This window comes from Strix uralensis, chromosome 7, assembly GCF_047716275.1.
Source record: "Strix uralensis isolate ZFMK-TIS-50842 chromosome 7, bStrUra1, whole genome shotgun sequence".
Taxonomy (NCBI): Eukaryota; Metazoa; Chordata; class Aves; order Strigiformes; family Strigidae; genus Strix; species Strix uralensis.
Window position 1 is genome coordinate 23,364,668 of NC_133978.1, and position 71,411 is coordinate 23,436,078.

At 41.1% G+C, this 71,411-nt stretch overlaps 4 protein-coding genes across 9 annotated transcripts in view; 1 reads left to right on the top strand and 3 right to left on the bottom strand.

Moving 5' to 3' along the window:
* Positions 1–16,253: 16,253 nt before the first annotated feature.
* Positions 16,254–20,983, bottom strand: CH25H (cholesterol 25-hydroxylase). Of its 4 annotated transcripts, none has more exons than XM_074874891.1 (2): positions 20,783–20,983; positions 16,254–20,018 (listed from the first exon to the last, which is right to left on the bottom strand). In XM_074874891.1, exon 2 carries the CDS (start codon positions 17,640–17,642, stop codon positions 16,818–16,820), a length of 825 nt encoding a protein of 274 aa, XP_074730992.1. In that variant the 5' UTR covers positions 17,643–20,018; positions 20,783–20,983; the 3' UTR covers positions 16,254–16,817. The 4 variants fall into 4 exon arrangements, with proteins under 4 accessions (XP_074730992.1, XP_074730994.1, XP_074730993.1 ...); XM_074874893.1 differs by having other exon boundaries at positions 16,254–18,865; positions 19,819–20,983; XM_074874892.1 differs by having other exon boundaries at positions 16,254–18,882; positions 19,819–20,983.
* Positions 20,984–22,910: 1,927 nt separating this feature from the next.
* LOC141945949 (lysosomal acid lipase/cholesteryl ester hydrolase-like) lies at positions 22,911–38,305 on the bottom strand. 2 transcript variants are annotated; one of them, XM_074874895.1, is made up of 9 exons: positions 37,848–38,305; positions 35,989–36,109; positions 32,058–32,256; positions 31,571–31,680; positions 30,795–30,931; positions 29,182–29,328; positions 26,778–26,849; positions 25,648–25,719; positions 22,911–24,891 (listed from the first exon to the last, which is right to left on the bottom strand). In XM_074874895.1, exons 1-9 carry the CDS (start codon positions 37,950–37,952, stop codon positions 24,658–24,660), a joined length of 1,197 nt encoding a protein of 398 aa, XP_074730996.1. In that variant the 5' UTR covers positions 37,953–38,305; the 3' UTR covers positions 22,911–24,657. The 2 variants fall into 2 exon arrangements, with proteins under 2 accessions (XP_074730996.1, XP_074730997.1); XM_074874896.1 differs by lacking the exon at positions 35,989–36,109 and having other exon boundaries at positions 37,848–37,935.
* Positions 38,306–40,961: 2,656 nt separating this feature from the next.
* LOC141945950 (interferon-induced protein with tetratricopeptide repeats 5-like) lies at positions 40,962–45,872 on the top strand. 2 transcript variants are annotated; one of them, XM_074874897.1, is made up of 3 exons: positions 40,962–40,980; positions 41,078–41,187; positions 43,826–45,872. In XM_074874897.1, exons 2-3 carry the CDS (start codon positions 41,159–41,161, stop codon positions 45,258–45,260), a joined length of 1,464 nt encoding a protein of 487 aa, XP_074730998.1. In that variant the 5' UTR covers positions 40,962–40,980; positions 41,078–41,158; the 3' UTR covers positions 45,261–45,872. The 2 variants fall into 2 exon arrangements, with proteins under 2 accessions (XP_074730998.1, XP_074730999.1); XM_074874898.1 differs by lacking the exon at positions 40,962–40,980 and having other exon boundaries at positions 41,059–41,187.
* Positions 45,873–49,644: 3,772 nt separating this feature from the next.
* SLC16A12 (solute carrier family 16 member 12) overlaps positions 49,645–71,411 on the bottom strand; it is a 31,024-nt gene continuing 9,257 nt past the window's right edge. The window contains exons 2-7 of the mRNA XM_074874900.1: positions 60,640–60,851; positions 58,476–58,579; positions 57,091–57,234; positions 54,092–54,683; positions 52,737–52,996; positions 49,645–51,613 (exon numbers count right to left, since the gene is read on the bottom strand). Of these exons, the coding sequence (XP_074731001.1) occupies positions 51,351–51,613; positions 52,737–52,996; positions 54,092–54,683; positions 57,091–57,234; positions 58,476–58,579; positions 60,640–60,740 (1,464 nt within the window). The 5' untranslated portion in view covers positions 60,741–60,851 and the 3' untranslated portion in view covers positions 49,645–51,350. The remainder of the gene's footprint in view (positions 51,614–52,736; positions 52,997–54,091; positions 54,684–57,090; positions 57,235–58,475; positions 58,580–60,639; positions 60,852–71,411) is intronic.

The window sequence follows — 71,411 nt, forward strand, 5'->3', positions numbered from 1 at the left end:
GTCCTGCTGGGGTTCGTTGCTCCTCTTCCAACTGTGAAAGTTGAGCACTGGTAAAGGTGAGAAATACTGGGGGGGCGGGGGTGGGCAGCAGAGAACTGGAGAAATTTCAGAAGCCTCCCATCTGCCCCAGGGAGCAGCAGTGCCTGGCACAGAGCAGCACTAAGCTGCTGCGTTCAGGCCCATCTGGAAACAAAAGAAACCACATAATTCTGGAGGCTGGCAGGGACTTCTGGAGATCACCTAGTTCAACCCCCTGCTCACAGCAGGGCTAGCTTCCAAGAGCACCCATAGATAGGCCTCAGTGAGCTCTTGTCTCTGTGCCAACCTCAGACAGCTGAAGGGTTTCAGGGCCTGAGCTGAAGTCAAATGTTTGTAGCAACAGAAACAGAAGGTAGCTTAAACCAGGCTGAACACACCATGTGAATGCCCATAGTGCCATAATGAAAGGGACCGGGGATACCTCCACCATGTACACACATTTCTCCTTCTGCCCTTCTGCTTTCTCTGTATCTTCGGCCAGATGCACTTCACTATCATCTGCTGGAAAGCCAATCCAGCCTCTTCATCTGTGTGCAAGAATAAAAGAACAAAGAGCCAAGAGTCATTTGCACAATGAAGATATTGTATCACAGACTGCATAATCTGTGCTGCTCGTGAAGGAACTCGGGGCTGGGAGGACATCAAAACCCTTGGTATGGGAAGCATTTGAGTTGACATTCAATTACAAACAGCTTTGCTCTATTAGACTTTCTGCCACCAGAAGTGATTACATCAGTCAGAATTTGAATAGACTCTGACCTAGATTTTCAGACGCCTATAAAGAAGATGGTTGTCCCAATCCACTTTCACAGATATGTGCTGATTTGGTTAGTATTCGCTGTTCTATTTGTTGAAAAATAAAATAAAAACAATTTTAAAACTCAACTTACACAGACAGTAGGTTGAGGTTTGGATTTTGGGTGAGGATGCAAATTATCCTAAGTAGTGGGAGCAGTAGAATTTTTTCTCCCCAGAAAAATCTGGGAATTTATATCTTCTGTCACTGTTTTGAGTATCGGCATGAACGTCGTAAGCAGATTGATCCAACAAAGTCAGTTAATTTCCTGGTCCTGCTGCTATATTTGTTATTAGCCAGTGTCAACTGGTGTTTGGCCAATGAGTGACCTCATACTTATTATCAGTAATATGTCATTTTCCCTTGTCAATATTTCTAAGCTCACCTGGAAAGCAGAGTACACTGGGAACCTTATGAGAATCTTCTGTTGCCTCTTTTGGGAATTTACCTGGCAGACATGGGCCACATGCTAGGTACCATCAAAAATTTGCTATTGTCTTACGGTGACCTGTGTAACAGTACATTAGTGAGGAGTCATAAAAAGCCATATTTCTCATAACATGAAGACTGAAAAGTATCAAAAGCTTTCTCCAAGAAGTATTAAGTCAGAGTGTTATGGTGGCAAGGAACTTACAATTTTTAGCGGACAGGACAAGTGAGATCATGGTGCTGATCTATTTTCTTTGACAATTTTTAGTATCCCCTTCTAAGTTATAAATATGCAAGAGGAATGTTTCTAATTAAACTGAGTTAATAGGGAACACATGCCTAACCTCTAAGTGAGAAAATGCTTCTATGAGCACTCAAAAATTACTCACCGTTGCAGTCTAGTTTTCCTTCTTGTGGGTGTCCATGTCATAATGACAAGTTATCTTAGGCAATTTAGTAGTAGGTGATTGTAACCATTACAAGTCTCCTCCCCAGTCTCACTGGTGATCCAGTAGCTCACCTTAAGCCATCTTTCTCCTCCTCCATAAATCACATCCTACAGCCCTGCTATTCCAACCTCCTTTCCTTCTGCACCATGCTCATTCCACTCCCTGTTCATGATTCCCTTGTGGCTTCACATCCCCCATGGCTCAGCTGGATTCCCAATTAAAGTAATCCATCAGGATTTTGTTTCCCTTCTCTCCAAGGAAAATGGTAGTATCTAAAGCTACTAAATCTTCCTTCACAGAATTTTGCCTTTTTTTTTTTTTCTTGTTTTGTGTTTGGTTTTGGTGGGTATTTTGTGTATAAAGAAAATAAAAAACAATGATGCCAGGACAGCCTTCAGTCTCACATTCAAAATATCTTTAAAAGTTGCAGAGCATTGCTAGAGATCTCGGCTCTGATTCTGACCACACTTTTTGCAGAAAGTGGTGTCCCAGGCTACTGAACTCAATGTGACTTTTAAGTTCTTTGAAATACAGGCCACCCTCCCCTTCAGCCCATTTCCAACAGGCTGAGGGTCTACATGTCTTTAATTCAGCTCTGCCCAGTATGTTACTGGGAGTTTCTTTGCTCAGTCTCATCCTCATTCGTGCGATACACAGTTAGAGATTACACTGGCCTTCAGAAAAGAATTTAGTTCAACAAAAGAGCTTTGTAGACCAAACTTGTACAAGCTTTAGTGACCTCTTCAGTAAAGAACTAGCAATTAGTTTCAATTCTGAATTACATGTGACCTTTTCTATGGGATCTAGCACCTGTGGTTATGACTCCTGTCAAGTTAGAAGACGCAATCAGAACAGATTAAGCAAGCAGGAATGAAATTGCTTTGTATGTGGCAAAATAATTCTTGGGTATAAAAAGCCACAGCAATTAGGGTAAAAAAACCTGAGAGTGTATGTAAAATAAGCACACAAGGATGATTCAGCTGTGAAATGCAGAATGATCAACTGCTTTTAGAAGTGGTGGGATACAGGTTTTTGCTCTCGCCATTAGAAAACAAAAGCAGCATTTACAGGTTTTGCTTCTAGATAATCTCCAAACCCAAACTAAGTCTCAAGCAAAATGAAAGCCCAGTGGTGGGAATGTCATTATTTTCAGCATCTGTTTTATGTAAATTCAATGTACAAACTGTGCACAGCACCTTCAAAATAGACTGCGTTTTTCATTCCCTCATGACAACAAATCATCCATCCAAATAAATTAAAGGATTAAAATATCCAATAAACCATAATACACACTGTCAGGAGCCCAACTAGGAAAACTTTTTCATTAATAAGATTATTAAATGAAATATACATAATAATAGGCAGAAAATAAATGTCTTGCATATATTCCTAGTTGCTATACAATACCAGAAGGATAAGCCAGAGTAAAGAAAGGAAAACACACTGTCTTTTGGTGTCAGAGTTGAAATACGAAAACGTATCCTCCAGAGATGATGTCATACATCAAATTCTCACATAGCAGTTAGGTGAGTTTTTTTCAGAATAAAACGAATCTTTTATTTGTTGCAAAAGATGCATTACTAAAAACAACTAGGAAATCTATATTGTTTTTCCTGGGGCTAAATATCAATTTTTTAAAGTAACATATCTATATGAGTAATTTCCATTTTTCAAAATTAAATGCTTTTAGTTTTGTTTCCAAATTAAATGAATAATTTTGGATTAATATAAAACTTACAAATACCAGGAAATGGATAATGTAACTTTCCTTCTAAAAATGAAAAGAAAAATACCCCACTTGATTTGATGCCAAATGACTGTTTTTCCAAGTGAGGCAATTAAAGTCACAGAAAGCTCCAATTTTGATGTGATGCATGCAGCTGTTTCTAGACAGCTCTGCACATCTGTGTACCCCTTCCCATGTGGCCCCCAGAGGAGGGAGACCAAGGCTCTGCCCCTGAGGAGACAGGTTCAGACACCAGAGCACTGTGCTCTGCTCCAGCCTTGAACCTGTCCCCCTTATAACTTCCTCTGCTGCTACCAAGCTGTCTCCTGCAGAGCCGCCATGAGCTATGGCTACACTGCACTATGGGTTCTGGGAGGACACGGGAGCTTGGGATTAGAAACAGCAGATGTTAAGGAGGAGAACAAGAGTTAGAGAAGAGGAGTCAGTCTGTGGAACTGGTTATTAGGAGCAATGTGGTGATGGTATGGGAAAATGGTACAGGATGGGATAAGATGAAACGAAGAGAGGAAAAAAACCCAGAAACCAAAAAGACATTTTTAGCAAGTACTTTTGAAATAAAATGCTTGAGCTTTGCATCCCAATGAGGTCATAATGTTAAGTCTCTGTTTTCACTTCAGAACGAGTTTTACATTAATGAAATTTATCTAAATTCTTACATTAGATAAATGTAATTTATCCAATTCTAATTTTTTGTAGAGTATTTCATGTAATTAAGCTGATATGTCCCAGTATTTGCCAGCTTTGTTCTCTTAGTCCTCAGCTCACCTGACTAGGAAAGGAGCAAGGAGACAGGCTCTCTGTTTCTGCAACCCTTAGAAAAAGAGGTCAAACTGGAGGCTAGGCACATTTGTGCTCAAGCTGCAGCTTCACTGTCTAGACAGAAAGCAGGTCCATCACTAGAAGCTGACCATTTGTGAGTTTCTTTCTTCTCAATCTTTTATTCAGACTGGTTAGTTTTCCTACACAATCCTAGGAAAATCACAGTCTTCCCTATAATTCTGGACCATACATGATCAGCATTGCACAACCCTCTTCAAAGTTGATCCACCCTTTCCATTCCACCGGTGGCCAGCTTGCATCTTTTAAAGTAAAACCCATGTAGGCAATACCAGTCATAAATCTATGCAGGGTGTATTCAATGAAGATTTAGCATCTATGTTGCTCATTACTTCCTAAGGGATTAGGAATTTTTTAATCAGATGAAGTCCAGTCACCTAACAGCCTCAGTATAGTTTGGAATTTTCTTCAGTTGTGCAGATCTCCAAGAAAATCTCAATTATCCCAATTTCCAGAAAAATGTTCCAAAAAGATATAACCTATCCTTTCATTTTAAAAGTATACATTCATGAGTGAGACTTTTTTTTTAAACAAGGCTGACAATGGATAAAATAAGACTCCCAAAATCCTGATAGCTGAAAGGCTTTAACACATATTATCATACTGTCCTCAGTGTGTGATTCAAAGAGTTGTGAACTAGTATCACTTCTGACTGTTGATGGTCTCTCAGTTCTCCTTCCTTTAAAAGAGGTCCAGTAATAAAGTTGACCAAGAATCAGAAAGGTTTTGGAGGCAAAACTAGCATTGCAGAGTAGTATGACATCATGAAAAAGGAGGTGGGAGGGAAAAAAACACCCAAGAGAATGAGAGGATGAATGAAAACTGTAAGCACAAAAATATCAGTATTCAACACAGCACAATCCTCCTGGCTGCAAAGACAGAGATAGTTAACCTTGGCCAGTGTTTAGACTAGTCATTTCCACAGATTTTGTTCTACTACCTTCAGAATGCTGCTCAAGAACTAACACAGGATTTCACGTGGATAGAAAACTCCCCCTTTAACACAAGAAAAATTCCACTCTCTTTGTTCTTAGAGACTGTTATTCCCCTTTTGAATTACAAAGTTGAGAAAACCCCAGAAAACATCTCAGATCCTTATACTTTTGAGTAAGCTTCCCCCCCCGCCTCCAGATTCAGATGTTAGTTTTGGCTCATAGGAAACATTGCTGAAGTCTTCATCAGCACTTCCTTTTTTTCAGAGGGGAGGGTTAATCTTCATTTTGACATGCTGCAAGCCAAAACAAAGCTTCTACCTGAGAGAAAGGATTAGGGCCCACTCAGGTGGGGTTTTTTTTATTCTTTCTATTCCAGATGCAAAATAACTTACATCGGCCAGGATGACACAACTCAGATCAATGCAATACCTGCAGGCAAAGGGAAATGCTTTCAGAGTATTGCTCAAGCAAAGCCAGTGCAGCTAGTTTCAACCGATCTCAAAGAGAGGAAGCATTTCTGAAACTGGCAACATGATGTTTTAGCCAGCTGTTGATTGCTCAAGCTGACAGCAAAATGCTAAAGAGAAACTCAATTAAGAAAAAAGAGAAAGGAAAAAAAAGCTGGAGTGTTTTCATTTTCAGATGTAATTCAGGGCTTGTTCTCTTTCTGACGAGTGCAGGGATGTACTAAGCCACTTAGAAGCAGGAGCAGGGGAGTAGGGGGAATGAGCTGGAACTACCATGTGCCAGGAGGCTTTCTGGAGGTGGGGATAGCTGAGCTGGATGAGGCTAGGACTGTTTTTGTTAGGGTGCAGAATTCACAGATATTTGTAAGATTAGGCGTGGAAGGGAGTGGACAGCATGGATTGCTACAGTCAGAGAGACTGGAGGCCAGAGTACATAGTCTGGGACAGACCAATCTGTTTGGATCTATGGGACAGTCACATATAAGAAAAAAAAGCCAGATAAACTGAATCTACACGTTGCTTCCTGACTAGTCTACTCAATTTTCAAAGACCTTACAGTTTTAGAGGCAAATAAAAGCAATTTGCAATTTCTATGAAAATTCTTCATAGTGATTTCATCTCCACTTAATGTGGAATACGTTTCTTCTCAGAAAAAGATACTTCATTTGGTGATTTATGTCTCTACTCACAGAATTTATAATGGTTCATATTGCTATCATGCAATCTTGGGTCTTTAAACTCATCTGAACTAGATAAATCAAAAGAGAAGTTGATTGACCTAGGAAAAAAGTTTACAATAATGATACTACAAACATTTTTTGGTGGACAGTGAAGATTAAAAACACAGAAAATTCCATATTCATGCAATTAAATCACAACATTTCTGTGCCTTCACTTAGAACTGCTGCTATTTTATAGCAAAACTTCACTGGCTACAATTATCAGTCTTAAAATAATGTGGGCTCTGACGTTCACAGAAGTCCTTCCTTCCCTTCATTAACTTCAATAGACTTTGGAACTTGGCTTTCTGATCTTTATGGTCATATTTCTGTCTTGTTCCACCCTTGGTGTGTTTTCAGAAGTTGAGCACCCCTAGGCATACTGTTTCTCTTCTATTTTTCTTTTTTCCTTTTTTTTTTTCTTTTATTCTTTTTTTTTTTTTCCTTCTCTTTTCTTAAATCAGCCCCATATTTGTTATTAAGCTTCACTGGTTGAGCTTCTTTTTAGGTAGCATGTTCTTACTGTAAATATATCAGACTTTTTGAAGACCAACAGCAAATACATTAAAACATTCAAGGGCACTGTACCTATAATGCATGGTACTATTTGAGTTAGCTAATTCAAATAGATTAGCATGCAGTGACAGACAAAATAAGAAACACAGCAGCGCAATTTTACCGTCAGTCTTCTTGTTGTAATAAAAGCTAAAGATAAGAAGATTCCTGTGATAAAAGACTACTGGCACACATCAAAAAGACTTCAAGAAAAAAATACAAATAGGCGTTTAGTATGCACAGAATGTCTGTCATACAAGCTATCTCCTAGAATTCACTCCATGCTTCCCACCATGCTTTTTCATGTGGCCAGTCTGCCACCGTCCCCTCTCCTACAGCACTGACCAGCATCTCTTGCAAGAGCTTCTCTGCCCTTTTGCAAGTAGGGGTCAAGCTCTGGAGTTCACCTTCCTGTGAAGAAGCATGACACTGCTGAGCTCATCATTAGGTCTTTTCTGCAGAACTATTTGGATCACAAGTTGGCTCCCTCATCTTGTCACATTTATCTTCATTCTTTTCAATGAAAAAAAGAGGGGCATAGTTCAAATCAAAGAAACTACTTATGAGTTACAAATCCTTGTTTCCTGTGAATTATTGTCTTTACGGGTTACACACTACAACCACAAAAACCACAGAACCTCTGCCAGGTCCTCCCTGGCACAGCAGTATCTCCAGCTACCTACTGTCCTACAAAATCCTTAGTCCTCTCTCATGTCCTCAAAGTTCACCTCCCCCCCAACACACACCGCAACATCACACTTGTATCTCGTTTGGCCTTTAGCTAAAGAACAGACAGTACAGGCTGCAATTAATCTGGAGTCATGCATATGTGCAGGGGCCGGCAGGCTGCTGTCACACAGAGTGAATCAGGGTTGGTTCCTCCCTGCCTCTTCATAAATGGGTAAAATGGTAAGTATCTCTCACCTCTGCCCAGCTAGTGATTTTCATAAAATGTGAGAGAAATTAATATTTCAGGACCTCTCCTGCTCTGCCTGATTCTGCCAAGTTGTGTAACAAGTCCACAAATTACTGGAAGACCCTGACAGATGCTGCAGTTGTGTAACTGTTGTTTCCTTCTGAAACTGAGCAAAAAATGATGCTATCACCACCACACAAGTTTCAGCTGTCTTCTTTTCTGTCAGCATGTCTTGACTTGGGGGAAAACCCTTAGGTTTCTCCTGAGATTGAGCATGTGTGCCCCACATCTCCCCATCAGTGCTCCCTCACAGTTCTCTGTGGAGAAGTTTGCCTCTATCAAACTAGCAATTGCAACTCTGGTTTGTCGTCATCTGCAACTTTCTTACACTATACTTTATATACCACAGGGGGTTTTATATGTGTGTATATATATATAAAAAAATACCCAAACAAAACAAGCAATAGGGCTTTATCTTTATATATATTTATATATTTTTAATAGATATATAAATAAAATGGAGATATGCACTATCATGACCTATCTCACATATTGCTGAACAATCACCAGAAGTGCTACACATCCATTTCTAATAATCTCATCCTGGAATTCCCACCCAAGCAGAATGAAAATGCCTTTCTCTGAAAGCCACTGGCAAAGGTAGTGAGACTAAACACCAGTTACCTTTTTGTGACTTGAGTCCAAACCTTGCTTTGTATCCTATGCAGTTTTTAATATGCTGTTGTCAGGAATTTTTACATTAAAAGGCAGAATTACTGTAAGTACACAACTTTAACAGCATAATTATTAGAGAACTCTTACAACACTGGATTTTACACCTTTGATCACATGTATTGCAACAAGCAAAACGAGCTTCTAAATCCTTCTCCTTGCCACAGCCAGCTAGAAGCTTAGTAGGTGCTACATCTACATTAAATAATCAATATTTGTAATAACAACACTGGGAAATAAAGCAAGCCCCATTACTTGTTTTGTTTGGGTATTCGTACTTTGTAGATAACACACACCCATCAGCTTTTCACGTATCTGAAAAGACCAGTTACTGCCAAGTCAAATTTAGATGTCTGTATTGAGAAAGTTTTGATTAAATTCTTCTAACAAAGAAGTGAATACAGCTTTCACAAAATACGTATTATAGATGTCTTCATTTTTATTTCACAACTTCACTGTAGCCACCAGGAAGGTGTAGGTACCAAGAAAGCTGTTTGGCATAGCAGGGTAAAGCATACAACTGAACTTTTCTGCTAAAATTCTTAGGAGGGAAAGAGTGAATAGTTACTTTCCATGGCTATCATCATATTTTTTGAGTTAAAAACCTCCTACAGTTATAAGTTTAGTTCTTATTTCTTACTCTCAGACCTAGAAATACATCAGGTCACAGTGGATGAAGAACATGTATATTGATGGACTTTATTCTTCATTTTGTTTTTCTTCAACTGTCACAGTTAGAAACATAATTTATCCTCAGGGAATGCTTAGGTCTCAGAAGAAAGTTTGGCAGTAAGAAGCAGGTGCTATAAGGCATTTCTGAATGCAGAAGTTCCATACGATGCCTCTAGCCTCCTGGGAGATAGCTTTTTCTTCTGTGTTTGTAGAGCTCCTGGCACCTAGAGTTTGGCCAGGGTTTCAAAATTATACTATAAATAAAAGTATTTGAAATAGTGCTAACTGCAAATCATTAGGATCTATAAGGATGTCTAACTTCTAGAAACAATACTGATGCTAGTACATGAGCACTAAATTATCCCATTACCCTATGATTAAGAGGTCTGAGAGAAGAGCAAGGAAGCAGTAAGCTGAAGTTGAACAGACAAAGGAAGCAAAATACAGAATCAGCTTGTTATGCTGATATGGCTGAGTGCATGTGCCTTTCCATATGTACCATGCTCTGCTCTTTTGTTATCTGTCCATAGCTTTCAGAGTAGAACACTGCTCTTCTGCTAGCTCTGCCAAGTGTGGAGGGAAATGAAATTCCTTCTTCTAAAAAATGGTTCAATTACACAAGATACAAATCTAAATTGCAAAAAGAGAGGGAAAAAAAAATCTTAAAAATGCATACAGCATATTGGCTAAACTATGTAATTAATTTCCAGAAAGAAAAGCATGCAGAACAGTAGGCTTAGGGCCTAGGTTTAACAGTGGTGGTATGGAGGGGGGTTTGGTTATGAACACAGCATCAGGATTTGCTAGAAAGCAGATAAAATAATAAACTATCAGTCATTGTACTTACAAAAGAGTGTTGCTACACAGATTGTCTGCCAGCTAGTTGCAAGCTAGTGATTTTGTTTCAGCTTTATGGTTTGGGAAACATGCACACTACATAATACAAAATAGAGACGTTATAAACTGAAAAAGCAATTCCCACAGGCAAGTCACAAGAAGCCTCAAACAGTGCTGAATCCAGGATGAGCCATGGCTGCGGGAGCAGAGGAAAGACACTAGCTGGAAACAATCAACCCCACAGAACAAGTGATTAAATATTCTTTTGCTTTCCTCACCACATTAGTAGGCCTGATCACACTGGAATCGTTGCTGGTGAGAAACTTTGACACCCTCAAATGCTGCATCCTGCAGCTCTACATCAGCATGGTCCTGATGACCCAACAGGCACAGCCGTACCAGAGCCCATTCCCCTCACACATCATCAGTCTGCTCAGCTTCCTCACCAGAGGATCTGGCACTTGCTTTGCATCCAGGGAAGAAACCACACATGGGAGCATTTGAGCTACCCCATCACCCACAAACACACTCACAACACAACAGAGAAGTCAAGTGAGTTAAGGTCATTTCAGTGAGCACAGTGAGCCAAACCAAGACCTCCCTGGAATAGGATTCAGGAGGGGAAAGCCTTCTCTCCTGTGCCTTTGATCTGCGATGAGCTGGGCTCAGGTGAGCTCTAGAGATACAAGTGGAAAAGTAACAGGAGGCTCTCCCACAGGGGGAAAGAGCTAGAGAGAAAACACCTGAAATGCATGCCAGCCTGCATGGAGCTGAGTAGGAGAGAAAAAAGGGACAGATCACAAGTGCATGGCTTCCTGGACATAGTTTTCCAGGACAGGTTGTGAGGAATAAGCCTCTGTTTGCAGCGGGACATGTACATGTAACGTATTACAGGTTCTCAACTGATGCAGGCACAAGGGAGTGATCATCTGACTGCCTAAGTGAAAAAACACTGCAAACCTGGCAAAGCAGCTGGCGGTACTCAGCCAGTTTTCTTAGGGGAGGAGGGGAGGCTGTCAGCAGCTGCTCAAAGAAAGTATTTGGGTGTTATCAGGAAAAGACAATACCAGTGGAGAAGATCTCTAGGACAAAAAAAGAGGGAAGGTAGCTGGTAGGCATTAGTTCTTTCTGTAAGCTCAACCGACTAGGCTGCCTCTGCGCTTGCAAGCATTGGAGGAGCATGCTTACATGGTATTAAATCGTTCCACCCTTGGCACACATGTATTTCCCATGTTCATTTTTCTGGATAGCTTGTCAAATTCCATTGTCTCAGCTATTTAGACTGGCTCCGGAAGTTTTGTAAATCAATCACTTAACGGGGCTTTGTAATTACCCAAGCATGTTGTTTCTTAGGGGTGTAATTTTCCACAGCTTCCATGAATGTCTGAAGAGGTGTGTAAACAGCCTTACATCAATACATTTTCTAGCAGTGCTTTTTCATATCCTTTTGATAAAGAAGGTACATTTTGCTCATCTTAAAAACAGATTTTCTATAGCTCACCCTAGACTTAAGGCTACTTAATCCCCTGAATTGTTTGCTGCTTAGTTCTGAGGACAAATAAAAGTACCAGCCATCTAAACTCTCCCTGGAAGTATAGGTAACACATCCTTCCACATTCCTCCAAACCACTTATCTCTAGTATGAAGTTTCTCTCAATAGACTGAAACCAAAGTAGTCATGTTTCTGCCTGACTGGCCTTCTAACCATCCAGCTTGGTTTGTTAGCTTTTTGGTTTCCCACACGTAAAACCTGTTATCTCAAAACTGAGCATGGAAGAGGCACTTCAGTCCATGTACCTGTAGATTTTTTTTAACTCAGTCTTATACCTGATGTCACAAAAGTATGTTTGCATTTATGCTGACCAAAGGCACAGTTCTCTCTTGCAGGTCGCTGTGTTTTGCTGCTGTGGGAATTTCCAGAAAGAGCTAGATAACAGAAAGGAAAAGCTGTGAACAGATGTGGAATCTGTGCTCCAGTGGTAAGAACCTGAGGGCTGAAAACATCTATGCTGCAGTGGGAAGAATGTATCAGAGTAGAACTCCATCTGTACCTGACGGGTAGTGTGCGCTGCACCGCGGGACATTGATGGAAGTTCTGCAGACACATTGGTTGCCTTTCCCTTTCTCCTTTCACTCCTCTCCCTGTCTACACCTACAGCCTTGATCATGGCAATCATTGCAGTTTGGGGGACCAGGTGACTAGTAAGATTTTCAAATCTTCTTTTTAAAAAGAAGAAAGTCTGAAAAGAAAGATTAAAAAAACTCAGCATCATTTTCCACAGCTAAAGGCCCTTCTACTTTAGTTCTGCTCCCTTTGAAGTCTGGAATGCTTGTGTTGGTTAGTTTTGGGGGGTGTGGGGTTTTTTTCTGTGTCCTAAGCAACTTCAAATTTCCATGAATTAGAAACACATTTAAGTTTTGGAAAACAATTGTTTGGCAGTTGTTTTTACGAGAAAAACATACTGCAAACAACTCCAGACTGTGCTACAAAGACCTTTCAGGTTGGATTGTACATGAGCAATGCAAGACCAGCCTAAAGATTTGAGCAAACTGGTACATCAGCCAAGCCCAGCACACAAACCCAGGGTCTTAGACGCAGTTTACAGGTAAATATGATAGTAGGCTTGAACTGATTAGTCTCTCAACAAAGGTAATCGAAGAATAAATCCATGGGGGTTTTGTATTTTGGGAGAATCCAAGATGACTAATTCTTTTCAGATACAGAACTGTAACTGGACGTAGACAGTAGTATATAGTAGGATGTAGCAGAAGCTTAATACTTGGCATGACAGCAAGAAGAAGGAAAACTGCTGAAGTGACTGCTCAGTCCACTAAGATAAAGCCACATCAAAGAATTATTCACTCTTTCCAATAACACTGAGGGGCAATGGATCACAATTAAGTGTTCTGTCATTACAAATTGCTTCAAAACTAATTTAGAGATAGCACAATCTGATACCCCAACTAGTTTTTCATTTAATCCAGATAACACACTAGATTAACTGAGTCACTAAATCCATTAATGACATAGATTATTTTTCCAATCATAAAGAAATCGTAGCTGTAGACTGCGTTGTTTTTCCCCTGTAAAGTACTTGCATTTGATCAAGATGAATAAGGACAAAGCCTCTTCCAGAAGTAAATTCTGACTCAGCATGGCTCTAAACTTCATACGCTCTCTCCAAAGCACCTGAGGAACACACTTTCCAGCAGTGCTGAGAATGCACCCACTAAGCAAAGACCTGTCCCTTTGCAGTGTTGTATACTGTTACCTCAAAATTGCCAAACCAGGTATCATTTGAAAGACAGCCTAAATTTCAAGAGAAGTATAGTGCTAAATTGTCAGTGAGAATTTGGCAACTCCTGCAATTTGTAAGATCAAACTAAGTATTCAATATTTAACCATGTGCCTAAGAACTAAGATACAGTTACAAAGAGAAATGCATAAAATCTTACTTCTTTGATCTTTATTAAATTAGTATTTTTAAAGTGGACAATGGAAGCATCAAAAATTTCATTTTATAGCTTCAAAGGTCTGTGCAAACAGTCTCTATTTACTCACAAATGACAACAGAATAGCTTTTGGCAGATGAGATAGGAAGTCTGTGTGGCACATCATGTTACATTATAATGAGGAAGGAAGCTAGGAGAATTTTGGAACAGAAGAGAGAAAGTTGTTTTTTGTTTTCTGACATAAACCCTTACAGTAGAGTATCATGCCATTCCATTTGTCTGGTGAAGACTTGTGGTTAAGACCATAGGGAAATGCAAATATAGGAAGTAACATCTGTAAAATCCTGTTTTAAAAATCTCAGCACCATCAATACACAGAACTCACACTCAGTGCTACAGTATTTGCTGAACTTTCAATGAAAACAGGAAAAAAAACAACTCTTATTTGCTTTAGTTTCAGTATGTTTTTGTCCATGTTTTGCTTTTCATTGAATTGCAGAGGCCTGAAGTTACATATTTGTCTGGGTCTTCTGCTCATGAGTTTTTCTCATACATACACCTAAAGTTATATTATAGTACACTGTTACAGAAAGTGCTTCAAAGTCCACACAATATGCAAATGGTTTCAATCCCTCACGGTTTAGAGCCTAAGTTTCCTTCAAAGGATTGGAGAAACAGGGACAAGGTATGGTAGGATTACGTCATGTTGACAAAGTACAGATAGTTCTAGCACAGAATTCAAATAAGCCGTTCCAGACATGTACTAGTCAAATTTTCATCTGACAATTTTATTTTGTTTTAGTATTCCAAGTTCATGCAATAATGAGCCTTTAAACCAAGATTCCAGGTCTGATTCGCATGAGGTTCAGTACAGATATAACCTGGGGGAAATTCCATATTTGAGGAAATGCATTCTTGGTGTGTGTCTGAAGTCATGCGAACATTGAGGATGTGAGGGAGAGAGGAGTAGGCAGGACCATCATGCAGTACCTTGCCTCCTTCCGCTGTCACTTTCATCATCCTCACCGCTGCTACACTGCCCTGTCAATGCCAAACGAGACTATCTCACTTGACTTGACAAGAGCAAGCATAGTTTTTCCTGCAGCTAGCTGCCCTTCTCCAGTACTAAAGTATTTGTTGTATCAACTCTTAAACTTCACTGAAAAAAGTGGAATAATCCTTGTGGGTTCAGCTGCAACCTTTCTTGTGGGATCTGCTCATAGGCTTTCTATAGCAACATATCCAAGTACCAGTTAGCCTTAACCTTGCTTACTTAGAGAGCCAATAGTACGTGAAACAGACTGTTATAGTGTATAGTTACAATATATAGTTATAGTATAAGGTATAACTCATTGAAACCACAGAGCACCCCCTTCAGATGTTCAGTTGAATTAAGTGGGATTTTCAGAACTGAGAGAGTAACTTTGGGATACCTCAAAATGGCTAAACAGCTCAAAGAAATCAAAGACTGTATTTTGCCTCCTGCATTTGGCAGGAAAAAAGAATACTTCCTTCTCTTTGTAACACACCCCAAAATACTTAAGATTATAATCATCAGAAGGATTGGGATTTCTTTCTTTCAGCTGAATAGAAGCATGGCAAGAATTCCAGTTTTGTATTCTTTTAAGCCTCAGTTTTTGCTCTCAGGATGTGTCATGTTCTTACCACTGAAAAGAAGGGTTGCTCTTCTGTGATACCCAGAGAGCAGAGGGAGTAGTTAAGTATTAAGACTGCAGCATTTTGTACTTTTTATGAAGATGTTTATGAAAATTATTTCCTGTTATCAAAAAGATGCAGTGTCCAAAAGTGCTGTTCTCTTTATAAGTTCACATTGTTGGAAATACTAAGGGTTCTCTCTTCTCCTGGACAAACAGCCTCTGTAAGATCACACAACCCTCTAGACATAATGACAAAGACATTTTTGGATGATGATGCATTAAGTGTTCATTACACACGCTCTACATTATTTTCATTTTCTCTGTTCCCATCACTTTCCTGAGAAGTTTATTAGTAATACAGGATAAAAGATTATAAGCTTTAAAATGTTATCTAGTGAACATAAGAAGTCTATATGGATCTCTGGTGAATGAGGCATGGAAGACCTGCTGATCTCTTCATGCTTATTTTTTTCAGTGTGACTTCTGTGAGACTACATGACAATGTTTTATGTATAACTGTTCTAGCAACATGTAGGTGTTTTGTTCTATGATTCAGGATCCTGAAAGTTTTGATTCTATTCCTCTGAAATCTGCTTGATAGAATCATCTGTTTTGTAGAAACCCTGTTTATATTCCTTGCCAGGTCTTTGCATGTAAGTAACAATTAATTGATGTGGCTGTGAAGGACTAATGCTCCCTTTTATTAAGGGGCTGCTTAATGTTCTGTTCTCACACCAAAAATTTAATGAAAATTATTCAAAGTTCTCACAAATGTAATAATAACATTTCACCATGGCTTTTTAAACTGCATTCTTCAATATTCTGTTTCTACAGAATTGAAAACTATTTAAAAATAATGTGATTCTAGAGAAAAAGTAAATGGTTCACTTTTGAAATAATATGACAATATTTTAATAAGAAATGTCTGAAACTCAAATAAATGACACCTATGCAAAAGTAATCATACCTGTTCCTAATATGAACAGAGGAATGAATAAAATGAAACAGAATATAATTATAAAAGAATTACCATATTTATTTTCTATTAAAAACAGGCAGTACATCAAGGTTTAAAACATAAATATCAACATTATTGCACAGTTAGCCAACTAGTTTTGTTGATCAAACAATTTTACAACATCATTGTGCAATAATATGCTCTGGCAGATTAAACTCCACAAAATCCACGATGTGTACCTTTTCTGTTTACATCATAAATCATCCTACAACAGTAAGATAATTGTTCTGGCGTATGTATAAAACATCATACAGTAATACAATACGTGCTTTATGAAAGCTGGAAAGAAGGAAAGAAGAGAGAATGTCTCTTAATGCTTCCCTTATACCTTTGACTCAAACAAATTTAAGCAACAGATATTTACCCTCCTGTTTGCAGTCATTTAATATAGGCAGTTGCAAGTATACATACAAATACACATATATTAAGAGGATTTGTTATAAATAGCTATTGCTTTTATAGGCAGCTTCAAATATACAATCTTCTGTATGTCTCTGAAAAATTAATGTCCCAGTTTAGTCTATAAAAAAATAAGAGTTCATCCACAGGTAAGTATCCTTAATTAGAATGTGACTCTGTGAATGTCCCGAAGAGTTTGTCCCAGTGGGTGAAGTAAGGAGCATAGTTTGATTTGAATTTCAGATGATGGAGATCATGATGTGGTGCTCCTCCATACAAACCAAAAGGCACAAGTCGGTGAGTTGACCATGGAAGGTCATATCCTGAATGGTCCTCCACTGACAACCAAATGTTTACAAGGAAGAAAATCATTTCTGTCAAAGGATGGCATCCGAGGAGCACTGGGTTGATAGCAGCAAAAAATCCCAGCGAGAGCAGTTCCCATACACTGGAATACTGTGTAGTAAGCGCAAACGTTGACACATGTTTGTGATGGACCTTGTGGAAGGTCTTGTAGAGCCAAGGCACCTTGTGGTGAAGCAAATGCCACAGGAAGTACTCAAAATCAAACAGAAACAGGCAAACTCCTACTTCCAGCAGGACCTCAGGCAGCTCTGGAGCTAGCACTGGGAGATTCATTGGTCTCCAGTACCAGTGCAGAAACGTCACCGGAAAGATCAAAACAACATGGTGATAAGCACTTTGAATAATGCAAGGCACCATCATTGAGAGAGTTGGATAGTTCTGTGGCTGGATTTTGTATTTTCTCAAGTTTGGTAGTCTAGTGCTTAAAAAGTCCAGTGCAATATATGGAAGACAGAAAGCCATGTATGCTGTGAAAGAAAACAGCACTGGAAAAAACGGGGACTTGATCAATGGCTCTTCTGCTGTGACAAAGTCCCAAAGAGACTGAAGGCACAACCTGTCCCGCTGTCTGTCCATCGGGTAGCTCAGCAGCACTCTCTCTGCCAGGCTGCAGTTCATGCTGCTTGCAGTCTGAGCGGTCTGTAAATCCTGCAAGCCTTTATCGAGCCGGCTCAAGGGAAAACTCCGCCCATCAAAAATCCTCCTTGCTTAGTAATACATAGCTTTAAAGAGGAAGTTCCCTTTCCTGTTATACAGAAGTGGTATAATGCATTACAATCTCAGATCAGAATTAGCTGGACAGGGTAATCACTGGAGCTCTACAAGAGATTTGCATGATAGGAAAAATAAGCAGAAATGCGAAACTCTAACACTGGAATTCAGAGAAAGACGGTAGGAACATTTTCCACTCCACTTAGTGCACACACTTGAAAGACTGCTGTCTCTTACTAATTTTAAATTGTGTCATCCTTTGTTATCCTTTTGCCTTTATAGGTAAGGAAATATAATCTACCATTGATGTTTTAATGTGACTGCTACCAAAGATGTACGTGTACCTAAACCCCAGGTCTGACCTGTGGATGTTTGGTGGGCAATTGATATGTGCGAACACACATTTTTCTTAATGATCCCTTGGGTATACAACAGGCTAAGTCAAAACGTTAAGGAGACCTACACTATGCTTCCAGTCTGAATGTGGTGGCTGTGACTTATCTCCATCTACTTTTAAGGTCATGTTGTCCTTTATGCTCCCGTACCTACTTGACAAGGCAAAATCCACCTGACTTGACTAGATGCAAAATTGAGCCAACAACTTTTGGAGAACAAAATATCCCCAATTTGCTGGGAAGAATATAAGGTAAAATCTTGTTACACTTCCAAACAGATACTTATTGACAAGTATTATTGCATGATTACAGTATTCGCTCCACATCTCAACAGGTCTTTGAGCAATATGATATGAAAATCATCCTTCACCCAAGTATCAAGCTAAGTATGCAATTAAAAGATCCACTGGTTAGACCTATGTCCTTTAAAGTATCTTCCTTTGGCCATAGGCAAGCACACAGCAGAGAGAAGCTAGCAGGCTTGACTCTCAACATTTCTAATTTGCTGAAAGTATTTTAGGGGTAAACAATGGAGGTTTTGATTTAACCACTGAGACATCACTTCTTCTGTGCTTTTAGAAAAAGACAAAGCTTTGAACATTTAGGGAAACAGAGCTTGCCATCAGCTTCCTATGAACTCACCTCTTTTGTAGGTACAGCGTTTGTTCTAATACTGGAAATGAGCTCAACTTCCTGATGACTTTATTAGCTTGTTCAGACCATTTTAGTTCTTTGCTGTTCAGAAAAGAAATCTGATGGAGGGAAATGGGAGATGGAATTTCCTTGCTTCTCAGTAATTAAGAACGATTAAATAGCAGTGACCTTTTCTGAACTATACATGGACTTCTCCTAATACTTCAGTTTGCTTTCAATCTCAACTGTTTTCAAGAGTTTTTGCTCTTAAGGATGTGCAGATTTCCTCTCTCCTTAGACTTCAAGGAGTTTATTGAAACAGTAACATTATCTGTGCTATTGTCCAGGCAACCAGAAGTTCTTTGTTGGAGACAGGTATGGTACAGCCTTGAAAGACTCTGCCCAGTGCATATACATTTTAGAAATAGATTCAGATTCTCTGCTGTTGTGAGACTGTTGTGTTGAACTCAGTTAAATCAGACTGTTGAATGCAGTGAAACTAAAACCCAGTGAGAAACACTAATTTAATGGATGAGGATCTACACCCAAGAGTTTAATTTCAATCTTCTGATTGTATTTTATCCTGACCTCCATTTCACAATAAGGACATGAAAAATGCATTTGTAACTCAATCACTGTCTGGGTCTGAAAATATTCTTGTGAGAGATGCTTTCTGTTGATTTATGTAGTTACAATCAGAAATTAAGCCTCCCAGATGGGATATATGATTCTCTATTTTATTTGAATTGTACAGGGATTAAATTTATTCTATAATGTATTCCAAATCTGCCTAAAGGGAGATTGACAGAATCTGCTCAGCTGCCCTAAAGACACTCCTCCAACTAATCCTGAATAGCCATGTGGAGTCTCAAGAAGTCTTAGAACCACTGCTGCCTATAAGCTAAAATTTGAAGAATAGGCATTTTGCCTGAAGATTAGGTCATAGAAAAATATTCTTCAATCCCTTAACGAAAAATAACGGAATTCTGCAGTCTTATTACTAGTATATCCTGCAACATGAAGCTCAAGCAAGGCACAAAGCGAGCAGAACTTACCTGGGAGCCTGACGCAGCCCCAAGCCAGGCTCAGCACACCACAGCACCAGCCACGCAGCTGCCCACGCTTCGCGCCCCATCTGCAGGCGCTCTGGAGGATGGGGTCTGCTGGCAAGCCGTACTCCAGCTGGGTGCTGAGTCAGGCGAAGCAAGTGAGTGTGCTCAGAAAAATTAATCCTCATGCATCAGAGAGGGCAAACCTGTATTCTCCAGAAAACAGAGTACAAGCTGTTTGTTTTAGTCACCAAAAAAGCACTTATCACATATTTCCGCTCCGCTAACATGTGTTTCTTTGTCAGCACAAGGCACAGTGTGAAGAAAAGACAAAGTATGCAACAAATCCTTTCTGTACTTAATTCAGCAATACAGCCCCAGCTTTTTTCACTCAACTTGCAATGTTGCCAAACTTTCCCATGTGTTACAAGACTCTAAACGGGTCTCTCAAAAATTCAAGACTCCTGCTACAGAGTTTAGGTTGAAGGGCACATAGTTTGGAATGAGGCCCCGCAAAGGGTCTTAAATAGATTCCACATGAGCACAAAATGCAAGCACCTACCTCAAGCAAGCTCCTCTGTTAGGTACAAGCTATAAGGTGAACAGCAAAACACTAAGTGGGTAGAAAAATGAGGAAAAGTTAGCAGGAGGGAAAACCAGGATCAACATACTGAAACAAATGTCACAGCAGCAAAGGCAAAATTTCCTTTTTTCTCCTCCTCTTCTCCCCCTCTTTATGGCAGGGTTATTGTTGTACCAGAGATAAGGCGACATCCTAGTGCATGCTGAGCCTTCTACCAGAAAAAGGGTCTGGGGAAAAGGGTTGGTAGCTTGTTCAGGACAGCAGCAGGGAAGCAGGACAGCATCCAGAGCAAAGGCAGACGGAGGCAGTCCCTTCCCTCGTTTCGAAAGCAACTGTTACCACGCTGCAGAAGTGCAATAAATCTGAGGTCCTCGCATCCTAACTCACCTCGCTCCCCGAGTGCCGGGGACCCGCTCAGCAGCTCCGCGCCCGCCCGCCGCTCCCGCGGCGCTGACCCAGCTCCCGGCGCTCCCGCCGCCGCGCCGCGGCCAACGGCGCCCCCCAGCGGACAGGCCCCGCCACGGCCCCTTCTGCTGCCGCGGCGGAGGGCACCGGGGAGCGGGGCTGGGCACCGGCGCCTCCTGCCAACGTAGAGGCTCCTTCTGCTTAGGTGGAACCGACGTTCAAGTCCGGGATCTGAATCCAAAGGGACGTGAGCCTCCGCTCCTCGCGGCCCCGGTAAGCAGCTTGAACCCTGAGCCCACACGCACGGCCGGTACTTGGGGATGAAGAACACACATTCCTCTTCAGTTTTGGTGAAAAACTTTAGCCTAAACATAAAATGCTTCTCTTAACAGAACACATTTTCTTAACCAAATTATTTTCATACCAACACTCCACCTCCCCAGCTAAGCTTCACCAAAAACCTCTCCAGCCAGCACAGAAAAAAAGCTTAACCAAAGATCTTTTTAATGAATTCCTAACAATGGCTGGGGATGGAAAGCTGCCAGCAAAGTAAATTGTTAATTCTCAAGCTTTACCTTATCAAGATCAGTTTTTAAAATAATAACCATCAGGAAAAGATCCTAAAATTCTTTCATTCATAATTCAGTAGTGAGAAATTGATTCTCATCCTCTACAGCTACACATATTCATCATTTCTGGAGGAGTCAGAACACAACCGACACTTTTCAGCTGAATAACTTCAGAAAATAAGACTTAAGCAATCATGTTACACGTGTGGCTACTGTCCACCCAACCTTTTTAATTTTTTATTTCACTGATGATTTCAATGATTTTGTTCAGACAAAGTTATTTGAAAATAGGTTACTGGAGAAGAGAGGCCATTATTAGCATGCTCGTGACGGACAATGCTGTAGCATGAGTTTGTATTTTATAAGACATCAAAGAAAGGAAGAAGACATAAATGCTTTAACTATAAGGAAAATCTTCCACCAAGAGCCACATTTTATTATATATCAGAAAACCTATTCAGCCATCAAGGTTTCTCATATCTTACTGATTAAAGCCATTTGTAACTTTTCATATTAAAGTATTTCATGCTTCCTTTTTTTTTTTTTTGTATGGTACATGCACCAAAAAGAGTAATTTATAGAAATCTGGTTATATCAAACGCCCTCTGTTATGCTAGCACACTTTTATATTATCCAAAGCTGACATTCAGCCAACCTTCAACATCATCTATATACATCTATAACATAAAGATGTCTATAGAACAGGCACTAAGTACGTAAGATCTGCTTTGAAAAATGTACCATTCATCACTGCTCACTCTTATTAGACCAAGCTTCTCATGCTTCTCCTTAATGTTCAGGGTGCCTTATTTTGCACATTTCTTTCCACTGACACCTCTCCAAGTTTGTGGCACACAGTGCTTGTAACTTTAGCAAGCCAGGGAGAGCACGGCAGCTCACAATTCCCATAACCATCCCTGCTCCAGTGAAGCAGAGAAGCTCCATAATGACTTTTGTGTAAAGCTTCCAGTATTCCAGCTCTATTTCCAGGCACACAGAGGGTTCATCAGCCAACAAAGCTGGCAACACACAGGATTTAATAAACCCTGCTATCTTGACTACACATCTACTGCATTCAGAATGTACAGAAAGGTACAGCCTGAGCATATTTATTATTGAAGATGACAAAGGTCAAAAGCTGGGTCAAATATACTGCAGCAGATTAGTTCCCTGCTATTTATGAGATTACCAGACAGTCCATTAAGCAATCCAATTACCCAAGGTTTAAGAAGCTTTCCACCATGACAGTGGTTTGAAAGGAGCCTCACCCAGAGGCTTAGAAAATGACTCTGTCTTGTGAGCAGTTATTTACAATTGGTATCTTACTTAAAAGTCTCAGAGAAGTCCCCCAAAACATGAATGGCCTTTTAGGCTTAGGAAAAGCCTCTTTCAGGACAAAAATAAAAAGGAAGCTTACTTGGTTATTTTACTTTTTTACTGTACTTGTTCTACGGATGAATAGTTGTGAAAAACAGACTCGGGTTTCTGGATTCTGTCACATGCATTCATGAAACAACAAGAAGTGAAACACAACACATTGCTCCAAACTTCAAGCAGGTCTCATGTTTATTGAAATATCTCAAGCTTAATAAACATGATGCACATGGCTCTTGCTGTATCACATACCCTCTCAAGCGCTAAGTTAGCCACTTTGGATTCCTACAGAAACTTCCTTTCAGCACAACAAGGTGAAGCAAACATGGCTGCTACAATATAAAGCAAATTTAGAGGTCCTGCTAAGAATTGCAACTGAAATACCATGAACCACTTTTTCCTTAAACAAGGCCTGAGGATTCCCTGAGTCTGAATTAGGAATAAAACAAACCAACCAAACAAACCCTTATTTATGGCTTATGCATCTTTTTTCTTTTTTTTTTTTTCCTTTTTTTTTTTTTTTATGAAAAAAAAGTTTGCCTCAGTTTAAAATGCACTATTTTCTATGCCATGTAGAAAAGGCTTTTTATCCTGTTGGCATTACTGACAGAAATCTGGATTGAATCCAAGCCTGGCACAGAATTTATCATCTGGACTGAGGCAACTGCCTCCAGAGATTGCTCATACATCTACAATTGGAACTTTTGTGCAATTCAGAGGAGCCAAAGTCCTCTGCATAGTCAATGCAAAGAGCAAGGCACCTATACTACAGACAATTACAGCTCCAAAGTCAGACCTCTGAAGCAGATGTGAATCCTCTCCCCCCATTAAATGGGGGCTTAGCCCCATTTTGAAGTGGAAACTGCGACAAATGGAAACTGCGGTTAATACTGCCAGGCTTCACCAGGGTGTTGAATAGTTCCTGAATACAATGGTGGTAAGCACCACATAAACAGCTAAGAAGTAAACAGATCTTCAAAGCAGCAGATGATTAAAGGGAAAAGTCCAAGCAAATTAAGTCACTCAAGCTATAGAATTAATGCTTTGGCTCTTCCCTCGTCAGTAGTATACTGGGGGAGCTTGTTTTCTAGTGGTCAGTGCAAAGAAAACAAAACACGAGTATGTTACAACATTCTCCTTGAAAGTCATAACCTATTGCTAAAGCTAACTGAAAGTGGTATTTCTTTTAACCGCTTCTCTTGTTCCAGGAATCTGCAAGGGCAAATAACAATCCTTATCCATAGCTGGTACATGAAACATGAAAGGCTTCAGGGACACAATTAAATCAAGAAAAACACAGCAATGAATCAGTCCTAAAGTAAGATATTTCAACTGACAGTGGTCATCTTCTCTGGCTTCATGACAGTTCTGTGTAATATTGAAAAAGAAAGTCATCTGATGTAGCTAGCTTGTATGTGATGGCTAAAATAATAACGCAGAAAAAAAATCACTAAGTGCTTTTTAAAGTACCAGCACCAAATGGGTCTCTGCAGTACAAGGAGTTCTTCTGAAACATACTCAGAAGTGGCAATGTACTGAGAAATGGCAGTGGTTTATGCACAGTGAAATACTTATTGTTTTAACTGTCAAGCACCTGAGGTGCTGAATGGACTAACTTGTCTTTCAGACATGTCACTAAATTTATATGCACATGACACACTACTTTTTGTGCAAAGTCACACTGCTGTTTTTTGAGTGCCACTGTGTGCAAAATCAGCAGGATACAATGAGAATTTCTGCAGGAGAGAGAAATAATACTGAGAAAAACAAACTGAATATGAATCCAATTCAGTAGTCATTGCTGGCATTTTAAAAGTGCATCATAAATAAACAATGTAGCATTATTGCCAGAAAAGCATATGTTCCGAAAAGACAAATTCCTGGTAAACTAATACTCTAAAATACCATGCCGGTTTAGAGATACTTCCTAATCATGTTAATTATTTCATTATACATGCGGTAAGGTGCATCAAGGCCCCAGATGAAATCCAAATGTTCCCATTCTGGAATGTTTTTGTGATAAACCAAGTTTGTGATCTGAGTGAGCAGCATAGCAACATCCTTTGGGTCTGCCAGCCAGTCCTGTCCACCAGTCCACGCTGCAGTTGGTACAGTCATTTCTTTTATTTTGTAGAAAGGGGGTGTAGACTGAGGAGGAGGAAAGTGAAAACAAAAGCATTAGAAAGAACAAGTCTTCAGCATGACACTACACTGCAATGTAACATACTAGCAAATGCAAGAAGAATGTGTCAAATTCTCATTTTCTCTTCCTCTCTCAGGCAGAGATGGAGACTGAGTCCTGACTAAACAGAAAATGTAACTTCAAGAGTCCTGCAGTATTACAGCACACATGGCCATAAAGACGTGGTTTGAGGAGTTTGCAAGATAGCAGGGTAGCAGAAGTCTTAGAGAATGCATCCCATTCAAGTTATTTCTAAACCCTAATCAAATACTAAAAGTGATTGCTACTCTGAAAGTATGATACTGCAACCTTTCCCAGTCACTAAAGTGACAAGGGGCTAAATATTTTTAGTATTGCATATAGCATTTTAGAAACAAACATGCATGGAGATTAAACAGGCTGAAGATAAGCAATACACATAAACTGACAGTCTTTGCCTTATTGTGAGAAGTGCAGTGGGATCTCATGATGTAGGCAGGCAGGACCATTCTCAAAAAACAATATGCCATCACAACTTTGTATCCAAGCTTGGGCTCCATACTGACTTAGGACTACCTCAGAGCTCCATAGTCCTGTCTTTTTTTCGGAGAAGGCAGATCTTCAGTTGGTTACTGGGCAATGTGGCTCTCTGGGTGCTGTGTTTATGCTGCATGCTAGAGAAGCTCCTAAGGACTCTTTCTGTGACATTTAAGAATTATAACATATCCATAAAAGATGTTTACCTGGTTGTAGTGAGCCATATTTGCAGCCTTGCTTCCCCAGTCATAAGCTTTGAGTTCCCCAGTCTTCACAGCCTAGAAATAAACAAATATTCACAGATACAGAGAAAAACTGCAACAATTTTATTGCAGGAATAAAAAATATAGGTCACCTGGAGAACTGGCAAAGTCAACTGACACAAGAAACAGTGAAATGCCAAGTATTAACACAGACAAGTGCCACTGCTTTGCCCAGTGTCACAGGAGAGGGAAACATTAACATTCAATACCATTAGACTTTGTTCATAGACTAGATCATAGCAACAGTAGGAAAGATTAAGGAAAACAGTTTAGTGCATCCAAAGCCAGGATGTAGCAGCTTCATGCCTACTTCTGAAATATTTATCTTGCTGTATATGAACACAGCATGAAGCTTTCTTAGAACATCTATTGTGTATGATTTACCACCTATTATTTTTCAGAAACATTAGTCTATATAAGGTCTGGAAAAAAAAAAAAAAAGTCTCTTCAAGAGTTGACTGGGAAAGAAATCTGTGAACAGCTATGTACAGCAGAACACATTGCTTCTGAATAGATGACTAAGTCCAGTTACAAGATCACAAGTAGCACTGACCACTGCTTCCATGGCAAATATGTTCTTGTATTTGTCAGCCTGCTGAGCAAGCTTCAGGTACAATAGCATCACAGGCATGAAATTGTACACTGAGGTGAAATTCAGAATACACTAATAAAATTGAGAATTAAGCCAAACAGAATAGAACAGAACAGAAAGACTACTGCTTTTCACTGGCTAAAAATATAACTTGTAATCAAACCAGGGTTTGCTGAAAGGGGAACAAATATTTTTTACAGCATCTCTGAGTTAAGTTATTCCGTTATATTGTTTGTTGGCCTGAAGTACTTATAGTTAGCCTGTCTTCAAAGAAATAGGAGAGAGGGGTGAGCCACCATCAGTCAGTTATCAAAGCAGCTGCAGTGAACAGTTGCTGTTCTGACAATTGGCAGTTCCAGAATTTCACTTGGGCTATGCTACAGATATATATTTTGGCATTTAATACCATTTAAATATCAGAGTCATCAGTATTCTACAAACAAGCTAGAGTCACAGACATTTTAGATTCTAGAAACTCTACCTGGCTCCAGTGGATCATGTTTTGTACAGATGTTCCCGCAGGGCAGTGTGTTGAATACACATCGACTCGGCTCTGCAACAAGATAATTAATGCAGTTTACTCCTCACAGTGCAACAATTATTGTTTCTTGACCAACTAACAGAAAATTTTCCATCCATCTTAAAACTGTTATAAACAAAAGTTAACTGAAGCCATATATACAGATGAGGTAAAAGGTTCAAATGTTTTGGGGATTACTTACAATTAACTGCAGAACTTTAAAGCTGAACTTTAACCTGATAATGATATCCCCTAAGCATTTTTTATATATTCAGAATATCTTTTAAAAAGTGCTAGTATTGTAAGAATTGGGAGCACATTAACTAATATTTAGATGGACCTCCAAAACTTTGCATTACTCTACATCTAAACTAGTAACTGTCAATCCGAAGTGATTCAGAATTCCATACACTTTGAGTTCAGAAGTATAAAATACCCAGGGGAAACTTAAATCCTGGCAGAAAAAAAAATATTATGCACCATTAAAACATAAAAAAAAAAATGCACTTTCACCTTGATATAAAATACAAGTATGTACATTTTTGCACACAGAATGGTGAAAAAAATAATGCTAATTCTACCTCACGCCAATGAAAAAATCCTCAGCCTTCATCCACCTGTAGGTAAACTGATACCAGCTTCTACTGATTTCAGGGAGTTAGAAACATTTTAAGAACCATTATGAAAAAAGGCAGTCTCACACCAGTTGCTGTTCACTAGCTTTTGGATAACAAAAGAAGCCTGATGAACAAGTCAGAATCACAGAATCATTCAGGTTGGAAAAGACCCTTTGGATCATCGAGTCCAACCATCAGCCCTACTCTACAAAGTTCTCCCTTACACCATATCCCCCAACATCTCATCTAAATGACCCTTAAACACATCCAGGGATGGTGACTCCACCACCTCCCCGGGCAGCCTATTCCACTGTCTGATCATTCTTTCTGTGAAAAATTTTTTCCTAATGTCCAGTCTGAACCTCCCCTGTTGCAGTTTAAAGCCATTCCCTCTTGTTCTATAGCTAATTACGTGTGAGAAGAGACCAGCACCAACCTCTCTACAAGGTCCTTTCAGGTAGTTGTAGAGAGTGATGACGTCTCCCCTTAGCCTTCTCTTCTTCAAACTAAACAGTCCCAGCTCCTTCAATCACTCCTCATAGGATTTGTTCTCCAGGCCCTTCACTAGCTTCGTTGCCCTCCTCTGCACTCGCTCCAGCACCTCGATCTCTCTCTCGTATTGAGGTGCCCAAAACTGGACACAATACTCAAGGTGTGGCCTCACCAGCGCAGAGTACAGGGGGACTATCACCTCCCTACTTCTGCTGGTCACACTATTTCTAATACAAGCCAGGATGACGTTGGCTTTCTTGGCCACCTGGGCACACTGCTGGCTCATGTTCAGCTGCTTGTTAATTAGAACCCCCAGATCCTTTTCTTCCAGACAGCTCTCCAGCCACACCTCCCCAAGCCTGTAGCGATGCATGGGGTTGTTGTGGCCCAAGTGCAGGACCTGGCACTTGGCCTTGTTGAAGCTCATCCCATTAACATTGGCCCACAGATCCAATCTATCCAAGTCTCTCTGTAGAGCCTCCCTATCTTCAGGCAGATCAATACTCTCACTTAACTTGGTGTCATCCGCGAATTTGCTGATGATACACTCTATGTCCTTATCAAGATCATCAATAAAGATGTTGAACAGAAATGGTCCCAACACCGAGCCCTGAGGAACACCACTTGTGACTGGCCACCAGCTGGATTTAGCTCCATTGACCACCACTCTCTGGGACCATCCAGCCAGCCAGTGCTTGACCCAGCAGACTGTACACTCATCCAGGCCATAAGCAGCCAGTTTTTCTGTGAGAATTCTGTGGGGAACTGTGTCGAATGCTTTTCGAAAATCCAGGTAGACAAAGTCCTTTGCAAGTTCTTTGGAACTAGAACCACAAATGAAGCCATCAGCAGGGTCAGAAACTGGTCCCAGAGAAAATAATTTCACACGTCCACTGAGACCAGAAAACTTCAACAGTTCTCTTGAAAATGATTGAAAACTGTTATCTTTATTCCTCGCTTACTTGCAAAGGGAATTAAACACTTGCATCATCATATTAATCACTTCTCTTACCCATTTCCTCAACAGATCTAAAATAATGTATTTGAGCTTTCCAGTAACAATTTAAAAGGTTAATTCTATCCATCCAAGATAGGTAGCTACATCTATACCAAGGAAAGATATTCATCCAAACTCAGTATGATGAAGGCATTCAATTTTTTCTAATTACATGTAAACGACAATCAGAACAGTGATACATAGTCAATACTATGTTAAGACTTCACAATAACTCGGTTATTAAGTCTCCGAAACATACCATATTCAAGTTTCTCTCATTAAAACCACACAGAAGAAAGAATAAGTTGCCGCAAAGGTCATCAAGTATTCTGTGGGTGCAAACATGGGTAGCAAGCCACTTCAGCAAGTAATTCTGAGGGAGGAATTGTTTCTTTCCAAACATGTCCTACAAAATAACAGACACATAGGACAAACATGTAATTGCATAGAATGACTTGAGTTCAGTTTTTAAGCTACAACAGTCTTAATTACTTCCATTTGCACTGGTGACAGGTGTGTCATATGAAAGTGATTTATCTCCTTACCAACCTCATTTACAGTCCAATGGGAAGGTCATGGTTAGTGCTTCTGCTACAAATGCTGCAGTCCATTACCCCCACAAAAAAATACTGGGAACTGGGATCATCACTAAAGAATTCCAAACCTAACCTCAAATTCTAACCAGTTTTAAATTCAGTATTTTACAGGAGTACTACACAGTTTCTTGTGATCATAACTGTTTAAGGCTAAAATATTTAAGCTGCATCTGCTAATATTAAATGGCTTTGTACTTGCAGCTTCCCCTCCTCAAACCACATAGGAAAACCAAGTTGCATAAACTGTGGTGGCCACTTCCTCTTGATGAATATTTCTAAAATGTCCAAAAATCTGAAAATGGCCCACTGAAGACTTCCTTAAAAAGTGACACAGCTCTTTAAAGATGCAACTGACCCGTGGGTTTGTGGCTGTCATGTACTTCTGCACTCCAGCCTTTTTTGCAAGTCATCATGAGAACCAAGTTCCTCAGCACAACAAGAACATCTGCACAGGGCACTGATCAGCTGCTATCCTCATCAGACAAAGTTCATTACACAAGGAACAGGAGATCACAACTGTTAGTATCACTTTTATGTATCTGCCTTTTGAGCAGGGAACTAATAATGCAAAGAGACATGCATTAAATCTGTACAAGGTATGTTAGAGAAGGGTTTATCTCACAGAACAAACAGCTCTGTGTGGGAATCTCCATGGGTGGCGGAAAGAAAAGTGATGGTTAAAAATGACACATAGCAGGGTGTTCACAATGTCTGACTTCAGGCACTTACTGCAGCCTGCTAGTCTGCCTACATTCCCTTTGATGTTAATGGGGAAAGGTAAACTCCTCCACAGGATGATTCACAGCACCTAAATAAAGCTGCTGCTCTTAATCACTCTGAAGGATCCTCTTCTAATAATAAATGGTTAATTGCAAAACAAATCTGTTAAAGTTCATGACACATGACAATTCAAAAGTATTCTGTGTAAAGCTATCATATGACTCTTCTAAAATAGACCAACTATTTAATTAATCATGTGATTTCTGTAGCATAAATTCTAGAAACATGTAAATGGATAATTATTTTATTCCACCTATTAAGTTGTAATTGTAAAATACTACTTTAAACTGATGCAAATTGTCTCATCAGACAGCAGTAAAGCCAGGGAAGCCACTTGCTTTACTTCCACAGCAATATTATGGAAAAACTGGCCCAGTATTCTTGTCAAACATGTTAATCTAATCATAGCTATTTATTAATATTCTCTGCTATGCTGTTTTCAGCTAGAAAAGGAGACACCTCATTTGGTTTAAAACATTTACTCTCAAATACAAACCTTGAGTAGCAGGTCAGGAAACACTCCCAATTTTGCCAGAGGGCTAGTGGCAAACTTGACTGTAGCTACTGGTGCCAAGGCAAAGAACATTTTGATTTTCTTAGCCAGCTGTGGCAAAGTTGAAAAAGCAATGAAAGCTGTAAATAATATGAGAATAATTAACCAACCTCACTGACACAAGTTAGATGAGAATTTTACCTGGCAGTGATTCTATAAAATCTAAGATATGTTGAGTGTGCACAAATATTTTTAGATTAATACTTTGATTGTTGTCTCTCGGATCAGTTTAGATGTTTTAAATTAATCTAGTTACTATGGAAAACAAACTAAATTAGGCAAAACAGAAGGATTTGTTTTCTCCTGAAAAACAAGTTCATGCTAATTAACCCAGCACTCTTCCAGCGCTTTCTATCTGCAGGTCTAAAAGCACCCAAGCCAGGCCTTACCTACAGCAAAATACTCTGGAAATGGGAATCTTTATTCTACATGTCTGGTGACTCTAACTTCATTATGCACAATTCATCAATTCATTTTAATAGAAACTGTACTGGTGGCTACCTGTGACTTCAATTTATCATTTCAACAGCTTCCCACTTTAAGTAAATACAGAAAGGTTAAGTCTTTTCTTTTTAATGTTGATGACTATTCCAGGAAGCAGCTAGAAGCCAGAAGCAGTAGATTTCAAAAGCCCTATTTTTTCATCATTAAACCATGTATGTGGAACTTGGTGTCATTTCAAACACAATATATTCTAACGAATGCATCTCTTCACATACCCACTGTGGTGCCCTGTGAATGGCCAACGTAAAATACTTGTTCCTGGCCAGTCTTCTCCAAAATAAAGTCCACTGAGGCTGGAATGTCATACTTAGCCATTTCATCAAAGCTACAAAGCAAAGATAGAGAGTCTGGTGTGTAAGTAAAGTTATCAGTGTGGAACAGCTGCAGAGCTTTACTGAACTACAAAGCAGTTGTTTGGACATAAAGAAAAGCTTGCTTTGGATGAAGCAGGTGATTGAGTCTTCATGCCAAGCACCGGTGAAAGCAATTAATGTTCTACTGACCACGTATGAAGGCTGTCTCAGGCCACTATACTGACCATAAAACTCCCCTTTACTGACCCGATATGTGATAGCACACATAAGCAGAAAAAAAAAGATCTTGTACATTCACAGTGTGACTGAACTGAGATGATGGGCAAAGAGAGGAACATAAGCCTGCTTGCAAACAGCATGTATCGTTTCTCTAGCAAGACGAGGATACCTGAAAACCCAGAATTCTTCTTGCTTCACTGTGAAGTGTGTGTGTTTCCTGGACCAGGTGTTCCCTCTGCTGTTTCCCAGCCACACATCATAGCCAGCATCTGCCAGCATAAAGCCAAGGCTGTTGTAATCCAAGTTTGTGATCCAATTGCTGGCATCTGCAAGCAAACCATGCTGCAGAAACACAGCAGGCCTTGGACCTGAAAAATAAAGCATTTATCACAGCTTCCTGATCATCTGGAATTGAATGCCTAAGAATAATTCAAGTGAGTTATTGAAAGTTTGTTTTAGGTTTGCACTTTGAATATTTGATTAAATATTCAAATATACTTCATCTACTAAAATTAGCAATTTCTGTAATATTCGTAGAGCCATGAGATCACATTTTCACAAACAGCTACTTTTTATCATTAAGAATTTTAAACTAGCAACTTGTTAGTTTCCCAGCTAGAGCAAAAGACTCATTGAAGTTCAAAACAGACAGCAAATGTGCAATAAGCAAACACGAGAAAAGCAGGAGCTACAAGAAAAATGCAGGTAGCCCTTACAACTGTTTCAAGCTCACAAATACTCAGCAAAGTGGCCCAAACACAGAGACAGCTAAACTACTTCTGACCCTTGCACTGCCCCTAAGGCTAGGGAAGGCATTCCTATATACGTGCTACTGAGATCTTTGTTTTCTGGTTAAGACAATGCCAAACTAGGGTGCTGAGCTGTGGAAATCTCTGCAACTGGCACTAATACTATCTCTATGCAATTCCCTTCCATTACCACAGCTCTGGCAGAACCTGGAGAGCAGTACAAGTAGCCAGCAAGGGAACCTGTGTTTCAAAGGACCTTCTCCCCTTGACTTAAGTAGTTAAAAGAACCACAGTCAAGATCCAGGTGGAATTTAGGAAACCTCTCTCCTGACTTCCCCATCCTGAAAAGGGAAATGACATCTTTATGTGGAATACAGATTAAAAAAACCTGAAGGTTCCTGCTTCTACACAAAGAAAATAAGTTCACATATAATCCTTTAGGAAGAATATGACCTTCAGAAAATCCAGATCTGTCTCTGGATCTTGCAGTAGCACAGGTGTTTGGGGTTCTTCTGCTTTAATAACTGAAATTTGATAACATGGTAGGTTTAGCTCAATGTCAGAGATAACTCAGGAATTTACCTCCTCCAATGACACATCATTCTACTACAGTACTAATGCAATACTTCCTCCATTGATAATTTAGACTTGGATCTTTCGGCTGAAACAGCCAAATCACAACTGCTTCAGTCACCTACACCCTCCATTCCAGATCATGTCCATAAAAGTTTGCTGTGAGTTCCAAAATCCAAGTTAGCAATATTCCTCCCTCTTGGCAACCTTTATACCTGTGACAAGGAACTTTTTCAGTGCCTGCTTTTCCCCTTTTGTTAAGAAAACATGTTGTGGCATACTGTCCCTGCAACCAGAGCAAATCTCCAGCAGTGTCAAACTGGCTCTGGAGACAGCACAGTTCCACACAACTATTTACTCCGCTGCAGTAATACTTCATTGCCAAATGAAGTGTGCAGGATTTTCAAGCCTAACATTAGTTTTCAGTAATGGTCACTTCTAGCTTTGATACCTTCTTCCCTTTTACTAAACTCAGATCAACAAACTTCTGGTTTAACTGCTTTAATTCTGTTCCCCTATTAGCCTCCAATTTTTACCAGTTCCCTTTTCACTTTACCAAGCAGTCACCAGATCTGCACATGAGTTGCACAATCATATGACAAACTGACTTGGACAATAATAATTTTATATCATCTCTGATCCCCCCCAGAGGGGGGATAAGAAAGGTAAGAAAGGTACATCCTTAAACTACAATTTCCACTATGGAACACATTTTTCTCTTCACTGCACCCCCAAGAAGTTGAAGACAGACTTATTTCCATGCCCTTCTTACCTATGCTATGCAGTTTTTTTAGAATTTTAGTTAATACTAAAACCAAAAATCACTGATGTTTTGCTTGTAGGTTCTCTGGACATTTCCCCCCCCTTTTTTTTTTTAGCTGAAGAACTGTAGGTTTTGTTCCAAAACATCATGTGATACATAATTCCAAGGGATTCTATTCACATTATGCAGGTATTGCAAAAGAATTATGGCATATATACGTTAAGTCAGCAGTAACACATCATTGGTATCTTTCTGAGAAAAGATACCAAGTCTATAAAAACTTAAGATCAACATGAACTTTGGAACCTTCATTCTTCTAGGAGATCATACTTCCCCAAATGTGCTCAGTAATCCTTGTTTTTAAAATTAAAGCACTTTGCAAAACATGAACTTGGGGTCGAGGGTGTGGCAAAGGGAATGTGGAGAATTCCTGACCTGTGTCAGGAAAACTTCAGTTTGCTTATGTCACTGATGAAGGATTCAACAAAGTCAACAGGTACAAAGGCAGCTTGTCTTTTTCCTGTAGGCTTCTCTGAAATTCTTAAGTACAAAGACACCTGCCAGGTTTGACTGGCCTCATCCATGCACTGTTCTTTACACACCCACCTTGTGAGTGACAGTGGACAGTGTAAACATCCTAACTCATACAAACCCAACAGATAAGGTCGGGAAGACTGCTGCTTGGCTTTTGGCAGAGGAGAGGGTTTTTCCACAGGTCTTGTTCACACCCAGGGCTACAGAACAATCACTGATTTCTTTTGCGAGCTCCATGTTTTTACCTCTCATCCTAGGTTTTCTCAGTCCAAAGGGTTCTGAGGCAGTCCTTAGAATATGTACAGTTTCTATGCAAACTGGCTGCTGTTGCATGCATGCGATTGTCTGTAGGATCTTTTATAAGGGGTGGCCACAAGACTGATATCAAATTTGGCCACTGCTGTTCAAATACACTGTTAATTCCACATGCAGCGTACAAGGATAGCAAGTTAAAGGCTACGTGTCTCTCCTCTTCCACATACATTTGTCTCACTTTTAAAGCATTCCATCATTCAGTCCTTGCAAAAACCTCTGCCCATATTGTTCCCTTAAGTCTCAGCCTGCATTCCCCCTACCCTTTCTCTCCCCCATCTCCTCACCTGTACACCCCCTGCATCCCTTCCATGGTCTTCCACCAGCTTTCACAGTAATTCTTACAGCTTGTAACACTGCTGTGGTGGCACATGCTCCTCCCAATCCACCATCAAATCACATCCATAAAACAACTGGTCTGGGCTGACTGTTGTCAGCTACCTGTTATGTATCCTAATTTGCGATATATTTTTAAATGTATTGTACTAAAGATGTTCTGAAGGGATTTTATCTTATATTGTTTTACTTATTTAAGCAGCTGTGTAAAATATGACACCCCAGCAGTATGCAGTATTGGTCTGGCTTGTACCTTACTGCAAAGGGATCTTCGGAGAGATTAAAATTAACGAATGGATTCTTATTTTATGCAGAAATCAGGCTGTAATTATTTTGTGAACATTCTAGTGGGAACTCTTGTAAAATGGTCAGGTATTTCTTACAAACTTATTTGTTATGAAGAAACATTTTTTAAAATGGGGTTTGAAATAACCCAGCAATGTTATGATCAATCTCTTTTCAAGAGACTTTATTACTTTAAAAAACCCAACAAAGCTCAACCCTCATTTTCTACTTCCTAGAAAATCCAGGCGTCTCAGTCCCTCAAAAAAAAAAAAAAAAAAAAAAAATAAAATCAAACAATGAAGGGCTTGTATTAATGTCACAAAAATACAGGAAAATAGAGCTTTCTAACTCCTTCTCCCTTCCTTTACTCAAGTCACTCTACAAGTGCCTAATCTATTTTGGCCATAACATTTACCAGTAAAACATCCTAATTGCACAGGTCATACAGTCTTTAATCTTTTTCTGGATTATTACAGGAGCAAAAGTTTTATAAATCAAAGAGAGCCTTCTCATGACTTCCCATTTTTCCAAACAGACATAAATCTTACCTTTGCTCCTCTCATGGCTTTTTCTTCCATAAGGAATTCTGTTAATGGAAAGGATATACCCATCTTCTGTTGTCACTTCATACTCCTCACTAGGGTATCCCCTGAAGGTAATAATTTGACTCTGAAGGAAGAAAAGGAACCGCCTTGGAGTCAGACTGGCAGCCTCCTCAGTTCATTAACATGTGCAAAGTACTCTGGGTTCCTTCCAAAATCAGTGAGGTGAAAATAAAGGATGTGGTAGGAATGCGCCATACCACCCACCCACCTATTTGATGCAGGCAGGTTTTCTTATGAGACTTAATCCAGTACAGAGTCAGGAACTAGCCAGAGCAGAAACTTTGTCCTAGGAATGTGGGAGGACTCCCTAGTCTGTCCCCTTCCACTGTCATATTAGTTACTCAACCGCTGCTTACAGTGAGAGACTGAAGTGTTGAGAAGGAGATTATGGTAACAGGGCAAAACACTGAGACATGGATTTGGCAGGCAAAAATTGAAACTGCTGTCAAGGAAAGCAGTATCTTCTGGTAACAAACAAGTGAGGACAGCAAAAAGCCACTGGCACTAGAGTGGCATATGGAAGAAGAGGAAGAGTTCACCTCTCCTGAAGGGAAGGGCTTCTTTAAAAACATTCCAGGTTTATATCTGAACTTCATGCTGAATTCTCTGTTATACAGAAGACACAATCATGTTTAGGCAACGTGCTGAAATGAACCACAAACACAGCAGCTTTAATACACTAAGGTCCCACTCCTCACATGTGTGCTGCTGACACTGCCACCTCAGCTCATAGTTTCATGTGCCATTTCTTACTCACCTTTCTCCTCAAACCTTATGTCTGTTGCAGAGCTTTTAAGTGACTTTGCTGACAAGTCAAACAAGAAAATAATAATAAAAAACCCCACTTGTTTAACACTATGATTTCATTAACAGGTTTATCTCTCATCTCTTATGTCTCAGGCGCTGTTATTTTCATTTGATGCAACTCCATTAGGACAGAGAACTTGCTATTTAATTGGTTTTATGACACCAACCATGCCTTAAGAAAACATAAGAAATGGAAGACATGATCAGAGTTGTGTTCTTAAGCTGCTGGGCAAGGAGAAGGAGCATTTAATTAAACATGCTATTTCTTTTAAATATATCTTTAATCATCCACAGTGATATTATACATTCCAAAACGATTTTAAGGCTAAATTCCGTTCAAATGCTATTAGCCTTAGACTAAATGACTATTTTCAGTCCTCGAAATGATAGTTAGATGATACTGACAACTCAAGGACTTCTCTTCTTATAGACCTTAAGCATTTCTAGCTTAAAGTATCTTCTTGCACATGTGCAAAAATGGCACAGTTTAGATGGGGCAGAGGAAAGAGCAACTAATACCAGATACTAACAGCAAATATTTTCAGGAGTTGGCTATCGCAGCAGAAGGAGAATAAAGTCGAAAGAGTAAATACCAAATAGGAAGACAAGCAGTTGTGGGTAAGAAGATGGGAGCGCTGTGCTAGCAGCCCAAGTATGCTTCATAAACGTGCGCTTTTTTAGGAGTTTAGAAAGAGGGTCCTGACCCTAGCAAAAACCACAGGTCTGGATCAGAAAATATGCGAGAGATCAGCCACAGGCAAGAGGGGACCAAGAAGGGCCTGGAAGGAGGAGCAGAGAATGACCACATCTAAGCAGCCGCGGGGTGACCGCCTGCAGCCTGCCGGAGCTTTTCCCGCGGCTGCGGAGGGCGGGAGGCACCCGGCTGGCGCCCGCGGAGCCGGGCAGGGACCGCCCGCCGCCCAGACCCCGCTCCGCGCCCCGCTCTGACCCCGCGAGAAACCCCGGGCACTCCGCCCTCCCTCCCCGCCACTCACGATGTTCATGTTCGTTTCGGGGTCCACATTCCTCCTCCCTCTAGCGAACGCGCCCGAGCCGGCGATGCTCTGCAGCAGGAAAGCGGCGACCACCAGGCCCCGCATCCCGGCCCTACGGGGAGGAGGCGGGAGGCCCCGGCCCACCGCAGCGAAGCAGAACCCGGCGCTGGGGTGGCGGCAAGCGGGGCCCCGCCGAGGCTTATGTGCCGCCTCCGCCGGGCGCGGCGACCGGCACGGGACCGCGTGACGGGGGCGGGGGCGGCCGCGGTGCTGCCGGCGGCGGGGAGGCAGCCGCGGGCCGGAGGCGGTGCCCAGCCCCGAGCGGCTGAGCCAGCGCGGCCGGCGCCGCCGGGCCGGGCGCGTCCCGCACCCTCCGCGCGTCCCGCTGCGGGAGCCTGCGGCCCGGCAGAGCCACCCGGCGGCGGGGCGGGACGGGCCGTCCTCCGCGCAGAGCTGCTGCCGCGCCGCGCCCGACCCGCGCCCCGCTCCGCCCGCCGCTCCCAGCGCGGAGGAGCGCGGCGCGGCGCGGCGCGGCGGGAGGAGGGCGCTAGGCCGGCGGCGCCGCTCAGGCCATGCGGCGCGGCCTATCGGCGGCGACCGCCCGACCCACCCCGCCCCGCCCGGCCCCGCGCAGCCCCCGGCCGCCGTCGCCTCCGCCTGCCGCCGGGCCTGGGGTGCGCGGCCTCGGGCTGCCTGAGCCGGCGTGACGCAGCGTTTCTCAAGTAATTCCTGTGTCGGTCCCCCCCCGCGCGCCCGGACTCCAGAAATCTTTCAGCCCCGAGAACGGCGCCCGTGATTTTTGCTTCCCAGCCCTCCTCGTCTTCTGCATCTGCTCCTCCTCTGAAGGCTCCAGACCCCTCACAGTGCCGCCCTGCGAGGACGCGTTTTATCCGCTGCCCTGATGCCGCCGCAGAGCCGGCAGCAGGCTCCAGGGAGAACGGCCGCAGCGGGGAGGGGGTGAGGCCTCGCCCGCCACGGCCTCTGCCCGCAGCGGGAGCCGCGCCGGTGCGCTGGACCGCCCGCGCCTCGGGAAGAGCTGCTGCTCTGCAAGGGCTGTAAAGCCTGGTCAGCAATCACGGCTATTCGTCCACAAATAGGTTGTCCATCCGTCATCTTTGAGCGCAGTCTAAATATATAAAAGCTAATACAAGTGGGCTTAAGTTACATGCAGGCACACAGTTCCTGCAGGGTTATAATCACTGCTTCTTGCAAACCTGTTTTATGTTCATGCTCTGAGGCAGCTAGTTGGCACTGCATTGCGTATCTATAATTGCCCAGAGAAGCGTGCCTGTGGTCAGGGGACGTATGACCACGCTTCCAAAAACTTGGACCAAATTCAATCCTATAATATAAATATTCTTGTTACTAAGTCCAGGCCCATAGCAATATCCTCAGAAGAATACGGAAACCTGATATAAAATACACAGTGGGAGAGCAGGAGTGTGTCAAGAACAGAGTGTTTCTGTTTATTTAGAAAACATTAAGATTTTAATTGAAAAATCACTGAAGTTTTCATAGCATCCCCTTGTTTTGATACATGGATACATCACTTGACACAAGTGACACTACGTGACCCTACGTGACCCTTTGCCTTCCTGGATCCTGTTTCTTAGGGTCGTTTGGTTTTAAAGAACTTGGGTGGTAAAAATATTGCTCAGTGGTTCACTTGGGTTTTCTGTCAAATTACTTACAGGGTACTCTTCCCCCCTAGGGGAAAACCCGAGTTATAAAATGCAACAGCTGCTGCTGTCAAACATGGTATTATATGCTAAACAAGGCTAAATTGAATCCAACATAAAATAGGCTATTTAAAGTGATCCTGTCATTTACTATGGTATAGTTAATTTACATTATTTTAGTAATGAAAACTGCATTTCAAAACTGCAATTGTTTAGCTGGGGAGAATTCTTCATCAGCAGGTACCCATTTCAGCTCCAAGGAATGTACAGATAGGAGTTTTGTCCCTAAAATGCGTACATAGTTTTGAAGCCATTCCCTATTCTTGTATGTGTACAGAACACTCAAGTAAACAAAGTCTTTGTATTAAACATGAATGTGGTTGTTGTTTCCAGCCCATTTCTGGACGAGTGTTTTCCAAGAAGCTCTTGCACTTGCTGCTATGCAACGCAGCTCTCCCTGATACCAGTCAGCCTGGCTGCAGCTCTCCCCGAAGTGAAAGCAGCAGGGCTGCAGAAGCATTTCTGAATTTTCCTGCCCTGTGCCAAGCGAGTCAGAAAGGTGGCTGCAGAAAGGCATCGCATAACTATTCTCTCACTTTCACTGACTGTATTTTACGCACTTTCCTGCACATATTTTACTCAAGAGACATTTGTGTCAAACCAAAGCATATAGATGCAACTACATTTGTAAGAATATAGATACTAGGGCAAATTTTTGCATTCCAGAAGGAAAATTCCTGCATTTGCCTGTATGTACCAAGCAACATACCCAAGAAAACAAACACCCCTGACAGAAGCAGAGACAGGAAACCCATAGATACTTAGTAGCATAGTAAATCATTAGTATTAGCAGTTGATTCTGGCCTCGCAGAAACCTTTTAAATACATTTTTCTGCAACTTTTATTTTCCATAAAACAAAGTAATCTGTGGAGATACCCTAATCCTTTTTCCTTCCCAATTCACTGCCTCTTTTCACCCCTTATCAAATACCTGATTGCTAGAACGTGGAATGCTACTCAGAGTAGTAGCTGTACTAACCTTTATCCTGAGCTCTGGAAAGTCAGCTCCAACAAAATTAACCCCCATCACACATACACACACACACAAATACTTAAATGAGACACAAGAGGGGTGTGTGTTGCTAAGGCTCTCCAACTTCTTGTAGAAACCAGTTGTTCTCATATGTAAGACTGTTTGTTTTGTTTTTAAAATAAGGGGAAAGGAGAGAAAGGAGGGCCTTGTCCTGAAGAGTTACTGCCTGCTGGGACTTCTCTCCACGCGAGCTTGAACTCCCCACACCGCCGGGAGCCTTCCCTGAAAGAGTGCTTCTCCTTATCGTAGATGCTTCTGGATTTGAACAAAGTAAACGCTGGGAACTATTAGGAGCTGCTGCCGCATTCTCCACAACACAACGTAACACATGGCACGCAGCCAGGCTGAAAAAGGCAGCTCAGTGAGTTTCTATTCCCCTACTGGCGGCTGTTCCAGCTTTTGCAGTTTGAGACGTAAATTGAAGTTTCACTTTCTGGTTCTTGGTCAATTACTCACAGATCACGTGAGGGCTGGAGCACATAAATGGCAAGTCAAAACAACAGTGAGCAGCACTCCTTTGGCTTTGAAGCTACCTTAAGATGAGTGAGCAGAAAAGGAAAAACATGAGGTAAGTGAGCAACCCAGTCTCTCAAAGATGCTTTTTTGCTATGCCACAGGGAAAATAACGCTTACTATTTGCATAAATGTAAGTAGTGAGGGGCTTTGGGGATCCAACGAGCAGAAAATATTTTACAGAGTATTTACTGGAAGAATCAAAATAATATAAGGTTTCTATTGACTATTGTAATGTTATTGCTTCTCCACCAAGGGCCAGTGCCTGAACAGAACTGACAGTCAGAAAAACTGTGTGCATGCAGTTCAGGGATGAAATCCAGGCTGCAGCTGTAGCTGGTGCCTCGCCAAATGGGTGACTGGCACTGATGCATTTGAGAACTTACTTTCTGATCTCTACCACTGTGATGACCAGCAAACAGCAGTGCACATTCTGGACTGCAGCTTGGAGCATAAGAGGGGTGTTACATTTTCTGAAGACTGTCACACATACACAGAAGCACACACACATGCACACACACACGCTCAACTAGGGCAAAGCCAAGATGTTTATGATAACTTTGGAAACTGAATTTACCAATTACATGTTGAACTAAGCTAAACTATTTAATCTGCATCACAAGTCTGTTTTTGTGACATTTATGCATATTCATTTTCCACAAATGCCTTCTAATGAATTACTCTCCACTGTAGTTTTCAACTACAGATGTTTTCAGGGTGCTCAGCTGAGGAAATAAAAACTGACACATTTCATCTTGAATTGAATGGGACTACTTAAATGCTTCAAGCTATTCCTGCAATATTTTGGTGATTTGAGAGCCAATATCTGTTCTTCTGTGGCATTCACCTGTAGCCAAAAGTTTCTAACAAGATAGCGATAATAGCAGGAACTTGCTCTCACTTCCTCTTCACCCCAAAGAATGGTAATTACCTAACATACAGCCTTCTAATTAGGAACTGTTGTTAATACCAATCAAAAACATCAGTTAGGCAGAGGAGATTATTTGAGAAAGACGAAGTCTGTAACACAAATTTATGCACTAATGGCATTTGTAAATACCTTTTTTGCCTGATCTTCCTCCAGTACCTCTGTCAGATGGTTTGGGTGGAAACTTGTATTCAGTGTCAGTCTCCCCAATGTCCTTCCCACTGTCCCAGAACCTGTAAGAATTGTTTCCCAATTTCTCTTTCATTTGCCTCCTTGTAATTTCCCAGTCTTTCCACTCACGCCTTTTTTTTTTTTTAACCCAAAAGACATCCCCTCTTGTACATGATTTTGCAGTTGAGCAGCAGCAGCACACATTATACCACGCAGGCTGTTAGACCCTCTAGGTTTTATAGGAGGGAGAGCAAAGAAGTCTTTTTAACAAAGAAGGATTTGACTGAGAATCCTTGGTTATAAAGCCGTGTATAATTTCTTCTTTAAGGGAGGACATAATGTGGACTAAAGCCCTAGTTTGTCCTCGATAGGTTGCCTGCACACACACACAGGGGCACAAGCAGGCAATGGCAGGAGGACAAACCCAAATAACACCCTGCCCTGGCTGGTCCCAGCCCTGTCCCAAGAGCCATCGGTCCATCCCCACGCACACAGAGGAGCACAGAGGCACAAGGGCGGGTGGGGGCTCCAGTGCCCCAGTCAGGGACACAAGCCCCGACCCTGCCCTCCCAGGGCTGCCCCAGGGAACCCTCAGCCCCACGCACTGGGGGGACTCCCAACACCAGGGGTCCACAGGAGTGCCTTACACTCTGAACTAGCTGGGGATATGGGACACATCATGGGATGCAGGGAAAAGCATTTGGGGATTGCGCAAGACTTGTTATGGGATGTTTGAGGAGGAGACCAAAGGCAGGGAAATGAGGGATCTGGGTGGTTTTGGAAGGAACAAATGCTGAAAAATAGAGAGGGATAAAGGGGTATTAAGGACCACTTGTATGTAAACAAGCTCTTGGTTGGTATGCTTGTGTGTATATATATCTGTCTGTATGGGCGAGGCACCTGAGAGAGGATCCCTGATCAGCTACTGGATCTCCAAAAGCAGCTTCTAGGGATCCAGAGGGTTAGTGAGTGAGTGTGGTCTGTACCACCAAGTGGAGTGGGGTTGCATTCTCAGGAGGCTGTACACCCAGGTGCCAGCAAATGGGGAGACTGGTGGGATCTGGGAGCCAGCTACTGGATACATCAGTATAAACATAACATAAAAATGTTGCTGTGATCTAACAGACAAGCATTTATGAATGCAGGAAATTCAAAATTAAAATTATAATCCAAACTGTAAAATATACAGACACGAGAAAGGCACTATATCACTTTCTCTGTATTTTGGGGGAAGTGTTTTATTTAATTACCTCTTTTGGGTGGGCTTCAGCAATTGTTCCCAGCATAGGAAATATGTTCCTGAGGCGTGCCAACTTTACCATAGAGACTACCATGTCCTCTTTGACATCCAGACCACCAGCTCTGTTGCTATGTAAGAGGTGACCTCATACACTGACAAGGAGAATTACTAAAATAACTATTCAGCTCTTTAGACCTATGGATTCCCACAGCTTTGGCTTGCTTGAAGTATTGTTGACTAGGGGGCACCAGCTGAGGTACTGCCAGCTTTTGAAGTACATCATGCCTGGTTTATAAAGAAGAGTCGCAAAAAGCAAATGGAGTATAAGTAAGTTTTTTCTTTGGTTTCTTCTAGTACCATTTCCAATAATTCCTTGGAGAGCTCCCTGCAGCAGCTAGAATGTCATTTTACGTGGAGTTTGTTGCAGGAGGATGTGGATCTCAATGACCTAGAGGAAACAATAAATGATCAGACAGAGTTTTTAATAAAATCCAACATCACAAATTATAATCTGCTATCCTATGTATGCCACCTAAAGAATTCAAATGAGGAAGCCCTGAGAAATCTCCAAAAAGCTGAAAAAGTAGTTCAAAAAAACCATCCAGATGAAATTGCCAGAAGTCTTGTTACCTGGGGGAACTATGCCTGGATCTATTACCACATGGAGAGATATGAAGAAGCTAAAACTTATGTAAGCAAAGTGGAAAACAGCTGCAAAAAGCTTTCAAGTACTGCTCGATGGAAGATTGAGCTTCCAGAGATCTATGCTGAGCAAGGATGGGCATTATTAAAGTTTGGGAGAAAATACTACGAGAGAGCAAAGAATTGCTTTGAAAATGCTCTGAAGAGTGAACCCAACAACCCAGAATTTAATACCGGCTATGCAATAACAATGTATCGTTTGGAAAGTTTTTTTTACCACCAAGGGGAAGTTTTAAACCTGTCCCTCAAGCCCCTGCAGCGCGCAGTGGAACTGAATCCAAAGGATACTTTCATTATGGCATTACTAGCATTAAAACTTCAGGACTTCAAGCAAGTTGATGAAGGGGAGAGATACATTGAAGAAGCAATGCAGAAAAACCCTGATATTCCTTATGTCCTGCGATATGCTTCTAAATTTTACAGAAGGAAAGGAGAACTAGACAAGGCACTGGAGATTTTGAAAAAGGCCCTAGCAGTGACACCAAAATCTGCCTTTCTGCATCACCAGCTAGGACTCTGCTACAGAGCAAAGCTTTTTCAATTGAAAAAGAGTACAAGATATCCACCTCGAGGGCAAGTGGAAGAACTCATCCGACTTTCCATTTTTCATTTTAAAACAGCAATAGACCAAAAGACAAAATTTTTTTCTGCCTATATTGACCTAGCAAACATGTATGCACAAGAAAAGAGGTATGAAGAAGCAGAAGAGACATTTCAGAAAGCATCTCAGATAAATATTCTATTCTGTGATGATAAACAGGAATTCTACTACAATTATGGCCGTTTTCAGCATTTTCACATGAAATCAGAATCTGAAGCCATGAGGTATTACATAGAAGGGCTGAAAATGGAAAAATGTTCTTATTTATTTGATAAGTGCAGAAGTGCTCTGAAGAAATTGGTGGAACAGAGAATTCAGGGAGGTTTAGGAGTTGCAGAAGATTTTGGTACACTTGGATTCATTCATAATCTAAGTGGTGAGAAACGTGAAGCAATTGAGTGCTATGAAAAAGCCATTGCATTGTATCCTGACAATGAAGAATATCTGAGTGCATTATGTGAGCTACGACTTTCCATCTCAAGCTAAAGCTCAAAAAATCCTTCAAAACAAAACAAAAAACAGAAGAACAAACCCAAGGACATTTCAACAGACTCTCAGAACATTTTTTTTTTTTTTTTTTAAGGTTGAAGTTATAACCAGATGAAACATCTGGTGGCACCACTTTCTGGCGATAATGTAAAAACTGCAGCTGATGGTTGTTCATTTGTTTGTTCATTCACCAACAGAGAGCATGCTTGGAAAGACTAAATAATAGCTAAGCTATCTTAGTCTTCAATACTAATGCTAGTATAAAGGTTGTGTTTAAGTCATGATCTGTAGAACACCACTTCTAAGCTGGAAATCAGATCTTTCCTTCTACTGAGAAAAAGATAAGAGAATCATATTGCAGTATTTCATCTATCCACTTGAAAGCATGCTTATACACAAATGGAATTTCTAATTCTCTTTCAAATATTTCAAAAGTGGGTTTTTTAGTGTTATTTAGAAGAAACTTTTCTTGAAGACTTGTTCAGTTTACTACCTTGTATGTTGTCTAACTATGAAAAATAACCACTGTTTGGCTCACTGGAAACTCACTGGAAAGCTTACAAAACGTGTATTATTGTTGTGAACTATTAAAGAGCATTGCATCCATCAGCTGTTGCTTCTGGTATCTCTCTGCCGACCATGTTAGTAGATGAAAGATAGGGAAAGGGCCACTCAAAAAAGTAACAGAGATAAAGTTTTGGCAGGATATGAAAGGGTCAGGAGATAGTCCCACTTATTTTCCCAAACTCTCAGCAAAGTTTGCTTCAGAGATGTTGCACTAAAGAATTAAACTGTGCACAAAATAACATCCGTCCAGTTTACTGAAAACCGCAGTCTCAGGAACTGCCAAAGAGGAAAGAAGGGCAAAAAGATGGCTATGTGCGGCCATGCTTGTGAAACAAACTGGGGGCAGAAAACACACACAAGAAGCGTACTGGACTGGACATGGAGGGCAAAGCGCAGCTAGAGGAGAGAGTTGCATGAGCACCAGAGAACAGGGCAGCAGAATGCAAGAGGCATGTGGGATAAGGGGTGGGTGCCCACAGAGTCTATGTGAATGGAAGAAAGAGCGGAAATGACAGAGAGAACGGGTGGAGGAGATGGTCTTCAGATAGCAAACTAAAAGTTAGTATTCTTTACAAAAGGCTGTCCTAATTCCACAGTTCTGTACCTTGGTATAATAGATCATGGTGTTCAGGGAAAACTAATGCTGTACTGCTTCCAAAACACTTCTGAGCCCTAGCACAGAATGAAGCAAACTGGTGACAGACCCCATCAGGAAGGAGAATTCCTGCCCCTGCAACAGCAGTTCCATGTACAGACAGGATGAGAAGCCTGAAGCAGTGTAAAATACGATGCCAGATCATGAAACATCAAGACACCTCTCCCCCCTTAGCTCTCCCTCAAAGAATCTTTCATAATAAAAGCAGAAGTGATCAGGAGCTTAACAACATACATAATACAACCACACCTTCTTCTGAAGAAAGGGCTGGGACAAAATCCATCCTTGTTTTCCAGCCACCTGCCAGCTTGCCTGTTACAAACGTGGCCCTACCTAGGGAAAGAGCAGGGAGAGAAGGGAAGAGAACAGGAAGGACAAGGAGCATGAGTGACACCCCAGTCCTGAAAGCTGGTAGCAACAACAGTAGAGTTGAAGTCAGGAACTGGTGACTATCTATGGTGGCGTTGCTACATGGGCAAAAGGGTACACTAGGTAACCTCACTGCCTTTCTCAATCATGCGGCTTCTAACGTCCACATCATTGCCATCCAAACCCTCCTGAGGGCATGAAGGCAGCAGGGAAGAATTCAAGGAAGAGGTGCAGGTTCCCAAAACCGTGGTGGCCCATTCATGCTCCCTCCACACCCTGCCACCAGGGCCTCTCCTGGAAAATGAACCTTGCAGAAATAAGGAGAAGCAATAAAGTATTTTTAGTAAAACACAAGTCTGAATTTTATTTTATGGAGAGTCAGAGTGGCTCAATCTTCTCCACAGCAAAGAAAATGACCGTGAGGCACAGTGATGCAAGAAATCTATTTATTGTGCCTTACCTTCTTCAGGCTCTGGAGGATTGCGCTGGACCGCAGTACTATCCGGGGATGCTCTGTGCAAACGCTGCTCTTCTAGTTCTTGCCTAGTGTCTCGTAAATGAGCAGAAATGTTATTTCCCGCAGGGTGGTGCTGCTGCATTGCCTGGCGCGGCGACTCAGGGAAGAGGCTGGGTTTGAGCTTCGGGAAGGGGACAAAACGGAACACGCATTTTGCAGTCTCCAAGTCCAACGGGCAAAATCAAACCACACAGAAGCTGAACACCTCTCAATTCACACCCAAGTATGAGTACATCACTGGAGCCTATGCTAGTGGTGCAGGGAAAAAAGGAGTAAAGGCAATTAATTAATTAATTAATACTACCCTTCAGAAAGTATTAATTTATGAATCAAAAGCACCTTCTAAATTATGTAGAAAACTCTACTGGAATATACCAGAACAGTCACTTAGAAGAAGGTATTATTTATTGAGGCGATCCCAACTAAGGATTTTGTTGTGCTGACCATGAAGTATTGTTACAGCTTAACTTAAACAAGCTCTTCCTTCTTCCATAAACTTGTAACGCTTTAGAAAGCAAACAAGGAATTGTTGTGGCAATATAAAATATATTCACCATATAGTAGCACAGACAACCTTTGTTTTTCAGGAGGTAAATTATTATCCATGTTAGCAGAAACATTTTAGGCTCAAAATTTTCTCTTTTTTTCTGAGAACGGGGTTGCTTTTCAACAGATGGTACTTGACTTTTCTAATGCTGTTTTCCCACAATTTTTAAAGTTACAATTTATTAAATGTTCCAAAGCTGATCTGATAAAAATTATCACTAGAACATAAGCAATTTCATAAGAATTATGAGTTCCCATTTCAAACATCATGGAGTGGAAACAGATGGGGTAACTTCAGCAGTTGTAAACAGTTTCACTTACGCTGAATTCCCGTTCGCCTGCACCGAATAGAGTATTGTCCCAGGCAGGATCTATCTGAGGTAGGATCCATCTGCTTCTGTCTCAGAGAGATGTTACCACAGCCAAGTCAGACCATGCTGTCTCAGGAAGCCAGACTCACTCAGCAGGTGCAGTGCTCCAGTCAAGCTTGCATCCATCAGTGCTCAACAAGGCTGGTGGGAACATGCAGTGTTAGCTAGGGAAATAGTTCACAGCTAGCCCAGGTAACTCCACCTACCACTGCACTGTGCCATGCCAGGAAATACCCTCTGTGGAGAACAGCCTGAATTTTAGTTATAATCTCTGAAGAAAACATTGCAGTTACAATAAATAATTTTTTTAAAATGGTATAATCCAGAGGCTTCTATAATGTGCCACCTGAAACATTTCACACGGCAGGATGAGGAAGAGCTGTTCAGTTTGGGTTGTGTGGATGAGGGGGGCAGAAGTTTGGCATGAGGCTTTGTGAACCTGTATTGTACTCCCATTTCTTCCACTTGCAGGTCATTTCTTGTTATGCTTCCTTCCTTCTGTGTCAGAGCTGGGGAGATTCATGACAGGGCTGGTATTTCACAGTGTGTTTTATGCACAGAAAGCATCATTCTGTATACAAGCTTTTGTCCATTGGCTTAATTCAGAGCAGAAACAGTGTTAGAAAACCCTGAAATAATTCTATCAGTTTCTACAAAAGGTCTGTGTATAAAAGCAGTCAAATGTTTTCTCCTGAATTAAATATTTAAAACAAGAAATGCTGCCTTAATTATAAGTTAAACACAAAACAGAAAAGCCTATGAAAAAATACCTTGAAATTAAAAAAAAAAAAATCAAAAAATGCTGGTAATGTATTACATAGTATTGTTTACTAGGATAAAAATGCATATATTATTATTCCAACAGGCTTTTATAATATGCAGTTCTGGCATGAACAACTGCTGACATGTTGTGGTAAAAAAAGTAATAAAATTTTTGTAAAGTAAATGACAGCGGTAACCTATAACTCCTTGTAATAGCTTATCTTCTTTGTAGACCACACATTTCCTACTTTTTGATATAAACTTCTGCATTAAGATCTAAACCAATATCTTCATCACTACTAATTAATAAAGCCACCTTTTTTTCCCTCTCAAATGTGCATATTTTTCCAAACTCATTAAAAAATACTCATGGATAATTTCTTTCTTTTTTTTATCAACGTATGTTAAAATCAAAATTAGGGCCCGGGGCTCAATTCCCACACAGAGCTGAAAAAAAGGTTATGTCATTAGTTTTAAGCAGTTTTTGCACTCCCATCTCTTAATCTGCGGTCTGTGCCTGTAAATCACGCTACTGGCTCTAACCACACTTCTGAAGCAGGGCAGCAAGAAATGCTTTGTTTGAGCATAGACAACTGAAGTCAGACAATTTTAATATGTTATATTTAAAATATGCATAATAGAAATACTTGATACACACACTATTCATATATATATAAAAAATACATGGCTGTATTTTTTATGGCTGTACTCTATCTAAATTGAATTTGTGAACATCAGTCTATTTTGCTTTCCCTTCTGAGGCACAAACTGGAATAGGACACTATGAGCAACGACTGAATACATTGCAGATGATTAGCAAAACTACTAGTTCAGCACTGATAAAAATTATTTGTCTCTCAGCAATTTGCTAATGAACAGAATGCAGCTCTATACAGCATCAAAACACAGAAGTGATTTGCATTGCAGAATGTGAAGTTCCTCCATTGCTCACAACAGTTTCACTCTGGAAGAAACATCCCATTATTTATTAAATCATCACATCAGTAATTTACCCCTTGAGCTACATTGAGTCTATAGCTCCCGTGAAGAAGCCAGCTGTAGTTTATTCCTCACACAAGTAGCAGGAAACCATCAGCAAATCACAGCTGTTGTGTTCTGGTCATCCAGGACAAGTGACCTGATCAGCTCTTGAGTTGGCACAAAAAAGTAATTTGCACCATCTGAAGATACAGCTCCTGGGTCCAAGAAGAGACAGACTTGCCACTGGAATACACAAACAATTTTGTCTGCCAACATCCTTTTTACTAATAGTCTGTGGAGTGGGCAGTTTCTCAGTCATCTGCTTGCACAGACTCTAAATTTCTTCAACAGCTGCTGATTTCACAGGAGGAAGAGGCTCTGTATTTGCTAAAACACAAGCCTCTCCTCTTGTCTCCTGGGCTGTCTTTGGGCTTCTTCCAACTAATGCAGCTAAAGCAGGTTTGTCTATCAGCATGCCTAGTCCTCTGGCACAAATTTACTCCTCTTCAGATAGTAGAGGAGCCACAGCACCTCTTCCACCCTCCCAGTCAAGGATCAGCTGGAAGATCATATGTGGAATGTCAATGTTTAGAAATTCAAGCTTTAAAGATATCTGGGAAAAAAAGCAGCAACCACTTCAAAATTTTGCTGAGGGGCTTGGGAAAGTAGGTCTAGAACCATATTTAAAATTAAATTGCAACTTACGTACAAAATTCAGGCACACTGTAAAAATTAAAGCTGCTCCAGAGATACTTTCAGTATAAATCACAGTTTCCTGACAGATTTTTTTAAAAAAAAAAAAAAAAAAAAAAAAAAAGGCTTTGGCATTTGAAGCAGTTATTTGCAAAGAGTTTAATGCAGACTGATAAATGTGGAGGTTTTTTGGTGGTGTGTGTGTGATTAGTCCATCGAAACATAATGGACCACCATAATAGAATACCAAAAAGCTTATTTCATTAATACTATTTTTGAAATAATTTAAACTTCATTGTTCAGTTTTGGTGACAGATTACCTTATAGTTTTCTTTTGATGAGCCAATTATCATCTTTGAGATTACCTGTGGAGTCAACATACTGCCTTTCAAATAAATCTGTGACCATTTGTATCTACAAACTCTCATTATTTTCTGTCTAGCTTTCTTCTATTACTGCATTAACTTGGTATTACTGGTGCTGTATGTAGATTTTAGCCAACTGAAACACAATAGAAAAATCTAATTGAGAGATGCCTTGTTTCACAAGTAGTATCTTCAACAGCGTAACACTACAGAGCCACCTCTCAGTCACGGCTGTGTAGTGCTGAATCCTGATGGTGCTTGTCATCTGTTGCTGTAGCTGTTTGTATCCACAGCCAAAAATTCAACATCCTTTTGGTCTAATTCTGCTGTGACAGAATAAGCTATTGCTCCATTTGCCCAGATGTGCTGTTTGGTGCCAGTATCATTGGTGAGTGACTGCAAATGTGTTCTTTTGATTTTCTTTGCTAGTCTTGCAAAGCACAATAATGTTGAACTAAATATCATAGAAAATCCACACAGGAGGAATGATGCAGTATAGCTGCCAGTTGTGTCCACAAGCCAACCTGTAGGAAAACAAATCATTGGTTTTTAAAGGGTCACCAAATTCTGATAATTTACAAATCCTGTGATCAACAGGAACTTTATAAACTTCTGGAGTTATCACATATAGATACAATCAAACAATACGGGTTTACATCACCATCACTACTTTTACCTCCTGCGGCAGGGAGGGATTTGTCCTCAGCAGGCAGATAAGATTTTTATGGACTTTTGTCTGGAGGTCCAACCCATGAGAAAAGGCACAGCAGTCATTACCACAATACTAAATAAACATCTTTCAACTGCATGGATTTAACCGGCAGTCTTTAAATATGCTTAGAGAGCCCTGGGATTAAATATTGTGTGCATGAGATCCTCATACATAAACATCTAATGAGCTATGCCATAGGTTCATGCATCACTTAAAATAATTCCATTTTGCAATATTTTTTCTATGGAAAATCAAATTAAAAGCCTCAGAAGCAGAGATTAATAGGGAATTGATGTGAACAGCAGACAAAATATGTAAGACATATATATACACATGGATGTTTGAAAAAGATCTCTGACCTTCCACAATATTCGAAACTGTGTCAAGCTCTTTCTAAACAATAATAGGAGTACAGCTCTCATCCTTACTTTACTGTAATGGAACCGATGGGGAAAATGATGGTTAGGTATTACAGTGATGAGCTTGTGACCAAACAGTAATGAAGCTGACTCACCCACCTGCTCAAAGCAGTTTGGAGATTAAAAGGACAAGACCTCTGCACCAAAAAACCTTGGAATGAAACTCTCTTTAGGTTACAGTTTCAAAATCATGTAATTTCACAGTGAAATCTTTTGTTCCTTCACTTGCACAATTTCTGAACTACATGAAGTGGTGATGTAACAGCTCTTAGAAGTCCCATTCCATACTGGTTTGTTTTTTAAATTTCAACTTGCTCTATATAGAGAAATCACCCTATCAAGACAGGGCTTAAACAGGATCTAAAGTCTTATGAAGGTCTAGGTGTGTTATTTCTCTACCCAGGGGCTACCTCCACATTTAGCGTCCATCTGATGTCCCTCCTCTCCTTTTACATCACACCAATAGGTAAATCTGAAGTAGTGATACAATTATAGGAAAGTCATTTGTGAACTGACCTGCAACAGGTGGACTCACTAGATATGGTATGGCATGCAGAAAATACACAACACCCAGTGCTGATGATAAGGAAGAAGTTCCCACTACATCTGCCGTCACAACAGGGATCAGCGTTACATAGGCTCCATCGAAGTAGCCAAAGGTGAATGAGAAAGGCACAAGCAAGGGGAAGTTTCGGAGAACTGGCAGGAAAAGACAACAGAGACCATCCATTCCCACAGCAAAGAGGTAGCAAAAGTGCCGATGCTTCTTCAGACACCTGCAAGTTTCAAAACAGAAAAGAAAAAGACACAGCACCTCAGTTTCTACGCCCTGGCATGCAGCACTTCAGTCTCTCTCTCTTTTATATAGCTCAAATTTAAGTCCATTTTCTTACACAGACTTCAAGATGAAGAGCTCAGTACTGACAAGCCCAGGCAGAGAAAGCTGCCCACCTACAGCTGCAGAAACAACTGGTAAGCAGCAGCCCATGCTGCCTGCAGTGTTCTTTGGGTTGCTCCTAGTGAGGGGAGCCACTCCACTGACAGGATTTTGCAGTCCTCTGAAGTTTCAATGTTCAAAGCAGTATTCCATCGGGCTTTACATCCCAGCTCAGCAAGGTGCTCCCAGTATTTGCAAAAAATATTACAGTACACCTCTCTTAGATGTCACCCTTTGCATCAGCCCTTAAACACTGGAGTTAGTGTGAGCTAAGCAAGATGACAATTCCCTTTCTCACTGCTCCACAAAACCAATTACTGATTTTTCCCACAAACTGAATAAGCACAAAGAATGTGTCCTTTAGAATAAAAATCCTTCTTAATTTAGCCAATCTCTACTGATGTTACAGTTGCTGCACACATATGTTTGGAGTGAGCAAAGCATGGTGAGTTCTTACATACTGGAAAATGTAAAACAATTTTAGGTCAGTCCTTCTGAGTATGTGTCTGACAGTGTTGGGCCAGACCCTTGACCCTTTTCCATAACTTCTGTGCCTCCCCAGCAGCACAAAAGGAACAGAAAGGCAGAGAAAGTAGGGTAAGATCTTCCAGGAAATAGGTACAGAGGATCACACTCAACATACCTCAAGCAGAGAGTTACATTTCCACTGTCAAATGCAAGAGCTTTGCACAAACACATAATTTCTTCAGGCAAAAAAGAAATTAAACCAGCAGAATTGAACAAACTCAGAAGAGACAGAAACATTAAATAGTAAGCATTTCTGAAAGTTAGATGATATGTTGGGCTTTTTTGTTGAAAACTTACACATGCTACAGAAAACCCCCATAATGTTAACTTTTATATGTATTCTATCTCACTTGCATTCAGCTTCCCACTAGCTAAAGTTTACACTTGCTTAGCGATAAGCCATTACCTTCTGTCTGTTAGCCATCCAAAGGTGATATTACCAATGATGTCTATGACACCAAGTATGGACATGAGGAAGGCTGCCTGGTGATGACTCACTCCAACGCTCAAGGCATAAGGCACTAGGTAGACAAAAAGAGGGCTACAGCCATATGCCATAAATAAAACTGACACTGCCAGCACCATGAAGCCTGGCATCAGTAAAAAGTCATATTCCTTCCATGAACAGTAGCATAAACATTCATGAGACCACACTTTGATTAAAGGTGAACAGATGGACATTCGCTTTAAGTCTCGTTTCTGTGCTTCGGGGACATAATCCTGTTCAAGAAACTCAGGAGCAGTTTTATGGTCCTCCTTAAGAGCAATAGGCCGCATCAAGGCGCCACAGACACAGAGGTTTAAAACAAAACCTCCCAGGATGAGTAAAGCTCCACGCCAGGAAAACTGCTCAATTAAGAGCTGGACCACAGGGGCCAGGATGAAGGTACCGATTCCACTTCCTGACATCGCTATTCCATATGCCAGTGCTTTTCTTTCGTTGAAATATTTGCCCACCATTGCGATGGCTGGAGAATAGCAGAGTGCAAACCCAAGTCCTAGAAGAGAAAGCACAGTGCAAATGGCTTAAGACTAAGCATGACATATGAAACACATTAAATTAAACCACATAACCTACTTTCATTAGAACAAACGAATAGGAAGCTTTTTCTGATTCTGATTCTTCTTCTGATTCTTATTCTGATTCAGTGTGAAGAGAAACCAGGATGACTCCTTTGTTCCACTATCAGGGTCACCAACTTGACAAACTTAATGTATCATCTTTAATTCCCAACAACAAGGCTCAGAAAGAAGTGATGGGGTTCACTTAATAACAAGAACGATCAATAAACATCAGAGAAATGGTGTGTCAGCCTGTGTTGGATGCAAGATGAGGTCGGGGCCCAGGGTCTGCACAGGTGCTTATACTGGGCACACTATCCTGATAAGGCACCACTTTGTGATCTGGTCTGTTGCAACCCTGAACATTAATGTTCAGGTCTCTGAAATGCAGTACAAAGAATCTGTCTCTGTTACTAATATTCTACAATAAACCTTTTTTAGTCATCTAAACAAACTCCATGCAGCAGCTGCTTGGAGTCCTCATCATTTTAAATCCCTGACTACGAATAAAGAGAGGGGAAAAGCCTCAGAAAACAAAGCCATATCCAATTTAGTAAACAAATAAGATCCATCTCTTGGACTGGGAAAAAGATTGTGATCTCTGCTGCAGAACCAGAGAGCAGATTTTAATCATCAAATGCTTGCCCTAACACTAAAACATATGTTTCTGAATCAGCTGCAGAAACGTGTTCCTGACTAGGGTTTTGGATCATGTCCATGAGAGTAAAACGGTCACCACTGCCTTGGACAGAACTTGCCAATAGAGGAAATAATCACCTGGCACTGTAACCAGCTTGCCACGTTCTCCTCAAAGGCCGCACTGTGCAGGGTAAGAGGATTAGAGGGACTCCGGGCAGTGGGTGCCCGTTCTGGTACCCTCAGGAGGCGAGGGGAGGAGCAGGGCAGAGAGCTGGCGTTGAACCTGTGTGGGCAGCAGAGCTGGAGGAGCAGCCCTGAGCTAAACATCATCACTTGAGAGCTGTGAAAATCACACTCTATTTGGCATACACACCATTTATTTTTTAGTGAGTTGGCATGGGGAAATAGGCCCCCAAAAAGCCAATAAATGTCCTGTGAAAAGGGGAAATGCAAAGTTTGGGGCTGAAAACATTATCATACCTTTTAGAAGGAACTCTGCTACTTACTGCCACTCCCCCATCTCACCTTTGCTTTACTCCTCAGTTTCAAGTCCTGCAGCTTTTATGGATTTAGACCTCCACCAGTTATGCTCCCACCTCCTCTCTGGGTTGGGGCACCACCTCAGCCTTTACCAACAGTTCACCTCTCCATTAATCAGTCCCCACAGACTAGAAGTTCACTGCTTGTAGAATTGGCTCTTTACAACTCCATGTACAAAGTGCAACTGCTTTTCCACCTCAGCATTCACAGCAGTTCCCACTAAGGAAGCCTCAGTGGCATTAGCATGGTATGTGGCACAGTCCCTCGAGTTACAAGGAGCCTTTTCACTTGTTATGAACATACTTGTCAAAGATTAACAACATAATACAGGAGTGACATGCACTACAATAAGGATTTTTTTTTTTTTTTTAAACAAATAAGCTGTTGGCAGCATGTGAACTGCAGTAATTCCACCAACTTGTTACTAAACAGCAGGGGACCAAGTACAAGGGCTTATATCACCGTGGCTACCAGGTCAGTATTAATGAGGAAGGAATGTCAGTGTGACCATGGGCACCTCTCAAGTTCCTCTGCACACCAAACACAGGAAGGTATGACAGAGCAAAGATACTTGCTATCACCATACTTGAATGCAAATGAAAGAGCTGCTACAGCAACACTACCAACCAGCAATTTGCTTGCTTTTCAACTGAAATGTAACACAGACAAAAATAAGATGCACAGCTGAGGTACCAGGTATTCCTAGTGTTCTTCTGCCCACTTACTCTTATGTTTTGATTTAAACTTTTTTTTTTAATATGCAAATATTTTGGGGCAATCTAGAACTCCTGCTATAACAAACTCCTGCCAAATCACAGGAAAACAAAGGAAACCTTTTTGTGTATCACCTCCAACAGCAGTCCTTCCTGACCTACTATAATTTCAGAACTTTATCCACAGTCCTCTCTGTACAAGAAGTTTAAGAGTTGCTTTTGCAGGGTCCTCATTCAGGCTGTATGAGACTCACTGAGTGCTGAAGCCCTCAGAGGGGCAGCCAAAGCCTCTCTTTTACAATGAAGGGAACAGGTCTGAGTATCTCTATTGACCAGTGTGGTGGCAATATGATATGGAGAAGAGATCGCACCTCTGGAAAGGAAGGACCATAATTTTTAACATTCCTGTGTTGTTTTCCTGGCAGGAACAAAAGGGCTGAATGTCTCCTACCTGTAAGGACTCCTAATGATAAGTAGAGATGTTCCAGGCTGGTGGCGAATGAACTCAAAATTAGTCCAGTAGATGCAAGCAGCCCTCCTAGCATGATACCAACTTGGCAGGATACATGATTACTGATTAAACTCCCAAGTGGGGCTTCAAAGAAACAAATAAAGCTGGTAGTTAATGGCAAGTCCTCACACACAGTTCATTGCAATGGTCATAAAGCAAAAGGAAGCGGCCGGCAAGCAGGAGAAAATGGTGATCACAGCTACACAGAGTGGTCTTCCAACATCCCCCCTATCACAATGGTGTGAGCACCAAAAAAGTTCTAAAAATAACTTTTCTGAAAGTCAGGATAGAACTGAAATTCACAGTAGCTTTCTCAGCAGCCATTTTTAGTAGATCAAAATCATTACAGGACACAGCTACTCTGCAGTTTTGGGGGTCAAGAGAGACCACAGCGACAGCCCACACTGTTCATTACCCCACACTTACAACACTGAGACCTTCCCCCACCTGGATTTTGCACTTCAGCCCTCAGTAACTTCAGGCATCCTTCCCTGCTCCTCCCTGGCCTTGTGGGCTCTGCGTCAGACCCAAACAGGAGAGGTCTCACATCTTTTGGACTGTTTCCAGGCCTGCTACCCCTCTCCTGCACTTCTCCAATGTTGATGGCTTCCAGATCACACTACCTCTACCATGGTGTCATCAGCAGCCCTCTGCCTGCAATGTCAGGGCATGGTTATCCTTGTTTTGCTTTTTTTGACCAAGATATAACCTGGCTGACACAGGAGAGTTGGTATGTCTCATTCCAGCTGTGTCCCTGAGCCTTTGTAGTAATTCTCATGGATTAACCCTCTTACACAGAATTAGGGCATGGATTTTCACCTAGCTGTACAGTTTTAAAGTAAACCCATGAGAAGTTCAGTATAACTGCTGCATTGATGCATGTCATCCATAGTAACACTGAATTTTCTTTTAAGGGAAAACACTATTTGTAAACATACAAGTTTGCTAAAAGGAGGATGGGCTGTGACTTGTTCTGAAGGCAAGATGTACATCCTGTGCTAAGTCTCAAATACGATTCCAGTCAAAAGACAAAAGAAACAAGTGTTCAGTTAGTAACTCTCAAACACAACTTGTCCCTCTAGACCTCGACAAAAGTACATTTCTGAAAAATTAGATCATTTGACAAAAAGTTCTGCTGCTTTTCTGTAGTATGAAGACACTCCCTTCCTGCTCAACTATGCTGGGGAAAGCAGCTTGGATATACCATACCCCAGAGAGCCTACAGTATCTATCTTTGCCAGCTGACTTCACCAGCTTGTGAACATGCTAAAACCAGATGGAGATGAAGAAAAAGCAGCCACATGTCTTAAAAGTGTAATACACACCACAGAGCATCGTAGCACAGTCGACAATGGAGTGGATCCAAGCTGTTCTGGCATAATCCTGCCCAAAGTACGCCTGGAACTCCACAAAAAAAATGGAGATGCACCTAGGAAAGAAAACATGAACACCAATCTGTTGAACATGGGATATTTGCCTCACAGAAAACACCAGTCTCACTCTTCAGGTACAAAGAGTATCCACTTGAAGGTCCCCTCCAGCTCCCAGGAAAATCAAATCTGTAGTTTGCCTAAATCCCAATGAGATGAAGAAATTTTAAACAGTTTCTAAGGGATATTGGAAATGAAGGGCTACCTTAATGCATGAGGGACAAGACATGAAATGATGTGTGCAAGCTGAATAATTCCAACAGTACTCTGCGTAGGGCACCTACACTAGGGTATTCACCAGAGAAGAAACCTTGCTTTGCACTGGCAACAACTGAAACACAGATTGGTGTCCAACTATTATCGCAACAGTGGGATTAGACAATTAGGCTGATACAGAATTTAGTTCAGACAGATAACCTCCAGAGAGATTATGAACATTATAATACCACGTTTCTCACTGTGGTATCTGCTGCTAGATTTTTATAACTCATATTATTTTTCACTGAAATGAAACTGAAGTTGTAATTATCACCAGCAATTTATAGCCCACATCATGATGTTGCTTTCCTGGTACACAAAGCCCCAGTTCCCCAGTTCTTCACTGACCTGGTTGCTTGCTAGTGGCGATATTCACATCTGCACAAACTGGCAGGGCAGGGCCAGCATAGTACCTATAGAGCCAACACCACTTATAGCTATGTGTTCATGGATGCAAAAGTGCAAAGCAAATGAAAAGCAACCCCTCATGAACAGAGAATCAAAACACAGCAGGACCCCATGGACCTTCCAACAGTTTATTAAAATGCTTCCAAGAGAGGTTACTTTGCTCTGCTTAATGAATGTTACTGTTCTACCATCTCTGCAGGAGAACGGACTGAAAGGCTGCATAGTTTCATTCTAGTTTCTGGATCAGCAAGAGATCCCTTTTCTCCCTCTCTTTTTTCCTCCTGCAAATGACCATTTTCTTCAGCTTTTTTCTTGCCCATACTTCATTCTTGTGTATACTCTAGATGTGTGCCAGCCATTAGATGATTTATTGGATGTAACATTTCACACATGAAAAAGGAATCAAACCCACTAGGAAGTCTCTACTGTTACTACAGAATTGATCCATCTGCATACATAAACTAACACTGTGTCAATGTTTCCATGCCCCTTTTATGCTGTTGACTCCAAAACCCTAGACTTTAGATTCCTAAACTCGGCAGCTTTATTTTAAAAGAAATATAGGATGTAGGTAGGAAACACTGTATTTACATTATACTGACTGTCCAGCAAGACACTGTCTCAGTGCTCCTCACTTACCAGGGTGCTTATCTCTCTGCTTAATATAGCTTAAATGTTCAAGTTCACACACACCAGGCTCCTCTGTCTCCAGTCGACATCAAAGTCACTGTGGAAGCCATCTCACTCCAGATGTATACATTATGTTTATGCAAGGCAGCAGTCTATTCCTGTTCTTTCTATTTTTGAGAAGTATTTCTGAGAAAATATTTTCTGCATATTTTAGATACCAGAAGGGCACAGTGAGGGGCCTCCTCTCTAGGGCACAGACCTTCTCAGGCAGGGTGGTACCTGAAATACTTGCAGTAGGAGAAGGGGGTGTTTACAGGCTTCTCAGACTCAGGAGCCAAGCAAATCCACTGGAACTAGCAAAGATGAACATGGCTGTGGGGACAGAGGGACATAGCGGACCCAAAGAGACCCTATATGATTCCTCCCTCCCCAACCAAACCACCACAGCCTGAAATAATGCTGCCAACCCCCGGCTTTAATTCTGTAAGAAATCACGGAGAGGGTGTTGAGAGATAGAGCAGGTGTCAGAGGAGGCGAGACTAAAACCAGAGGGTTCATAATCCCTCAGCCGTCCCCACAGCCTTAGAGATTTCAGGAAACCTTTAAAAATGTAGCAAGAGAGAGGTTTGTACCTAGCCAGAATAAACCCTGCGGCTGTGGGACATCAGGGGAGATCCCAAAACCTCTTCCTAAGGAGGAAAAAAAAATAAATGGAGGGATAATACCACAAACAGGTCAGAAAGACAAGAAGCAGCCCCTTTACCTCGTCACAGCCCTGGTACAGATAGTGACAAGGAAGCAGCCAGCAACGATCATCCACCCCCAGCCTCCGTCGGGAGGGCCAGCGTGCCGGGGTGAGGCCATGGCGCAGGCTGGGGTGATTCCTCCCTTCTCCCTGCCTCAGTGGCAGGGGCCGAGTCCGGCCGGCTTGCCAAGTGCGGGCCGGGGCTGCCTGGCACATGGGTTACTGGCCATCTGAAGGGAGAGAGAGAGAAAAAAGAGGCAGAGGGGGAATCAGGGTACATCACACACACTGTAAAACTGCACGGCTGCGCTAGGACATACTGCTTTGGCTTCACTGCATAAAATTGAGGATTTTCTTTCACATGCAGTTTATGAAAATTTGTTGGAAGCAAGAGTGCCATCAGAATTTGGCTCTGTGTCTAGTATCATTTATTTCAGGGTGATTTGCCCAGCAGTTACATCCTAGCACATGATAGCCTTTTTCCCCACAAACGTCACAGCACACACATGTAAGTCACATACTTTACTGGTACCAGTCACTTCAGCTCATTCACCTTCAATTGCCTCCCCCGGCTCACACCAGCCCCTGGCCTGAATTGTATTTTCAGCTCCACTCAAAGTAGCTGTTCTTTTTTGTACACATTTTAGTGCAAAATTTTTGTTTGAGGGAATACAGTTTTCACCTTTGTATGAAAAGGGAACTTTCTCTGCAAAATCAGAGCAGATCTGATGATGAAATGACCTCCTTGTTCTCACAAGCCAAACCCTAGATGAAGGCTGTAATCAGGCAGGACACAGCAACTTTTATTTTCTGAGCACGGACAATTCACTGAAGGTTAGGGCTAGCCCATCCCCCTCTTCCATCCACTTAAATCAAAGCAGTGTCTGCATCCAGGCCATAACATGGGCTCTAAATGCACTGAGTGCTGCAGGAGACACTGCAGGAGACCAAATGACACCTACTGGACCCTAGATGAATAACTGAGTCCTGTGTGTTGGAGTAGCTTTGCTAATGCTGTGGGTATCACCAGCAGCATGGGACCAAGAGCCTTTAGTCCCTTCTGCATCAGTGGGTGCATGGCAGGGCTTGACTGAGGGACCTGAGACACCCCGTTTTGCTCAGTGCAGGAACACATAGCGCTGGCTGTCAGTGCTGGGTTTCAGACCATGTTTTTGCCATCACAGCAGGCACTTAGCCCCTGGATGAATCAAAGATTTACATAAGACATAAGCAAACTATTTGGGATGTCTTTCAGTTTTGCTTGGAGAGAAACCTCAAATAGCTTCTACATCACCTAATATGACAGATGCTGAATATGCAACATTCCCACTGACAAGAACCACAGGCTTCCCTGGAAGTGTTACCGGTTACAGCACATAAGAGGGCTGCAGAGCTACTCAAAAGTGCAACTCAAGAAAGAAGCTACATGGCTAATAATGTGCCTTCTCAGTCCCTGAATCTGCTCAGTCAGGTGATGCTCAAGGCTTGGCTCTGCAGAGCCCAGAGCTCCCTGACTTAAACCAGCAAGGCACCACAGAGGCAACCCTAAACATTGTCATGGGTAAACCTTTCAGAGGTATTCATCAGCTGCCTCTCCTGAGATATCAGGAGGTGCATCTCAAAACCATTACAAAATTATTTCAAGAAAACATATACACATTGCCAAAATTAAAGGTGAACGAAGTAGGAGACAACAGGAATGACAAAACAAAAACCACAAGATATTAAAAGCTTAGCTGAATTCCTACTAGGCTGTAAATAATATGCTGTAACAACACTGTACAAGAGAAACAGTGGACTCTTTTTAAAAAGGTTTGGTAGTCTTCTGATTTAAAAAGGATAAGAAGCATTATCCTAATCTACCTGCTTGACTTTCAAAGCCCAAGAATTGCAGCTGATCACACAGGGCACGATCAAGCCCTATATACTAAGACAACTCAGCCCATAAATGTTAAAACAGAAAAACCAAGTGCAATTTTCAAAGATGGGGTGAAGTCCAAAAGCCAGCGGCTGTGCTGTCATATGAGGCACCTGAACTGCCACAAGAAGTGAACAGCGAAGAGAACTGTTCATAAACTCACAACAAAATGTGTGCTTGTCAACGCTTTTGAGGAGTGATTTAAGGTAACCATGTCTGAAACAACATCCTTGAAAAATATCCATGAATAAAAATATCCACAAAAGATGCCAAAACTATATTATACCACCATCCAGTTACACCAGCTAAAAAAGCTACCATTAAATATCTGTTCCAGGTCTTTGTGTATTCCTCAAGTACCATTTATTTTTGCCTCTGTGCTAGTCAGCCTGTTAGCTGTCACACATTTTACTTTAGGCCAAAAATGCTGTGTACTATTTGGAAATAAAAATTACTATCCTATTTTCTCTCTTTGTATAATAGGCTTTGATAGTATTTTTAAGTAAATATTTGTATAAAGCTGTCTAATGATTCAGAGCCCAAAGCAATACCCACGATGAGCATTAGAACATGTACTAATTCTGTCTTTATTATTCTCTTCTCCTCCATTGTCATAAACATCTGTTTCATCATAAGCTAAATTGTATTATAAAGTCTGTGTTATTCTCTGTTTATATGGAGTCTAGCACAATGTGGATCCTCACTGCAGCATGAAATACTATTACAATATAAGCCATACTAATGAACTAGAAGACAGCTCAGGTATGGTAAAAAGAAAATCTCTAATGACGTCTTTTCTTGTCACTTCTATGGCTCTTTGGAGAGATACACAGTGCTCTGCTCTGCCTGAATGTATAAATGCTTCACTGTGTAAAGAATAGGCCACATCTCAAATGGGACATCTGAGATAGCTACAGTTTGGATTATATACCAATGGTCATAGCAGCTTACAAAGATCAAAGAATAATTCATGGCTGGGGTTACAAAAGTTTTTGTAAGTAGCCTCCAAACCTGGTATCTCATGCATAGAGGCTTCTAAGTGAGTCTAAAGGGTCTCAGCTGGATGCATTCCTACTGCTGATTAGAAAAACCACACAAAGCAAATGAGATCCAAATGAGTTTATGATTTCAAACCTCATCTTCAAGGTATTCAATTGCTAGGACTTACCTACATTAAAGGTCAATGAAAGCTCTGGAATGGAGACCAGGACAGTTTGCCTTTTCTGACATAGCTTTCTAGAACACAGCAAAAAATGCCAATGCAGTTGATAGAGCTTTCTGAGCAGCCTCTGCAGGTGCCCACATGACCCCAGGGACATCACTGGCCACTTCACAAGCCTTGTGACATTTTGCTTGAAGTGTAAAGTTCATTTTTTGACCTTACCTATTTGCTTCAGGACAAACATACAGCAGTGCCAGTGTGTACCCACACCCTCATTCCCTCCCCGCTATGTTCTGAAACAAACTCTTGGACACAAACACAAACAAATTGAGGAAAAAAGGCACAACAGATTGGCTAACAAATAAGTAAAATAAGAAAGCAGGCATGTAGGCAAGTACAGAACTCTTCACAAAACCTATGAGGGCGGCTCAACACGCCTGCTGTCAAAAATTAGTTAGAGGATGCCGGGCACATGATACAGAAGACACATCCCTGGACTTTCCACTTCTGTATTTGCCCTCCAGCATGCACTGCTAATTTGTGAGCAGATCATACATCTCATGTGTTGATTCCATTCAGATGGCAGACAATTTTGCAGGGTCTATGTTACATTTTGAGTACTGCCGTGAACTAATGACTGATTCTTTATTTTTAACTAATAAGGCCAATTATACATCCCTTTCTGTATAACTCCAAGCAACAACAGCCTTATTAAATATGTGCAAATATTGGATCAACATGTTATATGATGGCTAAGGCAATGATTACACAATCCTTCATGTTGGATCAGTGAATGATTAGATCATCAAGCAGTACAATTTGATGCAAACCACCACCACATCCTTGTCTGCTTAGATGGAAAACAAAATTCAACACTTTGGTGGCTGTCTGCATCTAACCTAGCCACAAAAAAGCTGATAGCCAATCCAGCATGAAGCCAGAGCGGCACAAATTGATTATACCCTGATTTGTCGATAAAGTCTCTCATTACACTATCCTGTCAAATTCACTTGAACAGGCAGAGCAAGTACCAGTGCTTTGCACCATGTGGCCAACACATTTTGCATCTAACACCAAGGACCTCAGAGGTGGATTTATTGTATTATTGCAAGTGTAATATGTTACATTCAAATGCCTGGATGACTGAATAGCCCATAAGAAGCCATGACAGTCACCTGAGTTAACAGGGCACTGATAAAGTTCAGATTATTTTGGTCAAGGATTTCCTGGCAATTACAAGTAATGCAGTTAGCTGGAGTTTGCATAAGCACTTGGTACGTCACAGAGGGATCCTGAGCAATTCAGATCTACCTCTGCAGCACTTCTGCAGAGTGTTGGCAAGGCAGGGCTTCTTATTTTGGATCTGAGAGGTATCTTTCACTGCCCCTTCTGGAGGGATGATTTCATTTCCAGTTCTGATTATTAAGGGTGGAGGAGGAAGTTCCAGGAATGCCAGAAGGGATAACAGCAACTGTTCAATAAGCAGAAATACAGATACAATTTTTCAGAGGAGTCAACAATCTCCACATACAGGGCCCTAACTAATTTTAATGCACAAACAGCAATAGCTGGGTGGCATGACCTCAGCCTAGATCTCTGGCCCATCTTTCCAGGCAAGCTTCAGACTGGGCCTGAGACTCTAGTTTGCATTTTAGCTGTATGTTAATGTACTTGGGGAGAATTTGATGACATATCAGGCTACGCAAACATAGATTAGGTATTTGGTTACATGATCACTTGCTGTTATTTTCACAGAACCCTGCCTGCCAATGTACACAAAAACGGCAAACATTTAATGAAGTTACAAGCAACTGAAAACCACCATATTATAAGAAATGCCTTGCCAACACAGAAATAGGCCACCCAGTCTTCCCATAGTAGGACTGGTGCAAATCTCATCTCCTTGACTTCACACTCACTTCAAGGAGTACTGTGCCTTTCATAGCCACTGAACTAATAGGCAAGTTAAATAATTACCTTTCTTGTTGCTGCACATGTCCAATAAACACTTATTATGTCAACCTGGCAATTTTATTCTGAGGTTGGAAAACTTCAGTTGCTTACACCCTGGTGCTGTTTTCTAATTATCCATATCATGGATCATACAGATTGTGGACTCTGTAAATGAAGTCAAACAGGCAGAAAGCACATACTTTGTTTGAGCAACCATGTCCTCCCCTTCCCAGCTCTACCTTGGTTTGCTCTCATGTTGTATCTTTTTCTTAATCTTTCTGGTGCAGGATAAGACTCTTACTGCATATCTGCTCCACCTGTAAGGCCTGATCCCCACTGGCAGTGCTGGTTGCTATTATAACACATCACAGATGTGCATAAAAGTTCCTGCTGCTTGAGATGGCTACAGGAAAGCAGGGTTAACAGAAAAGCTCATGAAAGAGCTCTGCACTTTGCAACCTTTGCTAGATAATTTTCACTCAAGCATTAAGTAAATGTGCTTTTCCTTGAGTTCAAAGAAGAGGTAAGTACGGTGAAGGTGGCAACAAATTCTGCTGATCCCTAAGAAAGCCTTAGTTACCCAGCGTGCACTGGGTCACAGCTCACTAAACAGTGACTCTTTTCTCCAAGTTAATACATTAGGTTTAATTTGGCAGGATAAATAACCTATCAATTACTTCAGCAGCTGTTTTCGAGAACCCTGGAAAGAAAACAACTGCTTCTGAGAGCATCTCCCTTACTCAGTCTGCTCAGCCAGCAGAAAGGAGTGGGTGAGGTTACTAAAAAGGCATTACTATAACCTTGCACCTCATCATGAGGTCCCTTTTGCCAGGGAAAGGAGCACAGAAATCCACGGCAGCCTAGCAACTGGCCGGCACAGCGACAGGAGCCACTGACCTTTTAAAACACAGCACACAGACAGCAAAGCACTCGCTGCCCCCTCTGCCTGCTCCTCCTTCCACTTCTTTAAAGAAATCGATTCAATAATGCTATCACAACAGTGTGAAGAGGCGAAACATCTGCATCACGAAGGACAGAGGAATAGCAGGTACAGTCACGCTGGCCTGCCCAGGGACCAAGGGATTCCTTTTTTCCTACCTTGTTCAGCTGCTCCACTTAACAGCATTGAAATTTTTTCAGCTGCTCCATTTACAGCATTGTACGGTTACGGTCATGCATGTTCCATCAAACATGTATTTTTTTCCCTGAAAAAAGAATGCTACTAATTGACTGTTAGTCAACAACCACGCTGTTGGGGGCAGGGGGAATGGTACCATCGCTGTATCCATGTTATTGCCTTTTTTCCTCTTCCAGCAAATAAGTGAGAATAGCCAAAAATGGGTTACAAAAAAATATCGGGAAACTTTTTTGGGAGGAAACGATCAATCCCTGCTGTCCAATAACTGCAATTACACAAGACAACTCCTATGACAATGTTTTGAAATTTTTGTTGAGGGGTTGCTGATGACATTATTTTATTCTCTCAACATAGAGATGTGTCAGAATTTTCTGGTGCTTGCTATTTTTCTAATAACTCTACATTTTTCAATATTTTTACATTTTCCTAATTTTTAACACATGGTGGGTAGGCAATGGTTGTGGAAGGTTTTTTTGTTTGTTTACAATTACTTATATGTTTATTGATTTATAATTAAATTACATTTATCTGCTACTTTTGAGTTTTATAACATATCATTAATGATGACTAAACATTTTGTCAACCACTTCTCATTTATGGTTAAGCTTAAGTATGTGATAGTCCAATCATTTTCTGAGTCATCCCTATCTGTTCAAGGATCTGTGCACTTCTCTGGATCAGTCACATATTAGTATCCCATTATATCCTTAAAGAAATGTTAACATATGACCATAATTGTTCGGAAATTCTGAAAAAGCTTTTTATTCAAAGTGGTCTTCAGCTGACACTTTCCCCACATTTGGTATATTAATTTTTCCATCTTCAGAAAAATCTTGCCCTGAGAAAGAATATCACTGGCAAAGCTGCCATGGAACATGTGAGAATAGGACATTTTTTTCTCAGATCATTATGCAGTCAGTCTGTGGAAATCACTACTCTCCCCTTCTTTTACTGATTCTACACCCCAGATTTTACTTTACTGGTAAGGATCCAAAAACCCTCTCTTAGGTTAGCTGGAGATGACCTGGCAAAGGAGATACCAAGCAAATGCTCTGCTGATCCCTCCAGAGACAATTGGGATGTTATCAGGCACCCCAGGAGCTCTCAGGCACCAACAATGCAGCTGTGCCTGGATAAAACCGAGGGGTTGAAGACTATGGAGACATGTCTTCCTGCACACACCTGCAAGTGCCAAAGGCCACCCAAAAGCTGTGACTGCTGCCAGTTTCTATGTCTCATCTCCAATAAGAAACGCATGCAGATGGACAGTGGCTCCAGCATACGCCCCCAGTGGGGGGTCACAGCCTGGGGAAACACCAGCAACTGGTCTGCAGTGTCCTGGGAGAGCTGCCACCCAGCACTCAGACACTCCTCAGCAGAGGGGAAGACAAGAAAGCAGAAGGCAGGACCATGGGAAACCGATATACCCTCACCCAGAAATCTCAATGATGTACTTACAGAAAACGTACTTTGAGATCTTTTGCAGTTGTCATCTTTTCAGTCCTTCCATTTATGGAGAAGCCTTATTCAAGTTATGAACAACTAACTTGGTGGATAATGTCCTTGAGGTTCCTGGCTGGGTTTTAGTAAAATCAGGAACTGCACTTAAACAAAGACATATTTTTCTTCTGTTCTTGAAGTGTTTAGAGCCTGAGTAGCATTGTTGGGTTTTTAACAATTCACAGGGAAAAATACTTTTCACTGTTAAATTTCAAGATGTGAATCTTACACAAGTGCTTTCTAAAGGGAAAGGAGATGACTATTTTAGAAAACAAATTCTGTATCTACAGATCAAGCTATCCAGTAGATTGCCTCTATTTATCTGATGTTCTAGGGCTGCTGTTAGCATCAATTCATCATCTTCTCCTTCAATACACAAGATTTGTTTGCAAAAACTAATCAGGCATGAAAAAGCAAGGCAGGTTATTTCCTTTCGTTCACACAAGCTTATGTTCTGAAACAAAGCCATTAGGATACTTAATGCCAAATGTGCTCTTCTAATGGCCAATACACACCATATGACAGCAAACTGTCACTGTGACCATTATTTTTCTTGGGAGATTTCAGCTGAAACCTTTAACTCTGTAAAATTAAGATAGCCCCACTATCATTTCAAAGCCTCTATTAATTTTACCCTTAATAATGATAATAAATAATTATTGTATATACAATGGTGCAGTAATATAATTCCCAGCAGGAAAGAAAGAAAAATATCTAAATATTGGAAAGACAGGAGTTTAAAGGCAAAAAACAGGACGTCTGCTGTTTCCTGAAACAGGCTTCCAACAGCAACTACTGATGAATGTTGCTTTAAAGGGTTAGGTATTTCTGAGAAGTCATTGCACAGTTCACATTTACTCTATTTAAAAAAGCATAATATTATATACAACTAATATAGCCATAGGTACATACTAATGAACACATCTCTGTACAAGAAGGCTTATATGTGTGTCACTGCACACAAACTTCGGAAAATAACAACAGGGAAGCTACTAAGCTGGGAAGGAAACATCAAATACTAAAATGAAAGACAAGGAAAAAGATGGAGGTCAAGAGGAAAAATTCTTAGCGTACCATAAAAAAAAATCTCTGACCAGGAATTACATGTTTGACAGCGTGCACATCAGGAAAACATGCATCTACTCACAAGTAGCAGTTTGTCTTAGTGAAATTACACACAGAAAGTTAACAAACAACCAACATGTCTTGGGCAGATCAGCACATTCTTCATGCTCAGTCTTCCATTCAGCCTCACCAAACCATCCATATTTCAACTAGATCCTTGCTTAATAGCTTATTTTAGCTTTTAGGGAATCTTTAAAGCTTCAAGAAAAGTCCTCAAGTTCCCTCTGCTGAGTGAATACTGGTGCAGCTGCTTGATTACATCATTTTCAGGAATGATCAGCAGGAACTTTCCATGCTACTTAAGGGTGTACTTCTGCTAATTAGTATTGCAGCCCAGAAATAGAGTTTCTCAATTTTATATGAAAAACATTTCTCTCCATAGAGAATGTTTTTGTTTTGGTAAGTGAAACATGAAAAAAATCTACCTGTCCCATTAAGTATGTTTTATCTTTACTCTCCAGATTTCTGGCTATTTTAATTCTTTGAAAGTTAATTTCCATTTTCTTTTTCTCTGGTGTTCCAATACAGCTCCTCAGCTTGTATCCTCTCGGCTCCATAGACACACAGAACTGTCAGACAGCAGAATATTACAGTAAGTGTTCAAACATGCCTATGTTCATATTTAAGGAATGGAGATGTAATTGGAGAGAATGCTTGAAAAAATAGCTGACCACAAGAAGCATGGGATTAGCTTAACTCATAAAAAGCACAAGACAAGGACTCTACAGCAAAGGACCCAAGGGTGCCTCTGGCAGGAAAACCAACCTGTAAGTAGGGAGGGCAGAAATTTTACATAAGAGAAGTTTGAGTTACATTAGGAGTAACGAGACAGTACGTAGAAAAACAGGAAACCACTTTCCCCAGATTGTATCATGTTTGTCTTTTCTCTTCAACAGCTACACTAAAAATGCATATAGCTATAAAAGAAAGAGGAAAAGAGCCCATATGGAACAGCAAGACAAGACATTAGGGAGTCATCTTGTTAAATGTTAGACAGCAATGATAAGAAAGCCCATAAAAGGTGAAATTTTAAAGGACTTGAAAAGAGAAAAAAGAGACAGAAAGACTGATGCTAGCTAAGAAAAAAATACTAGAAATTTATCTAAGAACTGGTCATAAAAGAACTGATAAAAATGCTCCATCTCTTCTTCCTATTAAAGACAGTCCTAATTACAGCAGCTGAGAGCAGCAGAGCATTTACAACCTCAGAACCAGCCCAGCCTGCCAAATCTCCCGTAAAACACCCAAACACTCCTATCAGCAAACTCTCAAATGGAAACACTTCAGAAGCAAACAGTGCAGGCTCTGCTGCTTCGTGTGATCCTACAGACCAACTGCAGGACATTTATCACAGCATCTTGAGTCACTGCATCAGAAAGTTTATAAAAACAAACACCTGGCTAAGAAATTCAGGAAAAGATTTTAGAAATAACCATAGGCTTTCAACCTGGTACCACGCTCCCATAGGATTTATGAGAATGTTTTTTAAAAAAGAAAATAAAAGTAGTCCTGGCTGTTCTAGCTCAGCTTCCTTATTGACATTACTGGTCAAGGAGCCATCGTGAAGAAATGCATTTGCCAGCTGTTCAGATTGGACAGTCATATGAGTATCTTTTGGTCAAAGTCTCACCACATATCAACTTGGGAACCAAAAAACAAGAGACTTAAAAGGAGGACTCAATAGTTATCCTCTTATTCCAGCCAACCTTGTAATTGTCCCTTAACTAGATCCTACTATCAATAATCCTTCTAGTGGGATCAGTTTCACTTTAAACAGCTTATTACCTGGATGAAAAAAGAAGCAAAAATAACTCAAGAACGATCAGACAACAAAAATTATGTCTAAAAACAATGGCTTTATCTTGATACACAGAGGATGATATTCCTTAAAAATCTTCTCCAGGTGAAATTAAGTTTTTTCTGTGAAAGAGAACAGGGCTTAGTGATTTTTTTCAAGAACATAATCTATTTACAGTGGAAATTCACCCCATCTA

What these genes read in the sequence shown, in the direction of transcription:
- CH25H (XM_074874891.1), bottom strand. Translation starts at nt 17,642, where the DNA reads ATGAACTGCAGCCTGGCAGAGAGAGTGCTGCTGAGCTACCCGATGGAC.
- LOC141945950 (XM_074874897.1), top strand. Translation starts at nt 41,159, where the DNA reads ATGAGTGAGCAGAAAAGGAAAAACATGAG. An exon ending in CAGAAAAGGAAAAACATGAG is followed by an intron (nt 41,188 to 43,825) that starts GTAAGTGAGCAA and finishes GGTTTCTTCTAG; the next exon opens with TACCATTTCCAATAATTCCT.
- LOC141945949 (XM_074874895.1), bottom strand. Translation starts at nt 37,952, where the DNA reads ATGCGGGGCCTGGTGGTCGCCGCTTTCCTGCTGCAGAGCATCGCCGGC. An exon ending in GAAGAATTCTGGGTTTTCAG is followed by an intron (nt 31,681 to 32,057) that starts GTATCCTCGTCT and finishes TTTGCTTTGTAG; the next exon opens with CTTTGATGAAATGGCTAAGT. An exon ending in TTCCTGACCTGCTACTCAAG is followed by an intron (nt 29,329 to 30,794) that starts GTTTGTATTTGA and finishes GTTATTTTGTAG; the next exon opens with GACATGTTTGGAAAGAAACA.